Source organism: Micromesistius poutassou (assembly GCF_964030765.1).
Source record: "Micromesistius poutassou genome assembly, chromosome: 2".
In the NCBI taxonomy this organism is placed as follows: domain Eukaryota; kingdom Metazoa; phylum Chordata; class Actinopteri; order Gadiformes; family Gadidae; genus Micromesistius; species Micromesistius poutassou.
The window spans coordinates 15265268-15337356 of NC_140272.1; the positions used below are offsets into that span (position 1 = coordinate 15265268).

A 72089-nucleotide genomic window follows, 5' to 3' on the forward strand; every position below is an offset into this window, starting at 1 on the left:
TGGGTGAGAAGGAGCGCACTAGTGCTCCTGCCCAACACCAACGGTTCCTTTTTAATATTCTTGCGGAAACGGTAGAAAATCGAAAGTGCGGTTCGCGCTCTTAGCGAGCCCGTTTCACCTTAGTGGGGATCGATGTCTGATTGTTCGATCCGTATTTTAATTGGACGAACAGCGACGTCGCGGGGTTCAGGACAAAGGTACAGGCGACACTCTGGTGGACTATTCAGCCCAAATGCATCTCCAGAGGACCCGCGCTCCTGTACTGTGGACCCATCCTAGGATCCCTGTCCCCATTTCTCCTTGAGTCAGGACACAATATCGGTGAGTGTTTTTATTTAATTGCATTTAAACTCGAAAATGTAAGTCGTTCGTATGTTGCTGTGACATCCGGAATAAATGTGTTCGCAATTAAGAAATGTTCTCGGTAGCCTCGAACTCAAGCGTTTATCATAGTCTGTGGTCGGAGTTTGGATAATTCTTGAAACGGCATTTTTACTATTCAACAGGTTTCAATTCATGGCGGTATGCACTACGCTCTGCATGCAAATAATACATCGCTCACTGTGAAGCGCATGAAGGATAGATGGAACACGCACAGACGCACGCGCACACACACACACACACACACACACACACACACACACACACACACACACACACACACACACACACACACACACACACACACACACACACACACACACAATATTGTAGCCTACTGTTGCCGAATCTGCAGCTGTAAGCCTAAATAACTGTCATTGGCGATATACGGCAAGCAACTCCAAGTGACTTAAATAAGAGCATGCAGAAGGCAGATCATAAACCTACCTGAGACCGCAGTCAGCAAATCTTCCCTTTTGTTTTTTTAAGTACTTCTTTATTTATAGCGACTCATTTCTCGGAGTCTGACAGTTATTTAGTTAGAATAACCACATATGTCTTGCAGTTATGCTTTTTGCCTATTTTTTATTATCTCACGTTGACTTCAGCAGTGCAGTGTCTGGCTGGTTGCCTTGCACTCGTGTTGCCGCTGCCATAAATCAGCTTTTCCCTCAGTGCCGAATGACATTGCAATGAAACGACAGTGTGCAGAATAAAGTGGCAGTGCAAATTGGGAAGGAGATAAAAGAGGACTTAATTAATCAATGGTGCTGCTGGTAGCTAGTACACTAGCTCGTAGTAGTTAATCCAGTTAGCTCTGTTTGTTAATTCTTTCAAGGCTTCTTTTCACAAATTCTCTCTTTGAACGTCTCAATTTGTTTAGATGAACGTGGATTCCAAAGCGAGGGGCGTGTGACGGAGCGGAAGACTTCCTGCGTGAGTCTCCCCCCCTCCCCCGCCCCCCCCCCACCCGACATGGCGGGAGTGGCCGCATGGCTCCCCTTCGCCAGGGCGGCAGCCATTGGCTGGATGCCCGTGGCCAACGGCCCCATGCCCGTGGCGCCGAGAGACCACAGCAAGAGGAAGGACGAGCTCATCGTCCTCAACGTGAGCGGCCGGCGCTTCCAGACCTGGAGGACCACGCTGGACCGCTACCCGGACTCCCTGCTGGGCAGCTCCGAGAAGGAGTTCTTCTTCAACGAGGAGACCAAGGAGTACTTCTTCGACCGTGACCCCGACTCCTTCCGGAGCATCCTGAACTTCTACCGCACGGGCAAGCTGCACTACCCGCGCTACGAGTGCATCTCGGCCTACGACGAGGAGCTGGCCTTCTTCGGCATCATCCCCGAGATCATCGGCGACTGCTGCTACGAAGAGTACAAGGACCGCAAGCGGGAGAACGTGGAGCGCCTCCAGGACGACCAGGAGGAGAACAAGGACCTCAAGCTGCCCAACATGACGGCCCGGGAGACCATGTGGCGGGCCTTCGAGAACCCCCACACCTCCACCATGGCGCTGGTCTTCTACTACGTGACGGGCTTCTTCATCGCCATCTCGGTGCTCACCAACGTGGTGGAGACGGTGCCGTGCGGCACGTCCACGCAGCAGAAGGAGGTGCCGTGCGGCGAGCGCTACACGGTGGCCTTCTTCTGCATGGACACGGCGTGCGTGATGATCTTCACGGTGGAGTACCTGATGCGGCTGTTCGCCGCGCCCAGCCGCTACCACTTCATGCGCTCGGTGATGAGCATCATCGACGTGGTGGCCATCCTGCCCTACTACATCGGCCTGGTGATGACGGACAACGAGGACGTGAGCGGCGCCTTCGTCACGCTGCGCGTCTTCCGCGTCTTCCGCATCTTCAAGTTCTCCCGCCACTCGCAGGGCCTGCGCATCCTGGGCTACACGCTGAAGAGCTGCGCCTCGGAGCTGGGCTTCCTGCTCTTCTCGCTCACCATGGCCATCATCATCTTCGCCACGGTCATGTTCTACGCCGAGAAGGGCTCGTCGTCCACCAAGTTCACCTCCATCCCCGCCTCCTTCTGGTACACCATCGTAACTATGACGACGCTCGGGTGAGTGGAATGCAAATTGCCTCCCCCCCCCCCCCCCTCACCACGGACATGCATGCACACACACACACACACACACACATACAAGTCACACTCAAGTCGATATGCACATATGCACTTTTCTAAGACTCATTTTTATATTATTACTGGCCATTTCTTTCTTTTGTAACACCCTCCTGCTTCTTTGTTCCATTTTGCTTTGTGCCTCTATGCAACATTTTTGGATAAATGAACACCTTATCTAGCCGGGTTGTGACTATAACATTTCTGTGATTGTTGTGTTGTCTCTTTATATAAATGGACTCTTTCCTGGGAACCAAATCAGGATTTGGAACCCACATAAGCCCTGCCTTTCCCAAACTACATATGGACGGGCCTGCAGCTTATTTTAGCCTGTCATAATGAGTCATGCAGGGTAGTGTTGCGTTCACCTAGTGGTATCAACCCCTTTGTTTGACAGCCAAATAAGGACATGTTTGTTAATGAGCGGTTGGGCTTGAGGCATCTGAAAGATGATAATGCATGTTAGTAATGAGAAATCACATGATTTGTTTGTATACATGGGCTGTTGCATGTGAGTTGACTGTGCCGTCTGTTCTTTTTCATTATTCATTGAGTGCAACTTTCACCTCCACAAAGTACATGGATACAGCCACTTAAACAAAGCTTCCTGGTAAACAAAGTGTTCTGGTTGTTTTGACTGTCTGCCAACGTGACATTATGCCTTACAAATTATCCAATTAAACAGTTGAGACTTCATGTTTTACAGATGACAGCACAAGAGTAAATATTGCATATTTGTCCCACTGTCTGTGTGAGAGCTATGGTCTCATGTGAATTGCCTTGAGAAACAGAATAATCAAAGTGCATTGCCTCAAGCTTTCCAAAGCACGAAGCTGCACTGTTTTGTAGTGTTTTTGTGAAAGACATTAGTGAGGCTCCTTCCATACAAGAATATGTACCTCACAAGGGCTTTTTAGTCCCACACTGGTCTTAACTTCCTGAGAGAACATCCTGAATGGCATTGATTTATGTTCCCTCGTAAAAAGTTATTTCAAATCCGCCCGACTCAAGTTCTTGAAAACCAGGGAATGACAATGCATTGGGTGACGCCTTTATTATTTGTACGGTGGTTTCATACTTGACAGTGCACCATACTGGCCTTAAAGGAGTGTACCTTCTTAAATGAATGGAACTCCTTAAAATTGAAAAGAGCTGAGAATATTTTCAGCTGATGAATTATCAGGTTGTACTAGCAACAGGCATGATCAACATGTTTGAAATGTGTATTTAACCAGGAAAAGGAAATGCTGACCATTTAAAAAGGAATATTCACCCCATGCGGCTTTTGTTATTATTATTAATTTACTTAGATTTTTTTGTTTGGAAGAATGCTGCAATTGGAAGAATGGTTTGGAATACATTCATATTGTCTTCTCCCCTTTTGTCTTCTCCCTGCTCTTTATGCAGACCACTGTCTGTCTGCCTAAGATCATCTTTGACTATGCCTTCTTCAACGATATAAAAATGCTGGGCTGGAGGAAACCACTGAACAGTGTGCCAATAAGCCGACCCTCAACCTTCTTTCACAGCCCATGTTCACCGTTGTCAGGTTCACCGGTGTCAGGTTCAGGAACAGGGGGCTTATTATTAACTGCAAGTCTAAAGCAAGTGAAAGCCTTAAGAGGAAGAAGCATGCAGTACCTTAAACATGAGAAGGAATGTAACTTTCCCGCTCCTAAAAACTGTACCGTTAGCAACCTCAGTGGTCTGGGTCTTGTTAGGGAATCATAACAATTATTACATTTATTGCCTGACCTATGCTGTCAAAGCAGGTTTTTTTGGGGCGTGGAGAATATAAAAGATGCATTGGTAGAATGTGGTTGCATATAGCTGAATTTAGTTGGCAGAAGCATGACCTTCTGTCCCAGATAGCATTGTGCTTCCCGGACACTTATAGTATAACGCCACGGCGTGTGTAGGTGTGTGAAGCTATGTCTGAGCAGCGGTTGATCTTGATGATCGAGTCCTAGAGCGGCTGAGGCTTCCTGGACACTTATAGTATAACGCCAAGTTGTGTGAAGCAACATCGCTCATTACAATGTTCATACCCCATGGGTCATAACCATGGGGATAACACGCCCCGTCCTTCATAGAACTCTCAGCCCAAAACGCAATGTTGCTCTCTCAGAAGCTTCATTAGCCCTCGTTAATATCAACATGCATGAATACATGTTAGTTTACAGTTTGCTTTTACATAAGCCTGTATTCAATGAGACTCTGAAGGTCAAGGTATGTAAGGTACGTATTATAACAGATATTTGAATGTTTAATTGTTCAATACTTATGTAAATGTAACACGTAAATGTTTAGCAGTGTTTTAACACAGCTAAAGAAGCAATAGTAAAAAATAATATAATAAATTGAACACAATACAAGTTTAAACATAATTAACATGTAACCCCATCATTGAGAAAGTGACCATCCATAATTTTTCAATTGTATAATTAAGAGAAGCATTATAATCAAAAGTGAAAATAGCAGCCCCATTATTACAAAAAACTCTTTTGTGATAGTGACTCTTGCCCTGGGACAGGCATTCATGGACCTCTGGCCTATTTGTCAAAGCCACAAGTGCCACGAGAGTAAGCAAAGGTAATTACAACGTGTGCATTATTTGTTCCTTTGTTTTGCCCACTTTAGATCTCAAAACATCAAATGTTTTTTTGTCCAGTGCTGTTATGTGTGTGTGTGTGTGTGTGTGTGTGTGTGTGTGTGTGTGTTACTCAAAACAATGAAGGACCAACACAGCATACACTAGAGGTGTTGTCCTTGCATACATAAGCATGCATGACACTTACACACACGCACACAGACACAGGCGCAAGCACACACACATATATCATGCACAGATTGTCGTAGCTCTTGCCTCTCTCTGCGTAAAACCCTCCCTAAAACATTGCGTATGCACAAACCCCAGAATCTGCGTACGCACAAAAATATTCAGATCTATAAAACTGTGCGGCGCACACCTCTACGCACTCTTCTCGTTATTAATACCAACGTGTGTTGAAGTTTGTGCTCGTGCACAAGCGGCATGCTCCTCCCAAGATCGTCCCATAATAGTCCTTAAAAGGTCAATGCTAATTAATCAATGAATATTCCTAGTATATAAGGAGCCTTTGATGACATCATTACACGGGAAAACACGTGTGCATTACACACGCTCGCGTCTCATACCCCTCGCTAAATTCTCGAGCAATTCCAAAGCTGCCATATTTTAGCCCATTAGAATACAGAGGCCAACAGGAGCATTATTTATTAGCCTTGTGCCAATAGGATAATTAATTACTATGTCCTATAGGCTAATTTAATGTAGGAATACATATATATGTATCAGGAAAATTAATAAAACTTAAGTGATACAGTTGGTCCGTCTGGCCGAGGATTGTGATTTGAAAGGGTTGTAGTGTGTTGAACATAATATTGCCTTAATTCATATTTCATAATGGGTGCTTTTTATAAAATTAATAAATAAATCCGAAGTCATAGTCATGAAGTCATGTGCGTTGGGTATCGGGAGGTGGCATGGCGTTATTGGCAGTTTGCAAACCGATATGGTGCATTACTGCCACCAACTTCCTGTTGTCGTTTTTTTCTATATATATATTTTTCTATAAATCACGACGTTGGTGGTGAAAGATGCGTACGCACATTTCATCCCTGTTTCCGCAACATTTTCGTCCGCAGAGACCTTTATAAATGAGGCCCCTGGCCTATGTGTGTCCCTCGCTGGGAGCCCAGACAGGACCGCGAGGCTAGGCTGGGTAATGGGCTGGAACCCAGGGCACATGTGGTGGTGGTCGAGGGTAGTCAGTAGCCAGGGGCGGACTGGCTGGCTGGTGTGATCAGGAGCTTGATTTCCTCTGACCATCAGGCAGCAGCAGAACCTAATCCACCAGGTTGATGGGAAAGTAGTAAGCCCTCTTTCTACTATAGCCCCCCCATCCCCTGTCTCCTGCTATGTGTCTCAATGTGTTTTTCCTCTCCCTTGTCAAATCATCATCGCCTGTTTTGAGAAACATGGGCCATGAGTGAGATTTGTATCATAAGTTATCATGGGAATGATACATGGCAGGGCTAACAGGAGTAGTCATTGTTGTTCCTTAGAAGCTAGGAGCTATTATTTGAGTGTCATCTGATAAATGTTAGTGAAATGGTCTGTGAGAATATCTGTTTCAAGTGGATTGGGCCTGTCTCTGTATGAGACCACTTAGATATTGGACCACTCCTGAGCATATCCGCTCTGTTGTTTCGGGGAAATCCATCTTGCCTGTCAATCAGAGGTGTGTGAATGTAACTCTGTTCTCAACAGTGGAGAAATGTATGGAGGGAGCAGAGAGGTAGAGGACATTTTATTGGTTGTTGGATTTAAAAAACTTGTCTCTGCTGTCCATTTCTGGTCTCTCTCTCTCTCTCGCTCGCTCGCTCGCTCTCTCTATCTCTATTTCTCTATTTCTCTCTTTACAATGCTGAAATCTGGCAAAAAGCAACTACTACTACTTTAATATGCATGAGTAGACCGGCAGACATAAAAGGTGCTAATCGAAATAGCAATATTTAAATATGCAAATCAATGCCACCGCTTTTCCCAATCATCCCCTCGTGAAGAAATGATCAAACCAATAGGGGGGGGGGGAGTATTAACAAAGAGTGCTGACTCTGTGTAATAACTAATAACTAGAGGCAGTCACCCTCCCAGTTGTGGCGTCCTGATCCTGGACATTCACAGACCTGGTCCTGCTCGGCAGAAAGTGAGAGGAAATGCTGTTATGGATGTAGGTCATGTTCCTGTCTCTGCCTTAATCAGTGGCTATATATATATATAAACTGCTCCTCCTTTAGAGAGACATTCAGCTAGCTCATTCTTGGCTTTGCGTGCTTCTGTGTCTCTCAGGCACTTTTAAGGACTGAGAGTGTGTATCATTGGCTGTATCATTGCTGTGGCAATACATGCATTGGCTGTATCATATGAGTGTATCATTGGCTACTTGTTGGAATATGCTGATAGGCTTTGAGAATGAATGTGGGAGAGGGAGGAAATGTACTATTTACCAGCCTTCAGTACTTTCAGTAATGTTGTCGCACGCACGCACGCACACGCATGCACACACGCACGTGCATCGCATGCACACACGCACGCACGCATGCGCACACACCATCATATTATTACAGAAGTTCATACCCAGAGACAAGGCAAATTTGTGTTGTGTGTATTCCTCAAATGCATTTAACAATCAATTATAATAGTCAAACACCTACCACACGCCATTCACAATTCCAACTGCCTGTCAGAAAGCGATAATCATGCCTTTATTTCATGTACACAGAAGAACAGACACCCTCCATACCTGAGAAATTCAAGACGGGCTCATTAGAGACCATGTCTTTTGAAGACCCATTTATTAAGTATTTTCTGTGTATTTATTCTAATTCATTATATGAACATATTTGTGTTTTGATGAATGGCTTATCTTGCTATTTTTCAAATGTCATGATAAATCATACTGTTTCTTAATGGCTTTAATTTATTCTGAATGCGAGAGGCTTGAATGACGCAGATGATGTAACGGCTGTGTGTCAATTGGTGAGCTGCGTACAGCGCATCATTTGGTTAATAATTCAGCAACACCTTGAGTAAGAATTTGGATGCAGTGCTGCATGTTTTATAAGCAGCGAGAAGTTCCCATCTGCCCCAGACCTTGAGGTGGTGGTGCAGCCCAAACATTCTTCAATGGCAACCTGCTTTCAGATAGAATTAATGGGACATTTTGTTGCTCACGGGACCCCAAGGGTCAGAACGAGCCTCACTTTGTAGAAAATTAGTAATATTCCTTCTGTTATCTGGCCAAGGAGCACTCAGAGCTAATTTCCCAACACAGGGCTTTTTAATAGAACCTTTCTAATGATAGCTGTGGAATTTAATTTAGCTCCAACCGAGGTTCATTTAACACCTAAACTCATTTAGGAAGAATTATACTTAAGGAGGATTGCAGTGTCGAGAAAGCCTAATGACCCCCGTCTATATTGGCACTCACTCACTCTTTGTCGCTCTCTTTGTTGCTCTCTCTCTCTCGCGCTTGCTCACTCTGTCTCTCTAGTTAAATGAGACGACTAATTAATCTCCTTATTGTGTGCATGTATGCAAATACATAGACAACAACTGTTCCCAACACACACACACACACACACACACACACACACACACACACACACACACACACACACACACACACACACACACACACACACACACACACACACACACACACACACACACACCTCTGCACTGCAGCAATTGCATTCCAATATACTATTCAATATGAATTTTTTTCTGCTACATCATTTCTCTTTTTTCTTTACTCTTTCTATCTCCAAATTCGCTTAAATTAGCTCACAGGCTTCCCAGGTGTATCTCAAGCCATGGAAATCAATCGTCAGAGACATCAACCTTGATGTATCGTTCTTTGGCCTGATTTCACCTGACAAAGGATGTAGTCAGATAGTGGGTTTTCATACCCACCTATGAAAGTGTTGAGTCTGACATTGGGCTTAAATTGGATTAGATTGTGTGTTTATATGGATGTGGTCGGATGGTGTGGTCTAAAGTGATTTGTTTTTGGGAAAGTTTCAACAAGAATCTCACTGACTTCAAAATCAGATACAAACAAGGTCCTCAAGGCAAAATGCAATGCAGTTGAACATTTATTCACATCCTCAGTGGAATTGCATATCCTCGTATTTATAATAACATTAGTGAGATTATCATCTAATTCTGACCCAGAATTTGAGTTTGATGACTAGATTATCAGAGACCATCCATCCTTTCTCATAGACAGAAATAAAACAAGAAAGAGCAAAATGAAGATAGATGAGATGGAGAGATGAGATAGCTGGTAATGGCACATTACAGAGCTTCCATCCTGTTATCAGCAAAAAAAATGAAAAAAAAAGTATCAACGCACAACAAAAAAGGACAAAGCACCTTGAACGATGCAGTGTGTGGCGTGCTGTCCTCCTCTGATCGAGAGGGTTATTTTTAGAAGCACAGCCCTTATCTCGCCATACAGCACGCAAAGGGCTTGGCTCTGCTAGAAGAGGCAAGGTAAAATACATGTACTAATAACCTGCCATGTAGTGTGTGTGTGCAACAGGAGGGGTTATCTGCCAAACTGTGACACCAGGCTGCGTACCAGTCTCTGGATGCAGTAGCTTACCTCACAGAACACACAAAGATCCCGGGAGTGCAAAACGCATGATCCTAACCCTGACTTAATCGCAAGCGATATGCTCACATCTTTGAAGCACACGGTAGCAGACTCAGGCAGCCTCATCCCAGCCTTGTTACAGGCCATCAGCCTTTCAACCTCCTTAGTGAACCCAGCTTTCTTTCATCTTCTGGTCGCGCATTCATTTTATACCTTAAAAATGGGGATAGGATGGGTATGAGGGCGTCCTACCACTATTATCGTGGCTGTTATTCTTTCGGGTTGTTCTGTGCACGGCACACTCTCTCAGTTTAACTTTGTTCAATAGGGTGCCAGATTTCTATAGAGCCTTCCAGTCGAAAACCCGGTTAAAACACATCGTAAACAGGCCTTAAAAGACAATTCCGGTATTTTGAACATTCCTGGTTTGTCTAGGATGAAATAGAGTGGTTGACACAGAATGTTGACGATTGCTCCTGTCTTGGGTATTTGGCTTATTTCGAATTGTCCCTGCCTGATTCAGAATGGCTGGCTACGTGTATGCACAAACCTGTCCTAAAAACAACCCTAAACGTTTGTTTTCAGAAATGTGCAACTCACCGAGTGGTTAGTGGTGTTCGTTGATGTTCCAAATCAAGTATCGTAGCGAAATACAGTTTCTGTCGTGTTTTATTTGCCATTTTGTAAATCCATTGATTTGTGTTGGAAGACTCATTGCTCGTTGACCCGGAAACGGAAAGGGGGGCCGGAGAACCGACTGAAAGGACTACAACCAAATCTAAAAAGCCCCATTTGGTTCCAGTTCGGTTTGCGTTTCAATAGGATTTACAAATGCCAAATAAAACACGACAGAAACTGTATTTCGCTACGATACTTGATTTGGAACATCAAAGAACACCACTAACCACTTGGTGAGTTGCACGTTTCTGAAAATGAACGTTTAGGGTTGTTTTAAAGACAGGTTTGTGCATACACATAGCCAGCCATTCTGAAGCAGGCAGGGGGGATTCTAAATTAGCCAAATACCAGAGACAGGACCAATCGTCAACATTCGGTGTCAACCACTCTATTTCATCCTAAACAAACCAGAATTGTCCTTTATGGCCTGTTTACAGAGTGTTTTAGCCGGGTTTTTCACCAGGAAGGCTCTATAGAAATCTAGCGCCCTATTGAACGAAGTTAAACTGATAGAGCTTTGGTTCCGAAATAATAGCTTGCAGCAACATATTGAAAAAAAGAACTATGTACTAGTTCATTTTTGGAACTGTGAACTTAGTTAAAAAATTTGAATTACGAACTATGAACTGAACTACGTCATTTTATAATTTGTGAACTGAACTTTGGACAAGTTCATGTAGAAAGTGAACTTTCCCAACACTTGATATTATTATATGCTGACACATGCATGGAGAAGTAGTGCCAATACTGTCCCCTTCACCAGACGAGTGTCCATTGTTTGGAGAAGTTAATTGACTGTGATTGAGCCGCCCACTGCTGTGGAAGGGCTCACCACTGCCTGTCCTCATCCTCATCTTCAAACCGCTTGTCCGGGGTAGGGTCGCGGACACTGCCTGTCCTTATTCCCGTCATTATGGATGCATAGAGCATACGGTAAAAAACAACACCCTAATATCATATATTATGCAATTGACATGCCCGATTTGGCCAATTAACTGTAAAATTGAAGAAGCTAATATTGATATTTGCTGTGATTATATTTACTGTTCACTGCAACAGCCAGTTACAGTGAACAGAAAACAGTTTCTTTTTTTAATTCTGAAAATCTCACACTAACTGGGAGGGGCTCAAACGTACACAATAAAACTTTTACGTTGTTGATGACTCAGTTTAGTGTGACACACACAAACAAAAAACTGAGTAATCAACGACTGCAAACCCTCCATCAGCAGCAGTCTCATGCTAGTAATGGGAAAGTGGGAGAATAGGTTTAAACGTGCATGCACGTGAAGAAACACACACACACACACACACACACACACACACACACACACACACAGTAATGTGCATGCACGCGGTCCAAAACTCGTACTCACAGCCTTGATGAGGCCCTAACCTGTGTGAACTCTGGCTTAGATTATCAATGTGTGTGTGTGTGTGTGTGTGTGTGTGTGTGTGTGTGTGTGTGTGTGTGTGTGTGGTCTGCTTTGTTTCCATTCATTATTTGCCTACCTGCTTCTAGATGGGTTAACTGATCAGTACCTACCATGTGTGTTTGCCAGCATGTGTGTTTGGAACACATTTGTGTATGCTTCTTTGCTTCCACACACTATGCAGGTGTTTGTGTGCTTTTGTTCTATTTGTATACACTTCTGCTTATCAGCCTGCACTTGTGTTTGCCACCCGGTCTGTGTTGATGTGTTTTAAATTGTGTGTGTGTGTGTGTGTGTGTGTGTGTGTGTGTGTGTGTGTGTGTGTGTGTGTGTGTGTGTGTGTGTGTGTGTGTGTGTGTGTGTGTGTGTGCGTGTGCAATATTGCCATGGGTATATATACGCCCACCTGACATTGTAAGTAATGCCAGCCTGTTTATTTATGGTTCCTATTATAGTGTTAAAAGCTGCTCTGAGATACAGTAGCAGCCTCCTTTTCTTCTGTTACTCAGCTTTAAATAGCAATTTATATGCAGCCACAGTTAAGCAAATGGACAAAGTAAAGTGTATTTATTTAAATAAATAATGAATTCCTCTAGTATATGTTAAGGAGAATGTGGTCTTCGGTCTAATTTAGGAATTTATGATATTTGCCAAAGTAATCTTTCTGACAAGCCGCGAAACAAGTCGTGATGAGATGTGGTTCCTCATTACGGTGTCATTGCTGTGGGTCAACACACGGTCACACAGATATTTTGCTTTTGGTGTTTTTCTGGCTGGAGGAGCACAGTTGGATCTCAATTGCATCAAATCATAATGGACCGTTTCACCAATTGTCACACCAATGTTGTAAATGTCATGACATATATATGAAATATAACACAATATTACTATGTCACTAAATGATGTGATTTGAGAGGAGTTATTGAACTGAGAAATTGAGGTGTCATACTGCCATCTTCACCCACCAACTGCCCAAAGCTAGTGAGATTATAAGGCACTTATGTTGCCATAGTTCTCCTGAAAGAACATTGTCATTGCCGAATGTTTGATTTGCCAGGTGTAGGTTTGGCTCTCAGTTGGTCTAATTTATTTGACACTCTTTAAAGATATACTTTGAATTACAGCTAGTCTAGTTGTCAAAAGTGCCTTACTTTTATGTTGGTTATGAAGATAAACAAATTATTTATCTCAATCTTAATATTAGTTTGCTAGAATAATAAAAACCTACCACTTAATAGTGGTTCAGTTCCATCTCCGGTCAGACCAGAGCATTATACATTAAACTGACATTTAACATTTAGGTCATTATTGTGTATAATCTCAGCCTTGATGGTATGTTTCATTGATCTAAACATGATTTTCAAAATAGCCAAACCATTTGAATCATGAATAATGTGTCATCCAAAGTGTCATTTGCTGTTACTTACAATTTCCAAAATCAATTTTTCATTGTGCTGACACCAAAAGAACACTGGATGTTAAAGTGCAGATTAAAATAACAAAATGTTCCACCAAACCTTGCAACCTTGCAACCCTTGCAACCCTTGTTGCAAGGTTTCCAACTGTGAATTCTACAACATTAGCAGCGGCGTCCTGGATTAGCATTTATGTTAGTTGGCACAGTGACAAATTAATTAAAAGAGTTACTCATGAATAAAACATTTAGAGAAAACATGGAAGAAGTGGAAAGAAGTAAGAGAGGTCCCTGGCAGTTCCCTAGCATACCCACAGAACATGGTTCAAGTTCCCGCTATGCTCACTCTGTGTTAAGGTTACACATTGACCCTGGTTTCATGTATGGTACTTTATGGGACTTGGTATGGGATATTTTTATGGTACATCTCTATGATACATGGTATGGCACTTCCTCATGGTACATCTTTATGGTACTTGGTATGGTACTTCCTTTAGGTACTTTCTTATGGTACTTGGTGTGTGTGTGTGTGTGTGTGTGTGTGTGTGTGTGTGTGAATGAGTGTTTGTGTACGTGACCTAGCAATAAATCGATACCCCATTCACAATGCCTTCTGGCCTCCTACCAACAAGCTGTTGTGATTGGCTGCAGGCTCTTGTAATCAATAAAAAAAGATATGAATAATAAAAATAGCAAATGAAAATAAATGAATAAGGTGCAAAGCAGCAGACTGATGACATTTTAGCCGGAGGGCTGTCCAGCCACCTGTCTGTCTGTTCCCCGCGGCTGTGTCTCCGACCAGGGGGCAGCACAGCATGCACGTTGCCCACACGGATGAAAGTGAAGTGGCTGGATCTCACTGCCCTCCCAGAGCGAAGGTTTCTCAACAGCCCACCTCGGGGAGTAAGGATTTAACTTCTGGTGTGTGCTCAGTTTATTCTGTTTGTCTGTGTGTACGTGTGGGCTGGAATTGTTTCCATGAAGGCCAAATCCAAGGTTCATGATTGAATTTGGCTGAACAAAAACAACCGGGGAAGTGGTCACGTTATTTTTACCGACTTCCCATCGTCATCATCATCATCTTTTTGCATTATGTTAATGAAATGTAAATGAAATGAATACATTGTCTAAAGTTAAACCAATGAAGTAAATAATCCTCTGTGAAATGCACTTAAGTTCTTTCATTCACAACCTCCTGTGGTTTTCATTGTTAAATCCTAATTGTCGCCTCTCAACATAATTCCCTAGTGCCATTAGCCCACAATAGTCCCAAAATGGAAAACAATCTATGAAAATGTTATTGAGCATAGTCAAACAAACTATAGTAGGTGATACCAAACCCACTGGAAGTGCAAATTGAACTAAAATGGCATATTGACTAGAACTCAAGCTGTGCCATCTGTCTCCAGCCAAACAAGCCTGTATACAGACCTGATGTTTTTTTTTAACTAAATGACAAAGTGTACCAACAGACTGATGGACGCAAAGCGACAGCTGGGGATTGGCTGATTAATTACCCTGGAGATGACTAATGCACCAATGGTGTCCCATTTCCCAGCATCTATTTGAATACCAATGGAAGCCAATAAACAGTAACAGATGTACATGATGGAGTATTTTCTTTATCATGGGATGAACACAAAATCATGACCAGAAAATAAATAAAAATCCCAGCAGATATCCAACAATCTGTCACAATGAACATGGGGAATATGTCTTGCACATGTAGTCTATAGTCACCCTCACTCAGTCTGATAATATCATGTGTTAAGTTCAGTTTTAGCTGCCCTAATAAATAGCTTAAGTATAAAAGAGAATAAGGGTTTAGTTCAATGTTCGTTGTGCTTTATGATAAAAACATACCCACTAATAATAACCTTAAGCAATCTAATTGTTGAAATCCAAACTGAGATTGTTGTAGCCAGGCGTCTGGTGGTTAAAGTGAATCCTGGTTGGACTTACTGAGACTGCATCCCTGTTTTTTTTAGCATTCCTTAGCGACTTTTGACATAAGCCACTGATGAAGATTGTACTTTTTTGATTAAGTCTAATTATGTCGGACTTCTCTGTGGAATTGAAGTAGTGCAATTGCACCTTTGTCCAAGATCCTTTTTGAATCTATGTGTTGTTCCATGACTTCTGTCAGTTAACCTGCATTTTATTTTTACCTCTAAAAAAAAAAGTCTGTAAAAGTCTTCAGAAGCTTTCTTCTTGCACTGAGGCCTCCAGCCATTGTTGTTGGCATTGATTAAACAAGCTTTAAAATCTCACACATATTCTGCTTGTTACATATTTGATTCAATTTAAACCTGATACATGTATGCTCCACCATGGTTATGCAGAGTGATACAGGTTAACTCCCTTTTTATGACTCTTTGGAGTAGGCATGACCTTGGATCTTCGAGGAGTCGAATCTTCGATAGAAAGACATTAAGACAGCATCGTCTTTTGTCGTGTCTGCAAAATTGTGCATCTGTAACAGTAGAACATTAGACTGGCGGATAAGGATGCATAATGAGTGATACCACAGCATTGCTTAACTTCCAGAAGAAAAGGCCAAGTAAGACAATGTATTTTGTGGGGTCGGAGGTTTGTAAAACCCAGTGTTTTGTTTTGCTTTCGATAAATGTCCTTGTTGTTTGTGTGCTTGCTGTTGGCTGTAAAAGCAGTGGCACTTTCCAATCATTTTCTTTTCGAAGTAGAGTACATTCTAGACCATTAGTCTAGAAGAATATACAATGTCAGGAAAGAAAACGTCAAAGGTTTGGCAGTATTTTGAACCCATTAAAGATGATCCTAAAAAAGTATTATACAAACTGTCACAACAGCAGATGTCATATCATACCAATCCTGCTTGTGAAAATTATTCTCTCTGTTCGTTGGTGCATTTTTTTTGCTGCGGATCAATGCGGATTTGTCATGATCAGATGCAATGTGGGTAATATTCAGACAGAAGGGAGGCCTCTGTCTCTACAGAGACATTGATTTCGTATAATATGTAATGTTATTTCTGCCAGGTATCATGTCATAGATTCAACCAATTATTTCATAAAAGGGTAATACAATTTAGTTTGGCTGTACGTGTCCCGCCAGAACTAGCTATGCACATAGTAGTTTAAATAATGTGTACAAACGGTTAATACTAGTCTATGTATTCTGTCAAATGCTGAAATTAACGTCTTGCACATGGTCGTCATAGTGTGAAAAGTTCAATGTTGGTGGATGCGGTCAGTCATTAAGTGGAGCCGCTGCGCCTCGCCTATAGACAGCTGTCAAAACCCTGATCAGCCAATTGATCAGACAATAAGCGTACATAAAGTGCCAGGACGTACAACATATAATAAGTACGTAAGTGCGTGGTGTTTTTAGGAGAGTAAGGAAGGAGAAGAAGGCCATGCAGACTCCAGGTTAACTTGTAACAATAATATCCATTTTAGTTTACATTCAGTTATGTTTCTTTCAGACAATCCATGCATGGCCATTGTATTTATAGTCGCCGTTTGGCCGTTACATTGGTTTGGATGTTCAGTTGGTGTCTCTCTGCAGTTTAAACCGTGTGCCAGGGCCATGATGACATTTTTGCTCTGCACCGGCTCACCCAGTTCACACACGGTGACTATAAATAGGTCTGAACATGAACGCCTTAGTTAGGAATCAATACATAAATAGATGGTGATGCTCACTATGCAAGACCCTGTAAAGGGGATTTCTGGCCTGGGGGTTTTCATCGAGGAAAGGTGTTCCTACAATAGCTTTGTTTGCTTTTGTTTGGACGATTACCGAAAATGAGAGGAGCAAAACCTTGCAGCTGGTTATTTGTAATACGAATATAGATAATAAAGTAACTAATTGCTCAATAAATAAACTCTGAGCTTGAATATCAAAGAACACCAAGTTGGACACATTCTGTGGTTTAGACTATCCAAATGGTTTGTTTTGCTACAAACAAACATCTATATCACACAGACATTATAATGGAAATATCAGCCAATTATGTCTCATAAAAATATCATCATTTCGTTCTAGGTGCTTGGGAAAAAACATTCAATAAGGGATTTGATAATTTCTATCATTGTTGCCTCTCCAGCTCTAGCACAGGAGCACCAAAAAGGATGGCCTTGCCATTATCTGTAAGAGACTGGAATAAATAACCTGAATAATTTAACCCTGTCAATTTCCCAATGTTGGAATTATACCATGGATGTATTAAAAGTTAAACCGACATTATTTATTGTAATAATTATAACTTTTGAAATGGTGAAGCATAGTGGAGTGAGCTGGTGTGTTTTCAACTCCCAGCCAAACGTTACTGGGTTCCTTCCACTCTCTAGTCTAACAAAGGCACAATTCACTGTGAAGAGCCTTTCCTTAACCAGCCAGTTTCATTGAAATTCAACAGGTCTATACAGAGACCTGGTCAACACAGCATAACATTTAAACATGGCATTGACCTACAGTGTAATGTAGAACATATAAGCATTTAACAATGTGTCAAAGAATGATGACCATGTCATGTAACATTCTACCATGATGCTACTTTATAATTTTATAACACTGTGTGAGGCTCACTACCTGAGTAAGTCAGAGTTAATTGGAGTATGATATGGAGAACACAATGTGAGAAAATGGCTTTGAATTGGTGCCACGCGCGTCCCGAATGAGGCTCACCTCTTTTGATCTGTGACCCATGAGCGCTCTCCTCCTTTGAAGCCTGGAAATATCTCTCGTCCTTTCCTCAGTCTCAGCAACATTTGCTCCCTTCATCCTGGAAATCCTTGACATCTTTTTTATATTTGAGGTTACGTGAGCGCTTCAAAACCTCCAGCTAAATTTAGCTGATCCCATAACGATGAATCAGTACGACCGGCAGAATTCAATTACATAAACCTGAGCGTCTTTGAAAGAACTGTAATCTCAGGAGGGGCTTTCTTCAACTGCAGGATCAACTCTGACTGAAGATAATGGTGGAAATCATTAAAGTGCCAGTGAACCCAAAATCATGTTTTTTTGTTATGTTTTTGTGAATGTTCTGCTCTTTGTGAACGAGCTCATGTCCCGTTCTCTTTTTGCCGTTGAAGTATTGGCGATTCCGAGGGTATGCTAATACCACCCCGCGGCTCTGAGATCAGTGGCTGAGCAGGCACTGAACATTCAAATCCATATTCACATAAATATAACATCCCCAAACGTTAACTGTTATCATTTATAGCCTACAACCATAGTTTCCGTACTGTAGAATAATACCTTCTTAAATTTGCCCTCAAACGTAACCTAATTCACAACCCCAATCAAACCGCACATAAATTAAATGTAGCTAGTATTCCAATCAGAATTATTAGAAATTGGTGAACTAAATTAGCAATATAAACAGTTTTTGTATTTAATAGCATGAAATCACAATTCCAAATAATTCAGATGAAAAACTCACGCTAAGTTATTCTTCCCATAGCGTGCACTCAGACTTGCTGTGTGCCTCATTTAGTGCCAGAGGGTTACTAATAGTAACATAGTAGAATGTTAGTGCTGCTTGGAGAATAGCTGACAAGGTCAACAATAACCCTAACACTAACCTATGGAATGGATTACCTCCCCCATTAAGAGCCATAGCTTCCCACTCTGTCAGCTTAAAAAACATCTTCTCCTGTCATGAATCATCTAGTTACTTCCTGCCTGCTTCAATTCTTCTCATCAGTAGCCTATTCTATCTAACATTTCTACTGTATCTTTCAAATCCATAGATCTGCCACATCTTCTTCCATCCATTTTGGATGGCTTTTGTATGTTGTCTCCTGATTTTTCTTTTTCCTTATTGACATTGATTATTTTTGTACCTTATCTCCTCTTTTGGTTTATTTGTCAGCCTTAAACGATTAAGTGTGATTATTGAAAGGGGTGGAGCTCTGTACAAGCCCATTGGGCTTTGTTCCCTCCTTGCACCATTTAATGTTAACGTGGGCTAAATAAATAAACTAAACTAAACTAAACCCTAACTAAAGAAATAAATAATAATCCATTCCACTCAAACACTGTGATAGGGTTACTCATGCCTACCTTGTGTGGATAATATGTAGTCTGTTGTGGGAACTCATGATATCAACCGATTGAGCTTCAATAATGTCAATCATGCTGACCATTGGGCCTTCACTTAACCTTTAACCATTTAAAGTTTGTACAAAAAGGATTTTTAGTTGTTGGCTCGATATAGAGAATCACACTGCCTCATAATTTGTTTTGCCCTTCATAATTAAAAATCACCTTAGGATTTCTCCCAAGTATAATTCAACCTCAGTTCTTGTCAGTAACATTTAATTAAAAATTACTTGCATCTTAAATCTCTCAATACAATCGATACTTTGAAGGTTGCAGTTTTGCTTTGCAAGGAACCTGTCAGTGTCGCTCTTGTCAGGTACTGAGCTCCTCTGTCACACCATTATAAATCATTATTTCCTCACACTGAAAATTACCTTTTATTCAATAGTTTTCTATCAAATATGATTTTTAGGATTATGTATGGTGAAGCAGTAGCTTCAGCTTGATGGTAAAATAGACCAGAAGAAAGAATGTTACTTTCAATTCATTGAAGTTCGTACTTATATCTTGACTTGTTTACACATAAGGCTTTGTGTGAGTAGACAGTCAGAAGGATTTCAGAAAGATCTGCTTTCATGAAAGACACTGCTGCGACACATTAAGAGCATTTGTATTATTGGCTAAATCCTATCAATAAAACAATTAACAATGATTGAACACCAAGCAACATGGGGTCTGGCAGTAGAGAACAAAAACTTCTTTCTCTGGATAATTCCAGTTATTTTGAAGTTTCAATAAATCATTCTGATCCTGGTCATTGAAACCATCATGAATGGGCAACATATAAAGGAAAATATAGATATCTCACAGGTACAACTATTTCCCTCATACATAGGTAAAAAGCAGACAGATGCTCAGTTGAGACGTAATTTAGACCATGTTTGACTTGCTCAATATTTTGCACAATGTGTTATTGAGGGAGATTGGATGATTACCATAGTGACTCATTATTTTTGCCTTTCTTTCTCTGTAGCAAAATGCAATACATGCTTGATGCTTCTATTCAGCTGTCACAAAAGGGCTTGTTTTCTTACAGTAAATTGACAGACTATTGTCTGGTGCTTGTAAAGCAGTTTCCTTTATGGTTAAGCTTGATCACTTTCAAAATAAACAATCCGTTCTTTGGCGGTGCCTTTGGATACACAGTGAACACTCCTGAAATGGAAATTACCAGGCTTTTGAAGAATGGATGTATAGGATTTAAATTTGAAGACATTTCATATTTACTTGTGGCTGATTCATGCCCACAGGTTTACATAACAACCCAACACACAGTATGTTTGTCTTTGAGGCCCACTCAAGCCTGTGTGTTTTGCTGCAATTTACGTACAAAGATATATAAAGGTTACCACTCTAGACATTGTCGCAAATATTTCTTGGAAATATCAAGGAAAACATTTTGGATTCACAGTTAGCAAGGCAATGCTTTCTGTCCTTGCTTTCTTTCTGTGACATTGAGAATCTCCGGCATTTCTGACCTTTCAACAAATCAATATTTTCCACTTTACAAACGCCCCCCATGTGAACACTTGCTATCAACGAGTGTCATCCTGCCATGTATCTAAACAACCCACCAGCAAGTAAGGGTGGGTATTGTTTCAATTTGATTGATTCTGTTTGCGATTCAGATTCTGCTTATCAAATCCAGTTCTTATCAAATCTCGATTTCGAGACACTATTAATTGAACCCACTTTCAGAGCTGTAAGTAGAATCAGAGAGTGAGGTTTACAAAAGAAAAAGACAAGTTCTGCTGCTACATCTGGGCAAGCCTTCCAATGATAGAATACAATGAGGGGCTCATACTCAGGCTTTTGGGACTGAAGAAAATAACTATTTTCGTAGTAATCTAGAGACACTCTGAGTCATATATGATGTCCATTTTACTGTATGTTATACCAAGAAACAAGCCGGTTGTAAAAAAAGTATTTTTTCAATAGGTTGTAAAAATCAGTCTATCATTTCTACCCTCCTCATTTTACCCCCTTGTGGTCAGAAAAGCCATTAGTGCAGCTTTAAGAAAAAATACCTGTGTTTGCACACGACCGACTCAAGATAGGTCAGAGCTTTAAAACTGTTGACATGTTGGACATGGAAGACACAAGATCACCATTTAAAGGCAACTGATGGTCCAGATGGTCCAGACCTTCCAAACATCCCTTGTTCCAGTCACCAACCTCACCATCACCCTCCACCTGCACATTTAACACACATGTAATTATCTCTTATTCTTCAATTTATCATGCTGAGACTTTCTTTCTCTCTTTTTGTGTGTCTTTGTTTTTTTTCTTTCTTCTAACCCACGATCCTACAAATATTCGCCCTTCCAAAAATAGATCCAATTGCTATGGAAATGTGTCATCCCTTAGGAATCAAGACTTGATGAGTCATTTGCCAAGCAGCAGAATGCTTATAGCAATCAAGCGGGCAGGTGATCACAGGTGAACAACCCACATTGAAATCACCTATATGACTTTGGACACTGCCATCAAGGCAATAATCAACAAAACCTACCAGCTGTATGAACACATAACCCCCCCCCCCCCCCCTCGATGTCACACCCCGATGTTACCGTAGATAAGGTAGGAGGTATGTCAGCCAGCCAGCCATTCCACCTAAACGTGTGTGTTTGTGTGTGTGTGTCTTTTTTTTCCAATGCTTCAACACAAGCATCTTGACCTATTTTAAACTACTGTATCAACGTCAAACGGTGTCTGGACCCCGGATCCATCTGTCCATCATCCAGTTCTCCATCAGAACCATCAACCACTAGATTACCACAATCTCCATCACTATGTCAATCATTCCACCTGTCCTCTTCCACATCTTCCCATGTATGGAGTATGGTGACCACAAGTTGCTTGTGTCACCATTGACTGCAGCAATTCTTGGGGGGAACTAAAGTACAAGAGTTGGAAGTCAGGTTGTGTTGCAGAGCAAATCCTCTGGACCGTAAGACCTGCAAAAGGACAGTCCTGCTTGTGGACATTGTCTCAGACAGACTTATGGCCACAGCATAGTGCCAGTCCAGCAATGTAAACACTTCAGAAGTTCAGGAACAGAATGGCTTACCTTTAAACCAATACAGTCTCCCAGTACATTTCTCAAATAAAAGTTTTTTTCCCTGTTTTGTTGAAACCCTCCTCAGAATCAACATCATCACCATGTTTTGAGTAATGTAACTGAAGGATATTAAAATACATGCGTGTGTTGCTGTTGGATGAACAAAATATGTTCTTATATTTAGATACTTGCCAATGTTTTTGGTAAACTGTGTTTCTCCTGATACTTTTTCTTCTTTACATATTTTTTCTGATCCTTGGCCCACTCAGCACAATACTGCCTTGTCTTGCAGGCAGCCGGTCTGTGTACGACTTTCACCTGCAAAGACATATCCTAGATATACATAAGATGAACTGCTTGGAGGATAAGGTTTATGGAATTATACCCAGTGGCAGTGGCGGTCTTAACATAGAGGCATAGGTAGGTGGCCACTTGGGGCCCCCATAGTAAGGGGGCTCCCAACCAACCTCAAAAAAATAAATATATATATTTTTTCCATCCAGTCACCAACCTCACCATCACCCTCCACCTGCACATTTACCACACATGGAATTATCACTTATTCTTCAATTTATAGTGCTTAGACTTTCTTTCTCTTTTTGTGTGTGTCTTTGTTTCTTTTCTTTCTTACCCACGATCCTACAAATATTCTCCCTGACCAAAATAGATCCAATTGCTATGGAAATGTACCCTGGAAATCCAGAGTTCTCGTGAGAGCACAATTTCAATTTTCTCAGCAAGTCACTCTGGGAATGAGCAATATACTACTCCCGATTCCCCTGGCCCAGAACCTTAACCAATCACATCGGTGTATCTGATATAGGCGGGCCAAAAGCGTTGCTGTTTTACCATCCAGATACGGCACATGTATCTTGTACATGGGTTTGTTTGTAGAATGATTGAAATGTCAATCTCAAGTGCAATGCCGATTGCTCACTCACACATACAAAGTAAAAAAAATAAAAATAAAAATCTCATTAAAAATATATACTGTATATAATAAATTTAGTACACAAACAGAGATGAAGCAAGACAAGTCTAAGCGCGAAAATAAAATAAAGTGTTAGGAAATAAAGTTATCCAAGCGGCTCAAATGAAAGAAAAAAGCGAAAAGATGCCGTTAAGTATTTGGCAACGCTGCCAAAGATGACACACTTTTTTACGGCTACTGTTGGGGATACAGACAGGAACAACAACGTCCAAAGGGTTGAACATGCCGCTGCAGCAGCAGCAGCAGCAGCTAGCTGTGAAGTTGCGCTAGGTGAAGACCTATGAGAAGACGTCAATAAATAGGATTCCTTGTCAGAAGCGTGTGATGTGGAGAACAATCTATCTTTTCTCTCTCTCTCTCTCTCTCTCTCTCTCTCTCTCTCTCTCTCTCTCTCTCTCTCTCTCTCTCTCTCTCTCTCTCTCTCTCTCTCTCTCTCTCTCTCTCTCTCTCTCTCTCTCTCTCTCTCTCTCTCTCTCTCTCTCTCTCTCTCTCTCTCTCTCTCTCTCTCTCTCTCTCATATACGGCAATTCACCATGACGTCACACTAGGTTCTTCCGGGTGGCAAAAGCCGATGCATTCTCCGTTGGCACCACTAGTAAACAAACCCTTCCACGATCGAGAAAACAGAGTAAATGGCTTGAATTAATGATTTTCTTCTTGCGGGGTGCTACGGGACGTCTCATTAATATATATATATATATATATATAATATATTATATTATATTAATATAGTTTTCGTCATCGTTTCAACTTCAGATCAACAACAATGTTTTGTTGACTGTGTGACATAGTCTTTATTGTTATTTATTTATTATTATTCATTATTATTATTTGTGTTTACAGCCGGCTGGATGGCTTCTGGTCAGTGGTAGCCGCTCGTTCTGCCACCCGGAAGTGTCGTTACGGCTATTGTTTACTAACATTCTGAAATGCCGTATACTCTCTCTCTCTCATACACTCTCTCTCTCTCTCTCTCTCATAGACTCTCTCTCTCTCATACACTCTCTCTCTCTCTCTCATACACTCTCTCTCTCTCGCATACATAGGTTTGTTTGTAGAATGTTTGAAATGTTCAATCTCAACTAGGGCTCGGCAATATGGCAAAAAATATTATCACGATTATTTTTTCCGTATTGATTGATATCGATATTAATCACAATATATAATTTGATACTGCTGGAGCCTGAAGAAACCAGAGTGTTCATTAGTTAAACTCAATGCAATACAATGTTGTTTATTAACATATTTGTGATAAGAGAACATTGAATCACATTTAAATATAAACATTTAACTTCACAAACATGTTTTATCTGCCCCTAACAAAACAATATAAGATAGCTTGCCTTGTAACCTATTGAAAATAATGTAAATAAAAATAAAAGCTCTGACTTCTATCACATTAAACTCCTTTGGCAGGGCTGCAGCAAACATTTTAAATCTTGTAGAGAGAGAGGCACAACCAATACATAAAAAGTAAACAAGTGGATCAACAAGTGGATTTGATTGTTTTTTCATACGATTTAAGACGATATGATAGACTGCTGTTTTGGAAGCGGCGGTAGGATGGCGGGCACAACCATGGCATGTATTTTCAAACTTTCTGTGTGGTCGCTTGGATGGTATGTTTTCAGATGTTGAAATAAATTAGTTGTGTTTCCCATTCGTGTTGGCACCGCCCTACAGCATAGTTTACAGACGGTCTTATCCTGTGCTTCATCACTTTTTAGATATCCAAGCCACTTCCATATAATGGACGTTGTGTAACCTTTTTTATCTACAATATCATCTACGGAGGATAATGCAGGTTCACATGCAACATCCGTGGTCGTTTCTTCACCCTCCGTTGTTCCACTCATTTTATCCTTTTCAGTCACCAAAGTCTTATCCTCTTTCCTTACCGCTGGAAGCTCAAACATGCATGACGCACCAGGAAATGGATGTGTACTTAGACATGAACAGCAAAAACTGCAATCTGACTGGCTGTTGCGTTTATTTCTGCTGTGTGATTGGCTGTTAGGTAAATCCGTATCAGCACTTTTTTTGTGCTTTTTTCATTTCCATGTCGAGCATTTATCGAAAGCTTATCGTTGTTTTATCGCAATTAATAATCGTAATCAAATTATTGTCCAGCCCTAATCGCAACTGTAATGTCAATTCACTTACAATATCCTGTATCTTGTAAATGGGTTTGTTTGTAGAATGATTGAAATGTCAATCTCAAGTGCAATGCCAATTACAACCTCACTCACTCACACATACAAATTAAATTATTCATCTTGGCAATATTTGCTAAGTATATGGCTGTTTGTGGGGGTTTACCCTAACTACTTGTCTTGCTGGTTATATTGATATCGATTAGGGATGTAACGGTTACCGGTGTAACGGTAAACCGCGATAAAAATGTTGTCAATAACAATTACCGTTTTCATTTCAAATAAAATTATTATCGAGGTGGATAACCGCGCCCGCGGTGTGGAAACCGTGTGCTTAAATCCTTCCCAGCGCTTCATCCGAGCAGTGTTTGGAATAACACCGTTTAAAATAACGGCGTTAGGTGACGCCGTTATTTTTTCAGTAACGGGTAATCTAACTAATTAATTTTTCCGTCGTTACAATGCCGTTACCATTACTGACAGTTAAATGCGGTGCGTTACTATGAATTGATTGAATAAACTGCGAAATCCGAACGCACCCCTGGCTGCACACACAAACTGCTAGTGAGGATGGAGACCGGGTGGGGTTAACGACAAGATAAGGGATTATGATTGGCTAAGGCAGAGTCGTGTTTCATGGTAGCCAATCGGAGCCAGTGTTTTTACACACAAGCCAGGATACGCGTGTCACACGCACACGCACACACAAACACCAAACAGATTTGATGAAGCAGTATGAAAAGATGAAAAGTTGGCATTTTCAAGGTGGAGATATAAGCACTACTTCAAATTCATTGAGGTCAAAGGCAAGAATGTGCATGTAAAGTGAACATTATGTCCAGGAGCAAAGACTTTGTCGACGTCCATTGTAAGCAACTCTAATTTAATGAAGCATCCCACAACGACGCACGCATCTACAAAGCTACTTCTTTTTTTTTTTACAGTAAAGCAAATAATTACTTTCCCTGGTAACTAGTTACTTTTATTATAGAGTAATTCAGTTACTAACTCCGTTATATAGGAGTTCAGCGGACGATCAGCCTGGGCTTCCCTCAAGCCTGATGTGCTGGGAAATTAACCAGATCTCAGATCCCTCTGTCTTAAGTAGTAGTAGTCGCCGTCGTCGTAGTAGTATTTATACACAAGTGTCAAAGTACAAAACAACTCCCGCTATCGGTTGTAGCCGGGCGCTGAGCGGGGGGAGAGGAAGAGGTCGCTGTCACGGCGATCTGCGGAGGAAGTGTCGGCGGGAGACGGAGAGCGAGTAATTGTTTACATATTGTTCTTTATGTCTTGAATGTTTGGATTAAACCTGCACTACTGTAAATGTTCCTGATAAATAAGCTGTTTACATGCTGAACCCTTGTTCCTTTGATGTTAAAAGTTGCACTTTTGATAATATAATATATAAATAAATATAATAAACACTTTTTTTAACTATTTCAGTTTCCGTAGGCCTATCAGTGCTTTCTGAACATATTGAACACACTTTTAAAAATACTGAGATAATACCGAAAACCGGGATAATTTTGGTCACAATAACCGTGAGGTAAAATTTTCATACCGTTGCATCCCTAATATCGAATTGATCTTAAAAAAAAAGAATAAACAGTGCTGGTTTTCCTGGCATTTTTGCAAAGGCAGGTGTTATCTGAAACCTTATTCTCTGTTGGGTTCCATCGTGACCATTAGTTTGTGTAGTGCTACACTTTGTGTGTTCTCTGCTTTCCATCTTAATTTTGGAGTAAATAGGTGTATGCAGGGTTTAAAGGGGAAGGTTTTTTTTCTCAACCTTTACTTCCGCATAGATTAGCTTTACCTGCCTATCCACCATTCAGTCGGTAATTTTTTTTTCTCCATTCTCTTTTAAAGATCGGATGAGGTGGGCCGTATACATATCTTCGCCTTGGGCCCCCAATTTGCTAAATCTGCCACTGCCCGGTGGCAGTGTTTGTAGCTCTATTTAATGCAACACTCAATAATGAAATAAAGAGCTGTTTCTCAGATGGAAGATAAATAAGGTTTCAAGGGGGCTGAGTCTTCCAAATAAGTGCTTTGCTTTTTTCAGCATGGGGTGGAATCATATGCTAATTATATTGCAGAGCTAAAAAAAATAAGTCTCAAAGCGTCTGCGTTTGAACAATGAGGTTGGTGGCAGGGTTAAATAAATACATTTTCCCATTGCACTATTCCTCAGAGAGACTATAATTATTTCCCATAGAGTCCAACTGCATTAGGACCTGGTGTGAGATAGACTTGGCTTTCATCTATGCCTTCACTTGATAATCCAATGGGTCTAGAATGGCGTTTGCTTTCAAATTCAACATCTGAACCACAGTTGTCTCAAAATGGTTGATGTATTATGGATATAAGTTCATTCATTAAGATAACAATTATGTCAGGACAAAGATTGTGATTATTAAAAATATTTCTTAGAAGCTTCTGTCTTGGCACTTCAAATAGAATAAGTGAGGTAATCCTTTCTAATGAAAGCTCTCAATTTGTTCATTGTTTAAGCCAAGGCTTTGTTACAATCATAACGTATAAATAATGATTAGTATCCAATTTACCTTCTGCTGTGTGTCCCACAATATTTTCAATTGATTTAACTGACCTATGGAATGTTAATTTATTCAAGATATCAGCATTCAAAGATTACCTAGTAAAACTCAGGGATTAGTACTGCATGAAATGCAGCAAATAGAAACAGCATTTGACTTAGGTAGTGTATAAATAAGTGAAAATGGAAACAATGGATCACCAGTGCATACAATGTGTCTCCTTTAACCTCTGCTTCCAGCCAGGTTATGATTTTGCACTATGGCTCACAGCTTTCCAGGTCTAGGTAGTCATTTGAGAAAAAGCAAGGCAATGCCTCTAGGGACAATAATTCAATGTTTTATGATGAACTACCTTATATTTCCCAATAAAGTATTGGCTTTGAGTGCAATCAATAGAGAATGTGTTTATACAACACAGTTTCACCCCTATTCGTCAGATACTGCCAATTTGCCACGTACCCTCTTCGTCGTTTAACGACGTCTAGGGTACCCCCTCTTCGTCGTTGACGGGGGGCGAGACGTTCTCGCAGCATTTGGTGAAATGTTTACGTAGTCTTTATTATCTGAAGGGGAATTGCAATATTTTAGGGCAGATTCACCATTAAACGTGTTTCTAATACCATTTCTAGCGAAAAATATATTTTTAACTTGCATAATCTTCAGTCAGTGAATGTGTCTGATCTTTAGTTTGATAATTGATATATTTGTTTCGGTCTCGCTAAGGATGTTTCAATGACGTCAGGTTGCCTCAGCTTGAAGAGCACACCTGTTTGCCTGCTTAATGGAGGACTACCAACAGGGGGCGATAATTAATGTCAATGTCAACAACTCAACAAGCAGCGTTGAAGGATTAGAATCTTCGATCTTCCGATCCAACACAGTCTCACTCCGAGAACGTCAAATCCCGACTAGTGGCAAGGGCACTTTCCTATTGGATAGTTATTAGGATTTTTTAATGTGAAAATGGCGGACATACTTTATAATAACATGGGAGATTATTTTCGACAGAATATGGGGCAGGCTGCGCAGGATTCTATGGCGCTATGGTGGTTGCCATCGACTACACGACCTGGCCATTATTTCATTTTTATATATACATATTTATATATATCTATGTATTTATTTATTTATTATATACGGAGACCACCAGACCTCCTCGAAGCAACGAAAATGGTTTATTAAATACAAGATGGGTGGGCGAGAATCAACAGTCTCACTGAAAACTCGTCAAAACGTCCTGGTTTCACGTTAATAAGAGAACATCATTACACGGTTACATAAAATAACATAATCAGCATGGACAAACATTTATAGCCATTTATATATGATTTAAATGGCACGCGAGCTGCTGGGTTCAGCGTCCATAGCAACTGTCATAGCAACCATGTTATTATAAAGTATGTCCGCCATTTTCACATTAAAAAATCCTAATAACTATCCAATAGGAAAGTGCCCTTGCCACTAGTCGGGATTTGACGTTCTCGGAGTGAGACTGTGTTGGATCGGAAGATCGAAGATTCTAATCCTTCAACGCTGCTTGTTGAGTTGTTGACATTGACATTAATTATCGCCCCCTGTTGGTAGTCCTCCATTAAGCAGGCAAACAGGTGTGCTCTTCAAGCTGAGGCAACCTGACGTCATTGAAACATCCTTAGCGAGACCGAAACAAATATATCAATTATCAAACTAAAGATCAGACACATTCACTGACTGAAGATTATGCAAGTTAAAAATATATTTTTCGCTAGAAATGTTATTAGAAACACGTTTAATGGTGAATCTGCCCTAAAATATTGCAATTCCCCTTCAGATAATAAAGACTACGTAAACATTTCACCAAATGCTGCGAGAACGTCTCGCCCCCCGTCAACAACCCCTTGCATCAAAATCCGGCGAAGAGGTATTTGCGGTCAAAACTATCGGATGACCCTCTTCGTCGTTCAATGACGAAGAGGGGGTACCCTAGACGTCGTTAAACGAAGAGGGTACGTGGCAAATCTTCAATATTTGACGAATAGGGTTGAGACTGTGTTGGTTTATATTATACCAGGTGCCTCTGAATGACTTATTCAGTTATGTAGAGCTTGACTAAGAAGTAAGAAATAGCATAGGTGGAGAAGGGTTGGTGCTCGGTCAGAATACAAGGAAAGGATTATTTCCCCCAAAGGGGTCTTCCTCCTCTCAGTGGTGTATAAGCTCAGATATCCAAGGTCCATGAAAAGCATACTTTCTTTTCCATATTCCGACTTCACTGGCGCTCCGCTCATTTTGTTTTACACTTTGCTGCACTCTGTTGAGTTGTTATAGTATTTGCTCCTTGCTGATTGCTTTTTTACATTTTTTCCTCTCACCAATGGAAAGAGTGCCGGCTCTGTAGAGGGTGACACTTTCTGCTGTATGCCGTGCCTCTCTGCTCACTCCATCTGATTGCAGTTGACAAACAAACAGTGGAGTGGACGCTGCAGTGAGCCTCAGATAAACAAAAAACAACCACTTATTTGTACATTTGCAAAGAGACCTTCCAGGTTAAATACACTGAGGGAACTAGCAGGAAAGGCTAACTGGATTATTGCTCAGTGGCCTTCTCCTAACATTTCATCAATCCGGCAGAGCTCAAAGGAACTTTATGTGGGTTTTTATTCCGGAAATATAATTGAGAGTGATTATACCTTTCTAAAAGCCCAGAGCATTAAAAAGGCTTCTTATGCTTAATTATGCTATGCTTAATGCTCTTTCCAGTTGTTAACACAATGCTCCAAGGTCACACAAAATTGCCTTTTGTATAATTGGCTATCAAACTGAAAGAAAGTTGGAATGTGTGTGTTTTTTTAATGCTGGCTCCTCTCCTATGATAAACAGATGGACCTGAGAGTATGTTGCAGTGGTGGTGCTTTGTAGAACCGACTAATCAGTCCTAATCTGATTCCTGTCTCTCAGATTCGGTGGATATTTTCTCAGTTAGAAGATTGGAAGGGCTGTTTACAGCCAAAGTCTGAATCATTGGACTCAATGTAAAATGATCCCAAGGGCCTTGATAGCCATTGACCTGCGGTAGCCCGATGTCTGGCTGTTTGTGACATTTACTGTAGAGTGACCTCAAGTAATAATAGCTTGAAAGCCAGGTTTGCCCTCTTTCTAGTCTCCTTCTCACTGCCATGGGAAATCATAGTGGAATAAATGAAAAGTGTTTGAAGTGGACTACTAGACGGTTAACGTTCTATGGAATATCCTCTCTCGCAACATGCATGTAAAAAAAAAAAGAAAAAGAAAAGTGAACATTCTTCGATTTTTCAACAAAGTCGGGGTCAAGCCGACAGACTCTCCACCCCATGATGGTAAATCCATAAAAGAATGGACGGATTAGTTTTAAATCACACCAACTGGATGTGTCTATAATTTCCTCCCAAGGTTTCCATCTTTTCTCTTTGCTTTCGGCAGTTCCACTCCCCTTCTCTTATACTCCTCTGCTAGCTTGTTAGCTACAGCCAGCCGAGATGATACATTATTTAGCCCCATGGAGGTGTGAGCTCCCTGTCGATAACGTGATTGGTCTCTATAAAACCATTTACATAATATGTACCATTCGTTAGCCTCATAGCATAATTGGCTAAGTCATATTTTGCCCAAAGTGTGATATCTAACCTAACTCTACTCTCCTAACGCTGCTGATTCATTGTGCCTCATTGGCTATATCCTAAGCCAATCAGAGTGCTTTTTACATTCCATAATCACTATCTGCCTAAGTCATTTATTAGGCATTTTTGATGCTACATATACAATACAAGACAAACCTTAAAATATGAATTTTATGGCAATTATGCTATGATGCTAACAGTATATAAGTGTAGCTGCACATCCATTGCTTTGCACCTATGCATGGTTTCATAAGTCGTGAATGGGTTAAAAGCGTCCAGACGAGGTCTGGCACTGGGCTTATTTAAAGACATTGGTTTCATCTTGCATCATGTGTGTGAAAGGCAGGGGCGAGAATTGTATTACTGCTTCAGTAGAGATGAGAGCGAAGGGGGAACTACATGGCTAGGTTTTTGCGTCCATCTTTGTAGCGGCATCGCATGTCAGAGTGGTTTCCGTAAGGCTGAACGATAATTTTATAAGACAATAATAGAATTCGCCATGATCTTGTGTTGTGTCGCTGGGAAAGCTGAAGGTTTGTCGCACTACAAACATACTTTGTAGTGTAAATTAATAAGGATAAGGAGTAGGTGAACCTAATTTTTCCCAATATTGCTTTAAGTATTATGAGTTTAAGAGGAAAATTTGTCTTATTTGTCATATCCTCCTTTAAATTAGCATCTAGCATCATTAGTTTGATTGCAAGGAATGGGGTTTTCTCATCATGAGCATATCGTGAAGCATCTTTATGTATTAACAATACAGATATTATCATTTTATTCATACTTCATTTCTATATGGCCTAGCCCTAATCTACAAAAAAACTAATAAAAGTACATTATTATGTAGCGTACAAGTAAAACCAAGTACACACAAATCTTGAGGCCCCATCCCTTGAGGGAAAGAAGTAGATATATTTTTGACCATTTGCAATAATATTCACAAATCACCCTGCTAACAAATAAAACTCCATATTTCCATATGATGACACACAGTTTTCAAATGTAAACAGAAAACTTCGGGAATCAATTTGAAAAGGGCACTACGTTTTACGAGAATAACAACTGGAATACACAATAAAATATCTGGAAAAAAAACACCAAAAGCAAATGTATGCTTGCGTGTCAATCACTTAACCTCTTACCTCTCAGTGCATTGCATTGCACAGTCCAGAGCTTGTTGTTACAACACACTGCTCGAAGGGCTCGTGGAGCACAGATCTGAAATGGGGCCAAACACGAAAAAGAATCACCTTGTGTGCAAATAAAATAAGAAAATAAACTGCAATGAAGTGCGGCACACAGACCCCTCATATTACCACCTTGTGGGAAATGTCAAATCTAATTTATTCTGAGACTGCAGAGCAGCCCGGAGAAGCTCTGCCACCTAATATTTAAAACCTATCTCTGCCACGCAGCTGTTTGCCCAGGGAAACAGCGCAGTAAACTATGTTTGTTTTAAAGACCAAAACATGGAGCGACAAGTGCAAACAGATGGTAAACAGCTTCGGAATTACCTCAACGTAAACGGCTTGGAGCGACATAATCATCAGAAGCGAAAAACAACAGCAGGGACGCCGGGGAGGGTGCTGTTGTTGGAGTGGGCGGCCGGCTGTGGATTGATCATATAGCGATGTAGAGTTAAGATGGTGGGACGCTCGTTGGTCGGCTGGTCTTCATGGTTGTTGCTTCAGCTCCCCATATGGGCTGAGCCCGCACTGAACGCCGTGGCCGCATGCAAGTTTAGCCTCAAGCCCATTTTTCACCCCAGGCTTTTAGGCCATGGGCGAGAATATAGAACGAACCAAAAAAACTTTTGTTTAAATTTTATTTATTTTATTTTTTTATACGTATACTGTGTGAGCCCGAGGTGTGTTCAAGGCAACAGGAATTTAAAAAGCAAACTCAATCTGTGTTGCACATGCTCCCCAACTTCACTGTGTCTGTGTCTTTGTTCAACAAGGTTGTCAATGCCTGCAAAGAATACAATGTCAAACAACGTGTTTGAGTCAAAGCATCAGTGGCATTCCTGTCTCCCTGACTGAGATCAACTGCCTCAGTTAACTCAACCTAAATAGTTGACTCGTCTTAATATTTAGGTATGTTATAGTCATATTCAAGTGTATTTGTTTTCTCATTTTCTTTAATTGAAACATAGATATTTATATGATGCCCACAATGTGGCACCTATTGCACTCCATCCACTTATTCTTTATTACCTTTCTTTCCTTGTGTAGTGCAACGACCCCTAGTCTCTATTCTGCTTTATTCGCGAATGCAGTAGGCTAAAAGGATAGGATTTATAGGTTATTTCACATGATTTACTGTAAGTATTACCTTAACAAAGAATACTGTTGGATTTGACTGCAATTTAGATTATGGATGAAATCATTGAAATTTAACACTGTAATATGATCTTAATTATTATTTAATCAAAGAGTTGTGGAGAATTATTTAATAGATAAGCCATGTATAAAATGTACTATTCATGCTTCCAAGGAATCTTCCTTATTATATGTAATCTAAGATTACCAAGTAAAAAATCCTTTTAATAACCTTCATACAAAGTACACAGTAACCTGTAGGCCGACACAAAGTAACAAATGCCAAAGGCCTGTACGGAGCTTGGGTGCGGTGTGGCCAAACTATAGTATCTTCTATCTCACTCTCCTTTTATATCGAACGTTCGATCGTTTGATGAGATTTTTTTCCCACATCAATAAAATAATATCTAAATAATGGATAATCTGAATCAAGTGGACTGTACATATAAGACGTGATTTCCATTTTGCAAAAAAGCGTCATGAATTACCAAGGTCAAATATATTCGGCTCTAGCCTGTGAAGAAATCAGTTAAATAAATCACAATCAGGTTGTAGGGAATGGCAAAGGTAGGTCTACTTAACAGCCTATTTACGTATCCCAAAACAGTCCTCTTATTGCACCCATAATGGTAAACTACAATCATAGTCCTATAAGTAAAGCTATCCTTTATATTTAGACCTATTGATCATGAAGCTCATCTTTATGCAGTTGGCCCTGCAAGCCAATGTTTACTTGCACTGTGGTATGTGAATATAAGTTGCTTTTTATAGCATGATGGTATGTTCCATTTGTATCGTAATAGTTTTGTTGTTTACAACTTCCCAAACTGTTAGGGAAACTGTAGCAAATGGTAAACTGCCATTTGCCACTAATTGTTACCGTGGTTTATCGTTAAACTGGTAACCGTTTCATCCCTTGAGACTGAGGCAAAGTTGGGATTGCCACAACATTTTCACAGTGCACAGCTTCGGTGTATATATTGATAGTACCAGGTGGCTTCTTACCCATGAATCTTTATATCGTATTCTCTCTGTTGCAGGGTTTTTGTGGGAACAATATTGTGAGAGCAATATTAAATAAGGCCTAAAACACTTTAATGCGCAACTGCACCTATTAAATAAAGACATTTTGACAAATTTCTTCAAAGAAAAACAATTACAAAAGATATCCCCTAATACTGATATGAGCATTTTATAGCAAGAAATACTTTTATTCCACTTTGTGGAAGAATTATTTTAGCTTTTAGGCTAAAGCATAGAGCGTAAACAAAGTTCCAAAACCTCCTCTCCTTAAATGAATAAATAAGCAGCCTTCGGATTTAATGAATGCAGCTCTTGTGCTTTGATTGGGAGCCTGGGAGATAATGGTTTCTGCCTTAAATGAAAACCCATGCCAATTTAATGCTCTTTAATATCCCACAGAGAGGTTTAAAGTACATTTTTGTTCTTATTGAATCTCACAAATTGTCCCAAGTGCCCATCAAAATGATTGGCAATTCTGCCGACGACCAAAACTTGATACCATTTACATATGTATTATTATTATTAATTTATTCATTAAGTATTAATTAATTTACTTTACTGAAATAATGCCATGGAAAAATATTTAAATGACCTTGAGAAACATATCACTTATAACTTATTTTTTGTTTGTAATAACAGCCGTATCTCAGGAAGGGCAGGACTGGTGATCATATGGATTGGTTTTATTGTGTCAGGCCCACACATCCTCTATGCCTCTTTGACTAAATATGTTTCTCTTTAGATTGATCCAACAATAAAACATAAAACACTACACAATTCTAAATATATAATAAGCACTTTTCTAGCCAACGTGAGCACACAAAGCATTTTCTCAATTAACACATTTAATTATTCATCAAAATAGTCACGATCAACGGTGTGTTACATGTTCTTTCCAAGGACAGCTCAGCACTCTCCACCAAAAGTGTCTTTACCGCCTCTTGCGATGGTAGTTGTGCTGCAATCACCCTTTTGCATGATACACTGCTCTGTTTTGATTGAGGAATGTTTTTCCCTGATGACAAACAAGCACATTTTCTGCTTGACTGAGAAGATGACTGACAAGATGCTCCTTCAAAGTTCCATTTCTATATAACATAATGGTGTTGTTTACCGTTATTTATAGTATCTTGGCTGATAAACGGACGAAAACACATTTTGGGAAAACAGTGGCAAAAAACAACCCCAGCAGCATAAGAGGCACCTGACAGTCCCTGATCCGCTGTCTAGTTTTGCACTGAATCTGCCCCATTATGTAGAGAAACTCATAGCGAGATTATGCTTTTTTACTATCACACCCCTGCTGGGGATAAACCCATTGACATTGGAGGCCTATTCCAGCCAAATCTGCTGCGTCACACACATGTCACACCACATCTCTCTATCTTCCCTTCCCTAGTCACTTAATGTGCTGTCCTGAAGTGGAATGGGCACCCCTCTTGAGTGATACAATAGCAGCTCCTCCTGTCTCCCGGGTCCCCCCGACAGCCTACTTTCTCCGGTAACCTACTTAGCAGTCGGCAGGGCCAGCATGGGATACCAAAGAAAGCTTTTCATTTCTGGTCTCATCTCATTCTCCCAGCGAACAGCCGCGTGAAGACAAAGCTGAATGGAGGTTGGACTTAAAAGAGGGAACAGGAAGGAGAGAGCCAAGGGGGCTGAGATGTAATTAGATGGTCAGCGAGTAAAAGGAGCGACTGGTGCTTGAACTGCTGGACCCCTCACTGCAGCGGTGCTGAGATGTATCGCTGCGGGTCAAATCATATTTCATTCTTTGAAACAGTTGACTGAATACAAAGCTGGTGATGAAGGAGACGTGGTGGGGGGCGGGGGGTATTTAGTTCTCCACACTTTATTGTCTAAAGAAGATGAAGTGTTTTACTCTGCGGTAAACCTTCACTGTCTCACTATTCTACATTTCAGCTAAATTGACTTTGTAAATGTGGGTCTTTTATAACATGGCCTGTATGTATATGCTTTGCGTTCACTGACTCGCACTGATTCTCTCCTGCATGGCCGATACACAAAGCAGATTAAGTACAGTTGAATGCCTTGCTTAAAGTTCCTTCAACCAGGCAGTCCTTGAGTCGTGAGAGGACCTGCTGTACCTGCTTTGCAGCAGGTAAAGCAGCTGCTTCTGCTTTACGAGCGTAACAGCGGCGTCCTGCAGGGTGAGTCCAACCTCTGCCTCCAATGGAGGGCTCAGGTCCTTTCGTCTCTGCTGGCTATTGTCTGCTTTATCTTTCGTAACGGATATATAGGAAATATAGGTCTGCACCGCTTTCAAATCTACTTCTTACACTCTTACATCAAATTGGGAGGTCTTGTCATTATCCTTTCCAAGTCGACCGTCTTCCCCGAATGTAACCTAATTTTGTTGAGGTCACATCGGAGGTAATACTATGAGAGTGTGTTTTCCTTATGCTGAGAAAAAAAAAAGTTTTAATTGAGGTTACTTGGTTACTTTTAGAAACAACCTTCAACCTCACACCTCTAGCTTATATTTATTATAGGCATTAATAATTTCATCAAAACATAGATATATTTCAAGTAAAAAATATATTTCCCATTCAAATAAGACTTATCAGTCTTATCAGTTTGAACTCCAACCTAACCTTGGAGAAGACGTCAGTTCACTAGAGTGAGTTAGATTAACTCCGGAATGACAATTTTAGCAAAGTGTCATCTAGTGATAATGAATAGAATAGAGTTGTTCTAAAATGTCCTCCTGTCAAAACTGTAAACATTATCTGTTTGCTTAAAAAAACCTTGAAACTTTCTGCATAATCAATTCTCACCGCTGTGGTTAATATTAACACGTTCATAATGATGTGGTAAGCCGAACGAGGCCCCACAGTATTACATTAAAGTGATAGATCAGCACGCCTGTAATGATTATTAAAGCATCTTGTCTCCTGAAGGAGGAAGCTGTTTCAGCTGGCGCCTGGTCCCTAAACAAAGTTCAACCACACTGTGTCACTCTGGATTTGTTTCATTACCATAACCCCGGTGGCGAAGCGAAGCCGCCATCCATCACGCTGCTGCCACGTCGGCCCATTAAGGACGACAATGCTACACTTCTCGCTTATTAATTGCTAACATTTCCTTTCCCCCCCCCCCGTTCCTCTGACCCAGCTACAAAGCAGGTCCTCCTGATTCACCGCTAATTGTTTAATTCTCCATCTTATCAGGGGCGAGGGACAGGGGGCGGAGTGGGGAGGGAATGCTGAAGCGCCATTGATCCAGAAGGGGCGTTCTCGTCCGCAGATGCCACTATACAGCCCTCTTCTCGGGAAGTGGGAGCCGGCGTTGTGAGAGACGTTGTACCCAGAAGCTAGGAACAAATTGATTGCGGGGTTCAATCATCGGCAGGATTACGGCAGCCGTTACAGCTGGCCTTGTCCGACATTTAGTCGCACAAGATGTAGGAAAGGTCTCTCCTCGGAAAGTTCACTGTGAATGTCAGTGACAGCGGGGGGGAAGCGGATAGTAATGAATGGCGATGGTGCAAATGTAATGTTGTAATGAGGTGGGTTTGAGTGTGTGTCGGGGTGTGTACAGTACAGAGTGCCCTTGAGGTAGCCAAAAGGGATGGTTGTAAAAGCATGTTTCTGCGGTAAGGGTTTACAGTTGAGCATAAGTCACGTAGTTGTCTTTTGTTTGTGGACAGTATACTGGCATGCCAGTTAGGATGCTAAAAGATAAAGGCAATTTTCAAAGCATTTTTCACATGCAAATATGAATTTGTAATACATTGGGATGTTATGGAGGGTGAACCGTCTTGGTTGATTTTAGTGGCATGTGCCACTTATTTAAATCCTACCCCTGGAAGTGAGCCCTCAATAGGTGTTTCATCTAAAAGTCTCCCACTGGGAAGTACATTGTCAGATGTATGGAGGCTTTAGGGATGGTTTTCCTCTCTCTGGGAACTACATTGTCAGATGTATGCAGCCTTTAGGGATGATTTCTACTTCATTGTCCCGACTTTCCATATGGAAAAGCCGGCTCCCGACACTGCCCTAACCTTCTCAAACAACATAAAAGAGTCCTTCTAAAATGAATGCAGTCCACTGAAATAATGTTTAATTGTGATGCCCGAAACCACTTTAAGATTAACTATACTTGCGGTAGTTCAATGTAATCTCATTCTCCGTCTTTATGACAGTGAAAGGGCCAGTTTTAATCCTCGACGCCTTGCTCAGCACCAATACTCATTGTCCCTGAGAGTTCTGCTGCCCCAGCACTTCTCCGAGGCACAGAGTGTGCTACTTCTCGGTGGCAGAGTGAAAAACTTCAGAGGAGGGAAAAGGGGAAAAAAAAGACAAATATAAATTTTCATCACATCCTTGGCATATCATGCTCCATTACCCCCGATGATGGGCCGTGCAGGATTGTCAATGAAACCAGTGTGATGGGGACGTAAAGTGAGCCTTTCAAGGAACCAATGCGGCCTTCACTAATGGAACAGAGGCAGAGAACAATGAGTTATGATTTGGACGGATCAAATATGCAAGGAAGTGCAAAATTTATGCCGTAGACCACAAAGTGCACACAAAGTACCAGAGCACCGACAGTTTTCAGCCATGAATACCCCACCCAACTCTGCTGTGTTCTATGTTCTACAAACACAAAAAACATTTATTTTAATATATTTGTCTTTCAATAGACCTCTCGTGTGACCAAGGGGCTTCCGTCTTGCATTTTGAATGGCGTGACACTATTGAGAAACAAGTCAAGAGCCACGTGGAGTCCACAATGGATTCCACAGTGGCACATCGGACCAGCTTTGTTCCAAGGTGTTGAGGTGGGATTTAGTTATTCTATGAAAAAGCCCTTTCACATCTGACCACTTAAGTGGCCACACGTGGCTGCGGCAGAAAGTCAAATATTCAATGTAATGCTCCTGCTTGAATGTTTCCATGAATAGAAATACCAGACATGCTCATATGTCTTCCGACCCGCTGTTTAATGAATACCCAGCATTCCCACGTTGTCCGTGTGGCATGCATATTCCATACCCTTGTTGATGTCAGGGTTTATTCAAAGCTAGATCCTGCATTACTTCACACTGGTGGGTGGGTGTGTAATGTGCATGCCTTTGACGGACCCGCTTCACATTCAGCATGTTCCTTGCCTTACTCAGCAGGGCTTACCAACTGACAATATCCGAAATGTGGAATTTTCTCCTTTCAACCCCCAGGCACTGTTGCTGCATGTGTCTTAGAGCCCAATGCCTCACCCACCCTACCGGCTCCATTGTCCATTGTTGAAAGCCATCCTAAAATGTAAAAGTGATAGGACAAATCTGTGCTTAAGGGAGGGAGTTTCAGATCAAAAAGCATCTGCCCACCTAAAAACATAATGCCCGAAGAATGTTTAGTGATCTGTCTACTCTGATGTTTTTCTGGCTGTTTTTTTAGAAACTCTCAGAATTAAAAACAGTGTTCTGTCCCATCTTAATGGCTGTTCAACTGTGTGACGCAAAATAGCGTAGCTCACCTGGCTGGGTGGCGTGAGTGGGAGGGGTTTTGGGAGTGTTGGGAATACGATTCTTGTGAACAGAAATCACTAACGATCATCATTGACGACATATATCTCCAGGTCGTTTTATACGAGCCCGATGAAATGTTATACAACCTTAAGGCTAAAGGCATAGACAGTCCTCATTTTAGTTGAGCTCACACAAAATAATTAACTTATGCTTTCTAACTCCCTGAACAATCATGAAAGGCTGCATTATTGAGTGTTTGCAAAGCATTATTAACACATTGTAAAAAATAAATTAAATAATAAACTAGTGCTTTATAAATTATCTTATAAACAACAATCTCAATATCTTAATCATTTTTTAAGTGTGTATGTGTAACAATGTTTGTTACAAATTATGATTTTTGAGAGAGTTCGGTTGAACACATTCTCTATTCATGTATCAATCAAAATGTCAGGAACACTCCACCTTTCTCTGACTTCCCTGCTACCACAAGATAGACACAGAGGTGGATTGTATTTACCTTTGAATACATCCATTCCTTCCTGTGCTTTTGGTTTTACAGTGTTTTTGTTGATGCACCATGTCCAATGCAATCTTTTTCATTTGATGCCTATCAGAGCACAATCAGGGCAAGCGCCTTAAAACGGACAAAGGAACGTGTTGTGAAAATGAAAAGAAAGACGACAGAGGTTTTCCCTTTAATAACGAGGACATACCAGAAAATGGAAAGTGATAAAACACAAGGCTGAATTATTGAACTGGACGATTGATTTCTTCCCAGCCCCCCAAGGATTTGGCCTTAATATGATGCACACAGGGAAAGAAAAAGTAAATGAGTAATTAAAGCCTTCAAACACCAATTAACCGTTTAAATGCTCCCTCAGCTGTGTTTTGTGGCTGGCTGCATCTTCCAAGTGTTTTTTAAACAACACTAAAACAGAGGGCAGAATGCACAGGTTGATCCAATTAAACATATTGAAAGCTTGTTTCACAATCCAATACTTTTTCTAAAATAAATTTAGCTTTTGTTCAGTTAATAATATTGCTATGCGACAAAATATCCCACTTACATATTATTTTGTTGAGCAAACACAATTTATAGCGTGATACTTAATACTGCGTCAGCCAGATCATAAAACAGTGTACATTCTTTTATTCCAGAAAAACAGTTATGTTATGTAGTGTGAGTGTGTGTGTATGTGTGTGTGCATGTGCATGTGCATGTGTGTGTGTGTGTGTGTGTGTGTGTGTGTGTGTGTGTGTGTGTGTGTGTGTGTGTGTGTGTGTGTGTGTGTGTGTGTGTGTGCACGCACGTGCATAGTTGCATAGTTGCATGTCTGTGTGAGGCAGAGTGGGACATCGTATCTGTCATTTAGTTCTTGGAAAACAGAACTCACTAGATATTCTTTGCACTGCTTGAGGCTTGCATTAGAACAGTCACCCAACCCTCCATGCTGCACACGTGATTTGTATAGGTGGTGTTATTATGTTGGTTCATGTTACAACTCATTACCTGACAGATGGGCATGTGATCATTATCTGATTGGTCATTGCATAGAAATTAAACACACACACAAGAGCATGCAAGCATGCTGTTAAATGATCCATCATTCAGTGGTTTCTTCAGTCTGCTATTCAAAATTCAGAAGGCAGTAGAATGCAGATTTAGATTCCTGAATCTTTAGAGTTCTATTGCTAACAGCTAGTGCTATGGTCTGGGCCGCAGCACTCATCTATGAATAATGAGGTTTGGTTCAACAGAATTGGTCAGAGATGCTCCGCTCGTAGCATGTCATTCCTATTGTCTGACAAAAATAATTAGACGGCGAACTGTGAAATCATCCCTCTACGTGTCTGGTCTGGCAGTCACAGACAGAACTGAGAGGCAGTAACAAGAAGCCCTCTTGGTGAATACCCACTCAAGTCTTTCATTCTTTAGCTGTGTTTTAAACATTTTACAATGACCAGATCTTTACCATCCTGAACACAGTGTGCACACAATGAACAGTGTAACTTCAATGGTTCCTTAAATATAGAACGTCTCTGAGCAGAACACACCCGTAAATTAGTTTCATGTAATTTTCATTCAATAATTCACCCTTTCAAAATCATATCAGGCTTTTCCTAATATGAACATACTTATCTTCAGGACATTCTCACCTGAGTTTGAATGCAAATTCTGATTTTAGTGTATAAGACACTTCATAATCTTGTTCTTTTCCATTGATGAGGGTTTTTTAGTTTCCTACTTTTAATTGCAATTTCCTAACAATTTCAATAAAAATGTAGAAAAGTATTTCCTTTGTCGCAAAGCATGGTGTCTTTAGAGGCAGCCAGAAAATTGTCATCGTTTTTTTACATTCACACATTTGTCACAAGTTATGAAGAAGGAAAGTTGAGTAATGGGAACAATTTGTATTATCTTTCAGATTATTTGCAACAAATATGCAACCCTTTCAAACCTTAGAAAATGAGAGATGCTGTAGGTAAGATTTAAGAGCTATTATCTGAGAAATGGCAAATGGCAGCTATTAGTAAGGGAAATAGCTTTAAGAATATCTGTGTTGAGTTGGCCGCACCTGCCTCTGTTTGGGTCGATTTAGATTAAGTTTGCTCCCGGTTAATTTCTGACAAATCAGGGCATCTCTTCCATGATTAGTTTGGGGAATTCCTATTGCCTGTCCATCACAGATGCGTGAAAGGAACAACATCTCAATGGCCGATAAACATATGGAGAGAGGGGGCAGAGAGGAAGGAGATGTTTTCAAATTTGGGATTGTTGACGGGGGGGGGGGGGGGGATTTTTGGGTTGCAGGCGGACGGGATTGTTGACGGGGGGGGGTGCATGATTGCTTTGTGCGAAAACATGCAGTGAACTGTCAATCAACTAGGGTGGCACCTAGGGTGGCCCCAGACCCCGGCGCCCCCTCTGGCTCCGCCCCTGACTACAGCACCTTCAATTTTCCATCCATACATCTATTAAAATCAATACAGAAAGGCAACTAGCTGCCCATGCCACCTCTAATACCGCCGTAAAGGGACTGCGCCATGGTTAGGTGCTCACGCCAAACCATTATGCCCTAAAACCAATCAGTTATGCCCGGGAGTCGAGTACCACCCCTGGGCCAAGAGTCAGTTCTTCTTGGCGTTATTCCTGCGAGCATGGCTTTGTTCTTCCCATTGTGCAGAGAAAGATAGGGGTGACCCTCTCTCTCTCTCTGCCACATGCTAAAACCCACAACATTCCTTTTTGGAAGGGCTATTGTAGCTTTCCTGATGAAATGTCCATAGCTTTGGGGGACTCAAAGGGAGTCTCTTGAGGAGAGAGGATGTGAAGAAAATAATGGTGTTTCAGAGATGGTGCTGGAGATAGTGCTGGGTGAAGGACAGGGGAGGCACAGTGTGTTACCGCGTTGATTGTTTGATTCAGGGGTGCACATGCACAGCTCTGCTGGCATTGTATATATGTAAAACAGTGCAGCATCTGGTCCTCACGATTTCTTTCTCTTTTTAATCGTCCCTGTTTTCTTCCCTTTCGTCACTTGCCTCTTTTCACTGGCAAGCACCACATCTTTTTTTGTCAATTTCCACACTCTGATTTACTGCTCTCTCTCTCTCTCTGTCTCTCTCCCATTTCTCCCGCTCTCTTTCCCGGTAGTTATGGAGACATGGTTCCGAAGACAATCGCGGGGAAGATATTTGGCTCCATCTGTTCGCTGAGTGGGGTGCTGGTAATCGCCCTGCCTGTTCCTGTCATCGTCTCCAACTTTAGTCGCATCTATCACCAGAACCAGAGAGCAGACAAGCGCCGTGCTCAGAAGGTACAGGTGAACACCTTTAGCCGTCCGACGCCATGGGGAAACAGGAAGACATCTGAGTACACTTGCTAACAGACAAGACGCGTATGTGAGATGTGTGTGTGTGTGTGTGTGTGTGTGTTATACAGGCCTGTGAATGTGTGTGTGTGTGTGTGTGTGTGTGTGTTATGCAGGCCAGTGAATGTGTGTGTGTTATCCAGGCCAGTGCATGTATTTGTGTGTGTGTGTGTGTGTGTGTGTGTGTGTGTCTACTCCACTCTCTGTAAGTGGGCATGTGTTGTATTTTTCTTCGCAAAACCATCAGTTTCTGCCTGCTTGCTCTTGCAATAAGATCACCAGCATAGCCTCACATGACCTGAGGCAGCCTACCGTCTGAGGAGACTAAACGGGAGGTGGAAGTTGTTAAAGCGAGGAGCTTGGTCAGGGGTCAGCACCCAGAGAGTGGCCCCGCTTTATATATTCTGACATTACTCGACTAATGACGGCAGGTTTAAAAGAGTACTTAATGGTGTGCTTCCCCACTTCCTATTCATGGGCGGTAAAAAAAAACGAACAGGACAGGATGAATGGATGCACCTAACCCCCAAAGGAAAAGTAGTCGAGTGTCACCCCTGCATAGAGCATCATTACCATTGAAACCCCTCATTATACCGTGTCCACTTTCTAAACGTATTTGCACACACACACACACACACACACACACACACACACGCAAACACACACATACACACACACACACCTGCAGTAGTTAACTTGGACGTGCTAGTGCATGACCTTTCTCCGGGTAGATGAGAGGCAGTCATTAGACAGTGCTACTGATCGGTGGAGAAGTTATGAGTCCTGAGTTTTAAAAAGGTGTTTCATTTCAGAGCTTGTTTCATTTCAAAGGCAGGCCTGTTTACTTGTTTACATGGCAGGTTTTTGATGTGTTCCAATTCAGCATCCAGAGTAAACTTCCCTAAAGACGTTGTCCAATTAGAGTGACAGTGTACTCAAATATCTATCTCAAATCATTATTTATACATATACAGTATAGTGGCTCGTACTCTCTCTATTTGGAAGGGGATGTAGGCAATTTGACCTGATTACAACTATCTAATCTGTGCATTCAAATGTAAAAATTGGATATATTTTGTTGGTTTTAGGTTTAACTTCAGGTTTCATCTCTAATATCCATCTCTATCCATCCTGACACCTTCTCCATGCAAGAGCCTGTAGATAATCGCCTCAAAAATAGCACATCTGTGTGTGTGTGTGTGTGTGTGTGTGTGTGTGTGTGTGTGTGTGTGTGTGTGTGGCCACAAGTTTGTGTGTTAAACCACAGTAGCCCACTCCGCTTGGTAGCTTGTGGAGAGAGAAAAACATCCTTCCAGGAAACCCAAACCAACAGTGGCTGTTTCTGTTGCTATTTCAGCAACACTGATGTGCAGTCTATTTGGCGGCGCGACGGAGAGTGGTGTTGAGGCACTGGACGGGATAAGGTCACGCCGGTAATGGGTCCGGGTCAAGTGAAGAAACACGGAGAGAGACGGGGAAATGGACCGCGAAGAAACCGATGGCACGGGGGGAAGAGGAAGGGAGGGAGGGGGAGAGGGGGGGCTGGGGTGGTGGTGGAGAAAGAGAGAGAGCATGGGGATCGGATTGAAAATGAGAGGGACTAGCAGAGGCAAAAATATGGGGGGGGTTAGTGAAAGAGGGGAGGGATAGCAGACGCTGACGGGTGGGGGGTGGCAGGGGAGACAAAGAAATTGAAATTGAGGTGACAGAGGAAATGAAAAGGCGGGTCGCGAAGAGGAAAGCGATTTGGGGTTGGCTCGGTGTCTGCGTGGCGTCGCGGTCTCTCAAGCTGTCAGCGGCCGGGGCGGACGGCGAGCCCGAGTAATCTGTGTACACTGCGCGGCTCAGTCGTGTCACACCGACCGGGTCGCAACGTCGCTGCGGTGGAATGATACAAAAGGGCCGTTTGTGTGGGAGGAACGCTCTGTTGAGAAACTAGTAAAACTATAATGTACCTTTTGGATTACAAAGATGCCCTCTATGTGTCCTGAGGAATGGTTTCTGTTTTGGAAACAGTTGAGGCTACAATTGTGGGCGTCCGTAAAGTGTACAATCCACAGTACTTAAATAAGCAGTGTGTCCTTGGAGCAGTGAAATTGTTGCCGGGGGTTTGGATTTTGAGAATTGACACAGCAATGAGTCTACATATTTAGAGGGAATTCTAAGTGCTTATGAGATTAGCTTTTTTTAATGATCATTATTAAATATTATTCAAATTATTATTATAACCAGCCATTCTTTATATTAGCTCCTCCAAATATTTTCTCTTTCCTTCTTTCTATTTAGTATCTCTCTCTCTCTCTCTCTCTTTCTCTCTCTCTCTCTCTCTCTCTCTCTCTCTCTCTCTCTCTCTCTCTCTCTCTCTCTCTCTCCCCACTTTGAATTATCCTGCCTCCACGCCATGTATTTTAGACGATACTTATGCATGCCTATAGGAGAGAATAGAGTCCTGCTCTACTAGGACTTTGAAAGTAGAATACATGAATGTGTATAAGCACCAGCCAGGCTTCAATTGTTAAACGTACAGTACCGCCCCTGACTTTCATGTTCTGAGCTGGCACCAATCAGAAACACCCTATGCATGGACTATATAACAGGGTTTAGGACTTTACCTTCGATAGCATGTCTGTGTTTTCTCACTTCTTCTCAAATTCTTTACTCTGACATTTACATTTCTTGTAGTCGTAGTTGTAACTTATATGTTATAGTTCATTCATTTACAATATATTGATTATTACATTGTTGTTTTTATAATGAATGAATGTATTTGACTTTATTACTTTTACATATCCAATTTACCAATCTAGCTTCCAACCCATCTCTCTCTATCTACCTACACTCCCATATGTGAACACTGTAACCCTATGTACTATTTATAACTATCAATAATCACCTGCCTCTGTCTTTCTACCTCTCGTCCGTATCTCTCCGTGTCTGCATGTCCGTCTCCCACCACCGCACACACCTCCTCCCCCCACTGAACCCGGTGTCCTCCCTCCCTCCTCTGCTCACAGAAAGCCCGGCTGGCCAGGATACGCATCGCCAAGACGGGCAGCACCAACGCCTTCCTGCAGAGCAAGCGCAGCGGCCTGCTGGACGAGCTGCTGGAGCTCACGGTGAGAGACCCCCCCCCACCCTCTCAGATGTTTTAAGGATTATAATTAAACATCAAACATCAAACGAAGATAATAATATAAAAAGAGAGAAGAAAAGTTTGTATTTATATATACATATATATATACTGTGTATATATACATATCAAAATGTATGCTCCACGACTAGATGTAGGGTAATTGAAGAATAATGCGTGACACAAGGGTTATGAGCCCCTGGAGGTGGAGAGGAGGAGGCTTAGCCTCCATGGAGCACCTTCTTTATCAATGACCGCACAGTCCATTATCCTGCTTAGACCATGTCCACTATTACATTAAGTGTTAATTGTAATAGTGTTAAAATTGTGTTGACTTTTGGGGCGATTCTGTCTCAAAATGTTAACTTTTAGCTTACACTATTTGTTGCCTACTTGGTAACGCAATAAGTCTGACTAAGGACTAATGCCTGGAACACAATCAGTTGAAACATGAAATTATATAGAAAAAAAATGGCACCTTGCTGCTCAGGTATCTTTTGTAGATCAACAGAAAAGCTTTCTAAATGTAGTCCCGTCTGAGTCAGATTATTGGGAGATTTCCCAAACCAAATAAATGCTGCACATATATTCACAGACATGCTTGGTGAGAGCAATTTTCTTGTAGCTTAGATATTTGCTGATTATTTCTTTAAATTATATTTAGCCACTGCATCTGCAAATGTCTGATGCATCAGCAGATGTGAAGAGGCCAATGCTAGAATAGTAAAATAACTTTCGGGATTGCATGGCAATTTTTGCCATGCAATCTCACATTTTAATCCAAACTTGGCATAATATCCAAAGCTCCTTCCTTGTATTCCATACTATGGAAGCTGTGTGTCTTGAGGCCAATGCTAGAGTAGTAACATAACTTTCGGGATTGCATGGCAATTTTTGCCATGCAATCTCACATTTTAATCCAAACTTTGCATAATATCCAAAGCTCCTTCCTTGTATTCCATACTATGGAAGCTGTGTGTCTTGGTAAACTCTTCGGCTACATCTGAGTCTCAGTAGGACTCAGATTGCAGGATCACAGATGGTTGGATCCAAAGGCACTGACATCCAACCAGAACTCAGATGTGATAATGTAGTTTTGCTTTTTGTTTAATTAAAATAACACATTTATTTTAACAAAGTCATGTGCTTTAGAAATTCTTAAGAAAGAACTTTCAGTTGATAAAAATTAGATTCTACAGCAGTGGTCCCGTTGGCTCCGAGTCAGACAGGGAAAGATACGCACTGTGTATTTCCTTTTTAAAATTATATATTTTCTTATTCAGTGTTACTGATAACCGCAGGGTTTTCAGAAGATCATCCACTGGTGTGAAAATATCCACACCGTTGCAACACTAATGTTGAGAGTTAACAGGGTTATAAAGCTCACAGAATGCTGGCAAGCTGATGTGGGGTTCAGGAAATGTTGCACATTAGTTTAGAAAGTGGTGATGACATTCTAGCCGCACTGTTCAATCAGAATTTAGTGTTCACCCAGTCAGTGGTATGAATATAATATTCACAGTTGATGATATAGCCATTGCAATATATTTTGGGGGTCGGTAGATCAGAGTTTGTACGATAGTAGTGTTAAATATGTTCTTAAATTTTTTTTAACGTTTAAACATGTTCAGATCAACATTGACAAAATACAGAAAAGAAATGAAGGCAATTCTGACCAGCCAGGGTAAAAGTTGTTATGTTCTAGTAGGTCAAGAGAGGAGGTCAATCTTACCCTCTGTAAACCTTATTCTGTGCTTTATCAGCACAGATTGCTCTAACCCTTGGAATGCTTTTATTTGATGGCCTCCATTTAAAGACTTTTCTAAAGACGCCCGGCCTTTTAGCATGCTGATAGCTCATCCAGGGACTGACCTTTTGCCCTCATTGTCATCCCTACTGGAAGTGTTCGGCTTTGCTTTAGGATTGTGGGATCCTGTTTGCAAAAACGGTAAAAAAAACAGCATAATAAAGAACGGAAAAGAAAGTATTTCTCTTGAAGAAATAGTCCAGCCTAAAACACCTAAGATACTTTTACATCGTTAAAAACTTCAATTAGTGATGCATCCCCGGTCCTATTTCACCGTTTTATTCCACCTCGCTGTGGCTAAGCTCAATTTCTGTCGACGACACTACATCAAACGGAGACATTGCTGCAGTAGTTATAATGGGGTTTAATAGGAGAGTATGTCTTCAAATCACTGGAGCATCAAACATTAGTATAAGATATTAATTTCATTCCCATATCACAAAAACCCAAGGGTTGTGTCTCAATCACTGCATAATATAAATCCATAATTTAGTTAGAGGACACCCATTCTTTTGCAGGCCCATTAGCCCTGTAAATTCAGAATTCACTTTGGCCTTGCATGCTCAGGGCTTGGCCATGGACTGCGTGAAGCTGTTGAAGTACGGCCTTGTTGGAAGAGGAAACGGCCTGCTGGTCACTGTTTCCCAAGCTTATTGGTCTGTTCTGGCAGCCGAGTTAGGCCAATTTAGGCATTTAGGACTCGCCTGAAAACAACGAGTACTGGAACGGAATCCAGCACTGGAAGTGTTAGAATGCACTGCTAGCTATGCTAGAGTTAGCATTGCCAGGCTAGCTCTCCCAGCCGAGTCACCAGCTGTTTAATAATGTGGCCGATTGATCGCAAAGGTGGCGTGTGTAGCATAGCATACTGCCAAATGTCTAGCTAACTTTAACACTTAATAATCAAGCCTGATATATATATATATATATATATATATATATATATATATATATATATTGTTATTATACATTTGATTCATTAATAAATGTTGCCTCCTGAGGGGGTATTGAAAGTCCTTCTGGTTAAAGCAGGAAAATAAAAGCTGACCGTGGGAAGCCTGACTCGACAGCCAGTGACAAATTATAAATAATGATAAAGGACAAATCTGAAAATAGCCCCTGGGGTGCGTTGTCAACAATAGAGGTTTTATAATGATGTCAAAAGTGTTTTGGGCTGGTTCATTATTTAAGGGTATGCCATTATTTAACTATTCAGTTGTAGATGAGGCTTGAGTCGTGCTGACACTCTCTTTTATTATGTCATACAATTTTGCGGCAAATAAAGTTTTAATCTTGTCATACTTTGGTAGCTTGTCATCATATCTCACTTTGTTATTATTATTAGGATGAATGAATAAGTCATGTTTAGTAATACCAAGTGTAGCAAATGGTAAACCACTTTGCTCACACCCCAACGTTGTTCATATACTATATGTTTTGAAAGCCTGTCCTGGTTCCCTACTGTTTATACAACCTTGTGTGGTTTGGATAAGGTGATATATCCATTCTTGATCCATATATAAATAAACATGCATGGCCCTGGTGCGTCAGTGGGCCTGCTTCCAGTAACTCCATCCCAAATGTGATGGAGTACAGTGGGAAATCTAATGTGTGTGGGGGTTGAGTGGTTTTAGAATTATCATATAAATATCTATCGTGCAAAGAAAGCTCTCTCTTGCTTTCACTTTTGCTCTCTCGCGCTCGCTCTGTCTTGCTCCCTCTCTGTCTCACTCTCTCTGTCTTTCTCCTTCTCTCTCTCTCTCTCTCTCTCTCTCTCTCTCACTCTTTCTCTCTCTCTCTCTCTCTCTCGCTCTCTCTCTCTCTCCTCATTGGTGATGAGGCTGCCAGAGCCTTACACATCAAATTACGCTCCTGTCATTTGCGTCAGTCAGCCCCGTGCTATTGCTATGGAGTGGGTGTGGGAAGAAGAATGTGTGTGTTGTTTCGTTACCCATGACAAAAAAGATAGATGTGTTTCCCTGTGCGAGTCAGGCCAATTAGGGCCGTTCACAACTGGTCCTCTCCGAGAGGTAATTGGACCATTTTCTTACACCTTTTCACATCTAGAAACTAACTAACAAAAAAAAAGCTTTGATCATTACTATAAAAAAAATGATAAACTTTGGATCAAACAGTGCTGTGATTAAAAAAGAAAAGTGTCTCGTAAACAACAGATTGTTAAAATTAGTAGGGTGTTTAAACTATATCACACCGTGAAAAAATAGACTAAGCGGGAAAAGGGAAAAACATCAATCACACAATACATTAGGATTCACCTCACAAAACAATACTAGCCGAAAATTCAAAGTCATGGTGGCGAAATATGTGTTTGATGTCCAAGTATTCATGGACTCACCTAGTTCGGACCATCGTGGAAAATGTATAAAGGCAGATCTGAGAATAACAGCAATCTGGTCACCTCCGCCATTGCAAAGAAAGCCATTTTTGCCGTGCTCTTGGTGGAGAAGATGAGATGGAGGAACTGCCAGAGATGCTGCCTGACCCACAACACTGCTTGTAACAGCCTCCCCTCCCACTCCGCCCAAATCACCTATAAGTGAGCTGGGGCAAAAATTGGCAGCCGAAAGATTTCCGGCTGCATAAAGAAGAAAAGAATGTCAGTAAAAAGAGGCAAAATTGCAGAAAGAACTAGAGAGTAGAAATAAGAGCTGAACAGGGGGAAAATAAACATACAGAGTGAGGCCATGCAAATAAAAGGAGGAGAATTGGAGCATGCCGTTCGGTTTTAAGTGTTGTGTGAGTGTCAAACCATGTTGGATTTGCAAGGGAAGGTATGCCTGTTTGACCATGGTTCTTTCTCCAGCTGTCATACATTGAGAATATGAAAACACTCTTGCTTGAACAGTTCAAAGACGATTGAACGATTGGCGATTTACGTTACCTTGAAAATCAAGATCTCCCTCTTGAGAAAGTGGCCATTCTTGCTGATGAGTTCTTGCTGTTCGCCCGGTGGGAACAGCGAGGGCCCAAAAATAAAAAGAAACCAAAAGCTGGTACTATGTTTGTCGTTAATGCAATTTGAAGGGCCTTTTTCAGTGTCCGACATTGAAGAAAAAGAGAGAGAAAACTTTTTATTTCATGAGTGTTTACGAGTGCCAGTTCACGCCTTGGCTCGGATGGAAGTATCTCCTAGACAAGATTATTTCAGACAGATTTGTGTCCTTGCAGGGTAGTGATGCTGTTAAGCAATATGTGACATAAGAGGCAGGGCAGTTGCTAGGAATTCTGGGCCCCCTGAAAGAATATCAGTGTGGGCCCCTCTCCCCCATTCATTGCCACCTTAAATGTTCTTGTTTTTCAGTGTTCTTGACGGTGCCTGGTGTAATACACCCAATTTGTTTCCTTTTTTTTACATTAATCTTAACAAGTCAGAGTATTATTATGTAAATTATGTATTATTAATTGTCTTATTCTCATTTCCCTGATTTGCAACACGTTATTACACCTCTAAAACAAATATCAAAAACAACAACAAGCCTCATCTAATCTCAATTAAAGTTTAAATTGGCTTGTTTGTTCACTGTAAGTCTCATCGCTCACTCACTTCCGATGAGGAAGAACCATGGGAAGAACCAGGCACGTGCACACATAGGGCCCTAGGGGTGCTTGAGCCCCTGCCCTTTTTGCCTCGTATTAAAAAGTGCCCTCTGAGTGTTCTTCAACAATCGCGCCCGCAATAGCGCTCGTCCGCGATCCAACCCCCCGTTAACAATAGCGCTCCCCCCCCCCCCTCAAAACTCCTGCACGTCCCTGGGAAGAACGAAGCGCGGTGTGGACCAAACCATTTTTTAAGAAGGGGCCAAGGGGATTATTGAAATGATTAAAATTAGAATATTTTATGATTTGTGGTTTGTTTTAATTCGGATTCATTCATATGAATATATATTAGTTCAGTGTATGCATAATCATTTTGTCATAGAGGCTACTGAGGGCTGTGTGTGGGCCCTAGCGGGCTGTGGGCCCTTATAATTGTCATAACCTTTCCCCCCTATACGACGGCGCTGATAAGAGGTTATTAGAGAGGTACTTTAACGTGTTCCCAGCATGGCTGTTACACAAGCCATGTCTAAGAAAATTGCTGTAGGTGCAAGTAGAGTAGATACAAATGCATTTTCAAATGTATATCTAAAATGGTCCTTACCGTTGCACTGCGACAAGAGATACAATCTCTTGTCAGGATTGGTAAGACACATCACTGTATTTTCAAAATGTCTTCTGGCCACAGGGTGTCACGTTTGCCAGCTGACAGTACAGCCTAACCAAGGCTTGCCGGTTGCTCCCTTGCAACCTATACCTGCGTTCTGTGTATATCATCCCCCTGTATAATTGGCTCACTCCCTCACTCTCCACCTGGTGAGGTGTGGTGAGCATTCTGGCGCAGATTGGCTGCCATGTATCACCCAAGTGGGTGCTACACATTGGTGGTGGTTAGTGAGGTCCTCCTGTCACTGTAAGCACAGAAAAAAAGCTCATTATTCTGTGAACCTTTCAGCATGGTTTTGGTGGATTGTGATGGTAACCAATAACTTTTAACCATCCTTTGTGGTGTCACTCATATCCCTGAGGCCCTCCCACTGAGGGGAATAATAATAGCTTCCAGTATTGTGAAGGGTTTTGTGAAATTCTTGACTTTTGGACTCGCTCAAACACACCAACCAGATCAGGGCTCTAACTTTATATCAGAAGTCTTAAAGCAAGTGCTACAGCAGGGCATCACTCATTGCCCCCTGTAGTGCAAGTCACCCTGAGTCTCAATGTGATGTCGAGAGATTTAACCAGACTCTGAAGTATGTTTTGTGAGCCTATTACCTTGAGTGGGGATGGGGATGAAAAGGTCCCTCTCTTGCTATTTGAGTCCGAGAGCTGGTTCAGGAATCTCTTCGGTTTTAACCCCAACAACACTTGTGTTTGAACATCAAGCGAGAGGCCCTTTGAGTGTACCTTGGGAACGAATGTTACAGACCGACACCTCCTCCTGTACACTGAACCTGTTAATATTAGCATTTTTTAACACAGGCTACACTGTGCTTGTGAATGAGACACACTTACGATGTGGGCATTAAAGTCTTGGTTCTGCTAATCTGCTCCTTGTTGAGGGGTCACCATTGTATGCTTGCTTCTCAGGCACTTATACCATAAAGAATCGCTGTGGTAATCTTGACCTGAATCAACTGGATCACAAAAAGAAGGAGGATGTGCCATGTAGATATTCTGAAGGCTTAACCCCCGAAAGGCTGGTGCTGTCTTGATCCCCTCCTCCCGTGATGGAGAAGTCGGCTGTTGCCTCTCCTTCATTCTTCATACATACATTCTGAAATGCCGGCCCGCCTTCATGCATCTTTCACAGCTGAAAGTAGCAGAAAAAGGCTGAGATCATACGTCTCATTGATTCGTATCGCACCCTGTTCTCTGATAGCTAAACCTACCAAATTGAGCATGGTGCTGATGTTGGTGTCGAACAAAACCTGACAGCTATCCTCTGCCTTGGATGGATGACTGAGTTGATGGAGCGGGGCTACTACCTTTTGTTCGCTACGCAGGTACTGGCAGGTAGACATAAAGACAGACAATCAGACAGCATGGTGGTCCAATTATACAAATGCAGACAATCAGACAGCATGGTGGTCCAATTATACAAATACAGACAATCAGACAGCATGGTAGTCCAATTATACGTAAAGAATAGCTACATCAAGGTGTGATGCCTGTCTACGTTGTGCTTCCAGGCTAACTGATCCTATAGTTTCATATAGCCCTCCCCGAGTTTCAAAAGAAAGAAGATAGTTTTGAACTCCAAACAGTGACCTCATAGCTGCCGCCGGGCTGATGTGCAACACGGAAATGTCAGGGTCAGGCGTGAAATGAGACCAGCAAATCAGCCTCTGACATCGAGAGACACCCGTCCCCTGGTCTCCAAGCAAGCATCACCGCGGCATCAGAAGCACTCTCAGGTGGCAGCCTGTCATCGTGAATGGAGACATAGAACCATAACAAGGCTGTGACTTTTTACTTTTGGGGGTTTTGTGTGGGAAATTGTGTGTCTGGAATCCAAACAACATATCCCAGGGGCCGGTCAACCTGCCATGTGACAGGGGGGGGTGGGGCGGCAGTGGGTTGGGGCACTATGGTCTGTCCGACGATAGTGATATTTTGGGAGCTGTTGTCGACCAGGGACAATGTCGCATTGGTGAAAAAGGACCTCAAAGGTCTGCTTGCCAGTCACATAAATATAAAGGAAATTGTAACAATAACTCTTCCTGGACTACACCACTTATCATTCTCTTCATTTGTATTCATTTGTTTCCTTTATCTGGGTCATTAAATATCAACATTATTTATCTAATTCAATAGCAACATTTTGGAACAAGTCCTCCACACTTTGATTGAGAACAGCCCCCCCAACAACAGATAACAACAGAAGCATTACGGTGTGTTCGGATGCCTAGTTTAGCTGTATCCGTCAAAAGCAGAGCCATTGTGTCATTGTGTGGCTGCCATGTTGAGCCAGACAGTCACTAGGCATGCTGTCGGTCTTGGTGAAGTGTAGTCATTAGCACTGGAGGCAAGATAGAGGGAATGAGCATTCAGTTGGGCCAAATTCATATTAGCAACAAGCACTGACTTATTGGCCTGTATGTCATTTACATACAAACAAGAAGAGTGAGACCATGAGAGGGAAGTCAACAACAAACATGACCCAGTATTTCATGCTCAGAACCTGAGAGGAGGCGTCATGCTGTCGCTCTCTGCTCGGGAGTCCTGCAGTAAAGTACTTCTGATGGATCCAATAAGACTCGATCCAAATCTCTCTCTGCAGGAGGTCAAATATATTTTGACCTTCAAAGCAAAGGCCGGAGTAAAAGTTACCCTATGGCAATACTTCTTAACTAAACGTGTGTGTGTGTGTGTGTGTGTGTGTGTGTGTTTGTATGGGTGTGTGTGTGTGTGTGTGTGTGTGTGTGTGTGTGTGTGTGTGTGTGTGTGTGTGTGTGTGTGTGTGTGTGTGTGTGTGTGTGTGTGGCCGTCCAGGGTACAGAGGCGGATGAGCAGAAACTGAGTAAGAGCGTGTCTCTGTTGGAGAGTCAACACTACCACCTGCTGTACTGTCTGGAGAAAACCACAGTGAGTACACGACCACAGCGTTGTTCAGCTCCTCTCCCCATCCCTTACGCCACACATGCTGCTCCACACACGTGCGTACCTCACGTGAATCCATCCCTAAATGAGCATTATGGATTCAGACCCAGTTTAGAGGAGGATGAAACCCTAAAAAATTCTTATATTTTCAACAGCTGAAGAAATACTTATTTTGCGTGAATATAGAAATAAGAAGATGACATGATGATGTACCAGGGAATTTCCCGCGTTATCAAGTCACTGTGACTACTAATCTACTTTGCATATGTAACGTTTACTCACGTTACATATTTTTACTATTTACGTTACATATTTTTACTATTTCTCTTTTGGGTTGCATTACAAGTATGAGATGATATTTGCACTCTGTGTGCTGTGGGCTCCAAAAATTAGTGGACCATTCTTAAAGGTCCCATGACATGCCACCAGCTGATCAGTGTTTAAGTGTTTCTGGTGTCCTGATATCTATATATCCATGACTCATACTGACGTGTTTATGCTTTAAAACCTGACTGTTCATCATTCTCTGCCATGTTATAATAATGTTGACTTGAAACTGCATGACTTTACACTTCAAGGATTTGTCCCAGCGACAACCAGAAACAGTATTTCCCTCATTTCACATTGTTTCATCGTCAAAGTCTGCAGAGTTTGTGAATTGGAAACATTTTACATGTACTGTTTAACTTTTTCCTTGCAACTTCTGAAAGGATGTGATATGTTTTCAGAGGTATTCTCTTTGACTAGAGATCTATAAGTACAAACTGACCCCGGGTCAGATGCTTCTGCTGTCTGCCGCACTGTCAGCTTTGGGCAGTCCCAGATCAGATTTAGCTCCCGTTGTGATCCAGTGATCCAGACCACATCCCAAGGTGGTCGGACACAACAAAATGATCAATTACTTTGTTTGTTTCAAATTCTATTCTCTCTCTCTCTCTCTCTCTCTCTCTCTCTCTCTCTCTCTCTCTCTCTCTCTCTCTCTCTCTCTCTCTCTCTCTCTCTCTCTCTCTCTCTCTCTCTCTTTCTCTCTGAGTTATCTCACGCAAACAGTTATGGCCTCAGTCTGGATAGTTAAGGCCAAAAACATATTGAAATAAAACACTTTAAAGTATTTCAATTGGAGCAAACTGGTTTATGGTAATCGTGCACTCAATAATTGTCCCTTAGTGTAACATGTGAAAGGCTGGGACCTTGAGGACATTCAGCATGAGCATGTTGACCTGGTTTCTCCGGAACAGCTCACATATGTCGTTTAAGTGAGCTTCTTCTCTTGGTTACTCCATCTGGTTTGTCTCTACATTATCCTCATCTCTCTCGCTCTCTCTCTCTCTCTCTCTCTCTCTCTGTCTCTGTCTCTCTCTCCCTCTCCCTCTCCCTCTCTCTCTCTCTCTCTCTCTCTTCCTTAACCTCTCTCCCCCCCCCAGGCCCATGAGTTTGTGGATGAGCAGGCCTACGAGCAGAACAGCCTGGAGACGGCGCTGCAGAGCTACACCTCGCCAAGCCCCTCCCCTTCCTCCAGCCACGGAGACTCCACCTCCACCTGCTGCGGCTGCAGGGCCCGGAGGAAGAACACCGCCCTCCCGGAGCCAGACCCGGACCCAAGCCCAGGGTCCCAGCCACCCTACCACCACCACCACCCACAGCGGGGCCCCCTACAGGAGCTCAGTGCCATCCATATACAGTGTGTGGACCCCGCGTCACACAAGACCAGGTGGGACGTGTGGGACAGCAGCCTGGCTTGGGGTTGCTTTACTGTGAACGTCTGAGGGACAAATGTTTTCCCGCGCTCACTATTCGAGATAGCTTTAACAGTACCAAACGCTGCCACTTGAGGGCACTGTTTTCATACCTCGTCCATTTTGAATAGTTACATTTTAAATTAAAAAAAATAAATAAATAAATTCATTTATTATTTTTTTATTCGTTATGAAGTGTATTTTTGGGAAGGGATGGGGCATCTTGAGTCTTACGTTCTGGCCATAATTAGGCCAATCAGAAAAAAGATATTGAAATAATTATTTTTAAAATGTGAAGAGAAAATCTTAAGTGGGGGCAGTCCCTACATATTTAGTTTGACCTTGGAACTGAGGAACCCTGGTGTTTTTTGCCTGACTTATATTGGTTGCCTTTTACCTTTATTTCCATCCATCTATCCATCCGTCCGTCTGTTCATCAAATCATCCCTCCTTTGCTTCATCTTTCCATCCGTCCTTCCATCCCTCCATCTATACATCTGTCTGTGTCCATCCATCCATCTATACATCTGTCTGTGTCCATCCATCCATCTGTCCGTCTGTCTGTCCATCCCTCCCTTTGTCTGTCCCGTCCATCCCTCCCTCAAGCCGCAGCAGTCTGAACCAGAAGGCCGAGGACGGAGGCCGGATCAACTGCCGGCGGGGCCAGGTCACCACGGCGATCATCAGCCTCCAGACGCCCCCGGCCCTGACCCTGGAGGGAGACGGCCTCCACGGGGCCCCCCACCAGCGCCGGCCGCCCCCTCCTCCCGTCCCCCCCCAGGCCCCCCCCAGCATCCAGACCATGAGCAGCTCCCACATAGTGAAGGTCTCCGCCCTGTGACTCCCCCACTCGATCACTCTCCCCCCCCCCCCCCCCCCCCGGGGGAGGCAGAGCCCAGAGGGGGGGGAGTGAGATGTGAGGGAGGAAGCCTAAGATATCATTAGTATTGGCTTGACAGGGTCCCGTGTCTCTGTGTGCCGTCAGCCGCCAGCAGGTCGCTTTGGTGGTGCAAGAGGAAGAGGCACGAAGGACGAAAGTATTAGGGGTGTGAACATATTCTGTAAGCCACAGGTAGATGTAGAATGAATATCTGGATTTTTTTCACTTTTTCTTCTTGGGTTTAAAAGGGAGATCTTGAGAATTGGCCAGTGCCGGTGCAATCACGGTATTCCTTTAAAATGTGACAGAGAGACACATGCTGTGCCACAAAAGATGCTGAAGTAGAGAGAGAGGCCATAATACACTCTAGACTGTGTGTTCCTTTGAAGATGGATAGACACAAAGGATTGACTTCATATGTATTGTTTTATAGTGTTTTCTTTGTCTCAACTCAACAACTTGAAAAAAAAAAAGCATAATGTAAGTGTACATTTATTTTCAGTATCATATGCACAAATACGTAAACTGTGTCTGTGTGTGTGTGTGTGTGTGTGTGTGTGTGTGTGTGTGGGTGTGTGTACGCACAATTTTTGTATGCGAGTGCAAACTAAACTGCAGACTTAACTAGACTTTTTAGAAGTATAGACCGCAGTAACAAAAACCAAACATAATAAGGCAACAGTCCACCTTTGAAATGACTGTGAAGTAATAAGGTTGATTTGTTTCATTAGTTGTCTTTTATGCTTAGGAAGACAGAAGAGTTTGTGACCTTCCCTGGCTGCAAGACAACTTTAAAGAGACTCATCTGTGAAGATTCAAGAAATGTGAAAACACAAACCATGTCTTCAAGTATAATTATTAGTATTTGTTATAACTGCTTTTTGTCGTGTGCGGAGTAGTGAGTAGTAATGCCGTCTCGAATGGCCTTGTGTTTAAGGCCGTTAAAGTGAAATATGACTTTAATTTGTATTTCTTTCTTTCATGTGCATTCAGTGATGTTGCATTTTGTTTTTTGTTTACTTGTTTGTCTTTGTTTTGGATATGAAAATCAACGAACATGGAATTCACTTTCAATGCAGTCCAATAAATAATTAGTTTGCTACTTGTAACTGAAGCGAAAAGATGTGATTATTTAAATGGTTACAGATTATGTGAATGACATCTGAACCTCTGTAGTGGTTTTCAAACGTTGGGTTTCAAATACTGGTGGACTAGATATTTCTTCAGAATTATACAGAAATGTGTGGCACTTGCAGTATCTTTGAAATTGCACAATGGTCATTTTGATGGTCACAGCCATCCAGACAGAAAACATTGGTTCACCATGAATACAGTGAATGCATAATGAGTTTTTTGACCTGTGTCGCTCATTTTTTACTTATACATATTTAGTAAGCTAAATATGAGATATGTTGATGATGTAAGGGATAATCACAGAGAGGCAGGGCAATAAACAGCTTGATCGTGGACGGGCATATCAAACTGTTTATTGCCCTGCCTCTCGGTGATTATCCCTTACGTACTGTATGGAAGTTTTTGGAACCTTGGCCGGCAGTGGCTTGTCACAAATGATCTAGGAGTCTCCAGGAGTAGGTAATTTACTTCCTTTGGGTGATTTAGTCATTTTAGTTTTTTTCATGTCGTCTTATGTTCATTTAAAAAATGTCAAAGTATTATTCCATCAGCTGCCGTTCAAGCTCAGAATGTTTTGTTGTCTATCAGTTATGTGTATCTAAGGCTGAATACATCCAAAGTGTTTTGCTCGATGCTTTCCCCTTTAAGGAATATATATCATTGAAAATGGCCGGTGAAACCAAATAATTGGAATTACCGTTATAATGATGGGTGGGTTTTAGCCTAAAACCCACCCATCATTATAGAGTGGTCCAACCTAAAACCTTCAGGTTGTCCTAACCTATGGACTTCATAGCTGCCTGTTTGAAATAGTGGTCCAATGCGCTATGGGTAATCTCAATGTTTATTGGTCTTATTTTGTTTATCAGAGTAATAATTAAGGCAGTTTTATTTTGTGCTTATTTTATTTATGTTTTGTTGTAACAGTCCAATCAAGCAAATCAAGTATTATTGTGAAGATTACTTTCTCTCACTATCATGGCTGAACAATAAATAGGCCATACCATGTTTAATGCGCTTCTCAAAAGGGCTTGTAAGGCTGGTATTTTGGGGGTTTGTATGAGTGGCAGTAAGTCCAGTGGATTTAAGAGGGTCACTTTTTTCAAAGTCTTGGCAATGTTGTGCTCTTGTTTGTTCCTTATCTCTCCTTTGTTTCCTGGCTTCTCCGTCCGTTGTGCTGCTTATTTTATATGTTTGTTGGTGTTGTTATTATTGGTTATCATTAAGATTTCACTCATGTCCCAACAACTATGATGTGATGAGAAATTAAAATGTGTCTCCAATTGATCTGCACATCCTCTGACTCCTATCTCCTAAACAGGGTGGATACAGGGCAGTTTCTGACCAACTGGGGTCTCTAACCCACATACCACTGTGGCGGGGGGCACCTCCTTGCCCGACACACTCGACATATAAAACCTCTTTCTCAATTTTCATAAATTCTCAAATTAATACAAAGGCAGTTGAAATTTGGATTTCATTTCAACATATTATAATACAAACAAATGTGTTATGTGCACTTTCACATTTGATCATACCAAAAATGTTGAAAGAAATGGGCTAAACCGTCCTCCCACTCTAATGAATTAAGATGGTCCACCTGGTTGATTGAAATGCTGGATAGATTATTAATGTTAATAGCATTTTGTGAAGCTTGTGAAGAACAATCCCCGTTCACAGATCTGTTTGAGGTTTCACCTGATGTCACACACCGGGTGTGGATGAGAATATTGGCTTTTTGAGCTTCTACTGTCCAGGGTTCAGTTCAGATGAGACAGAGGTGAGTTTTCCTGTGTGATACTTTTATTTTAGGTTGTTATTCGAACCATAAACTCTTGGCTAGAGAGAAAAAGGGACATGGGTGGTACGTTTTGATATGTTATGCAGAAATAAAAAGGCAGAGCACCTGGTAGACAGACAGACATGCAGACCAACCGATAGATATGGATAGATAGACGAAAATCGTATCCTGAAGACTCTAATTATCAAATGGTTGGTTTAAGAGTTATTTGTCACGGTAGAATTTCCATTTTATTTTGTATGTAATTTGGCCAACTACATTTTGTTAGAAATCTAGAAATGAATGCCTGTTCTATGATTGTCAATACCATCAATACCATAAACAGAACAAGAGACAACCAATATGAAAACATATTCTCTGTCAGTCAAACCATGTTTATATTAAATTCTGAATTAATATCCGTCTTGTGATAACCAATGTGAACTTGAGTTTCAGCCTCTCAGGGTTCTTGACCACATACTGGATTCTGGAGTAAAAGTTCTGATGGTTAAGATCTGGTTAGCATGTCCAATCTTTTACATAGTAAACGGCGTGTTTCATTCACCACATGCTGAAATCTGGAGTAGGCCTAAAAGTTTCTATGATGAAGACCTTGTTAGAACCTTCAATCTTTGACATTGCAAACGGTGTGTTTCATTCACAGCTTGCTTACTGCTGTGACAGGAGGGAGCGGAGAAGGTGGATGAGATGCAGCACTTTGTGGAACTGCTGAGGTGATTGCTGCAGCAGTTTGCCGGCCATCACACCGCAGGACAGCATCACTGCTCACCATGGCAACGCTGAGCAGCACCAGCCGGAAAATCTCTGTGAAAAGATACATTTTTATACACAATGATGGATGAAACACGTCATGGAAAGATGAGAAGGAGTTCAGCGGACGCAGAGTTGATTATAACACGTTTGGTCTTGATTTGTATAGGGTTAGGACATATGGGCTAACACTAACCAGAGTGTAAAGAAACATATTTAACAATGCGCTTATTTCAACACAAACCAAGCCAGTTTATTTCAGGGTGAGACACAAACACTGAAAGATTCACACCTCGAAATTTCATAATTAATACACTTTTCACGTTGCAGAGTTTTTAACAGATGAAAGCAGTGTGCGAAATACCCTTCAATATTCGGGAGGGTCCCCATCTCCCGATTGTTGCGCAATATCGATCTAAATTTTTCTCATGCAGAAGGCCTATACTATAGGTATAGGCCGTATAGCACACTTAGCAGACGTCAAGGCGCAAAGTCAAAGTACTTTGTGGGCGGTTCTATGGCGCTGTTGCTATTATGACGGCGAGATAAATGAGCTTTGCGCCCGGCGCAAATCTAAAATGGGTCGGGCTGAAACCCGTAGGTGTGTTTTGGGCGTAACATGCAATAAACCAATGAGAGGGCATCTCCCATCCCCTTTAAGAGCCAGCGCATTTTGACTTGACGAGTTGATTTTTTACAGCGCATGACTGAATTTTTGACATAAGCGCTTGACTGCATGACCACATGAATTTCAAACTTCAAATGGCTCAGTTCATGGCCAAATAATAGGCATAATTAAGACATGGAATAGCGTTTTCTTCTCCAACTTCAGAAACACTGATTCGTCATGTAAATTGCGGCAAAGACAACTTAAAACATATGCGGACGCGGTCCTCGATGGCCGCAACTGTGGGTCTATTTAATGATATGCGGCAATACATTAACAAACATCGTTTGTTACCAGTATTGTATACATTATCGTTGTCGACTTGTGCTCATAATATGCATGTGTTAATATACATCGCCATGGACTGCATTATGCGTTAGGGCCTACGTGTTTAATTTGCGTGTGTTTAGACAGATTGGTACGCACACACACGCGCACCAAGCATCAGCCGCATTCATTCATTCTTTTAAACACTCACTCGCGGTAAAACAATGTTTTCTCACGATCAAATAGGCCTACTCATCAATCCTAAAAGTAATGGGCTTGTACACGATGTCTGGGTCAAGAACATGTTTGCTGTACGGTGTTTGCAGATGCATTGATTTAAAAGTATAACTTACCGCCGTATCAGCTGTTCTTTCCCAAATCATTTAACCAATCATTTACCCTAAAACTAGATTTTGTTTTGGAAGCCTGGAATATACTTTGCTCGAATGTATTGTGGCGACCGTGGGCGTGGTCGCCGTGTTCCAGGTGCCGCAAAGGATACTGGGACAATTGTTTTAGGATTGTAGTCCGACACCATGAGTGAGAGTGCTGTTTGTGTTGGGCAGATGTGCCGTGTTTTCTATTATGTATACCGCATTTCCACCGCCAGTACCAGCTCGACTCGACACGCCTTTTTTGCGTTTCTATTGGCAAAAAAAAATTGTTGTTTTTTTAGTAGGCCTATTACCTCCGTCGAGGTTCCAAGCGAGCGGAGTAGGTAGTTTTGTGTGACGTAAATAGGCTGCTGGTAACTGATTGGCCAGCGGCTGTAAATGGGAATAATCACTCAAAGTTAAGTTGTGTCCGGCGTGGTTGGAGTCCACGAACCCGCTCCCGAGGGGGACACTGATCAGCGTTTCGCCGTGTGTGTCGCTCCTTTGCCGGGGCTAGAGTTACTGTGCGTTCACACCAAAAGACACACGTTTCGCCTGTTCGCGCGAACAGGCGAATGTTGCTGCGTGACAAATCGTCAACATCCGAATCAATCGACAAATCACACCGGCTGTGTGAAGTTGCCCCTCCCCCCCGCCCCTCATACCCCCAAAATCATTCGAAAATAGTTTGGATCCCATATTCAACATTCGCGGGGATCCCCGAATGTTGATCCCCGGTCGCAGGAGCGCGCAGCATGCATTGTTTCCAGTGCATTCATCCCGTGCATGTGCGCTTCGATTTCACCCCGTTCACCCAAAGCTGAAAGCAAACTAAAGCATTAAAAGTAGGCCTACATGCTTTTATAATGTTTGTCCATCAACGAGTTGAAAACAAAAACATGTACTTTTAATTCAGCCTTGGGTGAACGGGGTGAAATCGAAGCGCACAGCACGGGATGAATGCACGGGATGCATGCTGCGCGCTCCTGCGACCGGCGATCCCCGGCCGCGAATGAATGAACGAATGTTGAATATGGGATCCAAACTATTTTCGAATGATTTGGGGGGTATGGGGGGCGGGGGCAACATCACACAGGCGGCGCAGTATCCGAGTCATTTCTGAACTTATATATTATACATATTATTATATATTATGGCGACCATCAAAATACATTGAATGACACTTGCGGCATGTTGATGCAATCATTTGGGGGGAATTCAGTTTAACTAAGTCATTTCATTTGACATAATGTAAGATACCCACCTCCGTCGTGTAGGATAGCCTATTCTCTTCTTTCAAGACTCCAGAAAGTAAGTTTGCTTGGATAGGTCCCAGTGTAGTTTGAAAAGTGCACCCCCTGCCGGCGACTTTCATTGGTTTATGCTGCAATTTTGTCCCGCCCACAGACGCTCTGCGTCATACGGATACGAATCACTTTAGCTACACATGTACCACCTAGACGTGTAGCAAAAGTAGGCCTACCCGCAGGAAAAAAGTTGAGTTGACAAGAGTTGAGACTCGTAGCAGCAGTTTCGATCAGTTGTATCGATGCACTTGTGCTCGCTCATTAAAATGCTCAATGAACATAGCGATCTATATAATTTTATTTATGAGGAAATATTTCACAGATGTGCAACTTCTGATGCATTAGTTCACATTTGGGTTTACGAATACACGAATGTTGTGCACGTTCTCAGATTATGAAACACGGGTGTGCGAATGTGTTTTGCACCAACTGCGCTGCGATGATTGTAGCAAAAGTGGCAAGCGCATGACTCTTTAAAGTTGTGATGCACAGGATAGGATTTGTGCACCTGTAACAAAGGACTTTGTGAACTCGTAGGTCCGTGTACGAAGTATAATTCATTTACAGTTGTTCACGTTGTATAATGAAACAGGCCAGTTTAGGGGGTATTGCCTAATTTCATTGTCCGAGACGTGCAATGCAATTCAGCGCGCCAAAGCGTCAGCTTGTTTCATTAACCAAGTTGTACAATGATATTTGAACATGGAAGTCGAGAGCCGGAAACAGAGACAGAGAACCCAATTCGGTGTTTAGCTAGGCTAGTTGCACACGTCTTTTTTATGTAGACTAGCCTAGTCAAGGCCTGCGGTTCGATGAATACTTTTCTATTAGATGTAGGTACCCAATGTGTTCGCGTTATCCATACAGCATGGCATTTTCATGCATTTTAATTGCCCATAGATAGGCTACACCAGCGGTCCCCAACCACCGGGCCATTCAGATCTTAGCAGATCTTAGCTAGATTCCTGACCGGGCCTATGGCCGGCGGCGGAACCCCGACCGCGGAGCCCTCCGGCGGCGGAGCTAAGATCTGAATATTAGCCTCAGCTTGATGATTCGGATCTTAGATTATGGTAGGTGAAAAGTTTGGACCCCTGGGCTACACTATCCATTGGAAATTGACACTGTTTCTCGTCGGTGAGTTCGCCTTAGCACTACAGGCATCATGCACTTAGCACGTGATCAGACCACCAGCTCTGTCCTTGGAGTTGTTGGTCGTAGCACATTGAGACTAGTGCCGCGATTAGTCGACCGCCTATTTATTTTTGTTCTCCCGTCAAACGGCTCACTGTAAGTTCACCTCCGCACATGTCTGTGCGCTGTGCGCGCCCTGCTGGTTAATCTGCTATCCTCTTTCTTCCCCCTCCCCCCGCCTTCACTGCTTTGATATGAAAAATGGCTGAGGCAGGTGAGTCCTCCGAATCAAGTCGAGTATTTCAGGCCAACTGGTAAAGGAGTGTCACGGCTTTCAAACACACAAACCATAAAGCCTATGGACGCCTCAGAACGGACTAGTCAACGCGCTGCGGCATCACTCGGGCAGGTGTGTGTGTGTGTGTGTGTGTGTGTGTGTGTGTGTGTGTGTGTGTGTGTGTGTGTGTGTGTGTGTGTGTGTGTGTGTGTGTGTGTGTGTGTGTGTGTGTGTGTGTGTGTGTGTGTGTGATTTCAAAGTAACAAACTCAAAGCCGATGCATGCATCCAAAACTATTCGTTCAAAACCAAATAAACAACAAAAACAGCGTCCCTTATTCGCTTTAAATACTTTATTTACCGCGCCGTATTAATTCCCAAGTTTTGAAAAGAAAAGAAAGTATTTGAAGCGAATAAGCGACGACACACACGCACGAACACACGTGCACGCACGTTCATTCACGCAAGCAGGCACCCACTACAACCTGGAGAGGCTGTAAATGCTTTTAAAAATGATAATGGCTATAGACAATTTTTGACAGATTACAAATTCTCCCAATTTACTTACTATTCCTCTGTACATATTTGTTTTTTCCTGCATTTATACAGATTTGTGAGGAGTTTTTCTGTATTACAAACAAAGATCTACTCGGAACATTCAGAGCTGCTGTAGAAAAATATGCGCCCCTACTGCTGAGTTTGTACCGCGCCCGAAAAACAGAGTTTGGCAAGGACCTGAAGGAGATACTGAGAAAGCTTGATGAGGTGTGTGCACAATACAGTACCAAACAATACTTTTGCCCAGATGAAATTCAATCTGTTGAATTACAATTAGTCTTGCTATTATTAGAGCTATCTTTCTGTTTTTTCTTTTTTTCTTTGAGACCACCAACATCGTCAGACACGGCAAGGAAGCAGCCATGAAAGGACTTCCTGTGTTCCTACGTGAAGATCCTAATCTACTTTTCAAGCAGTGTCTTGTAAGTATTAATGGTCATTAATATAAATTTTACAAGCATAGAGATACAATTGTAAAATGAAGATACTGTAATTGAAAATACTACACAAGTAGAAAATCTGAAAGTTTATTTCTGTTTCGCCCTCGGACTGCTTGAGAGAGGGAAGGGAAGTTAATTGCCTGTCTTATATAAAAGATTATTGGTTGTGAAGTGAGTCCCTCTAGCACATTTGACAGGGGTTTCAGATTATACCATGAGGAAGATGCTGCTTTGATATACAGGTTGTTGTCGGCAGATGTTAGACCGAGGCTACCTGCTTTGGCTAGAACTAGGGGGCTAGATCACAGCCATATCACTCACCACCTGTCAGGTCATTCTTTTGATACTAGTGATTAGGTCTAGGCCTCTACAGGCTACAAGCTATTATTTTTCTTACAGTCCGAGTCAAATGTTCTGGGCCACATAACTACAAGGGTGATATACTCTTCTACATTGGGTTGGAACCATTTCCTTGGTTTTGTGGACATTGCAGGTTATGCTGGTGAGCTGGCACGCATCTCACAGGGGTGAATTATACCATAGATTATAGATAGATAGATTATACCATGAGGGAAGATGCTTTTATTGAGCTGGCTCCTCTCTGCTCTTTTATCTGTTTAATTGTGCGCTATGCATGATGGTGGAAGTTCAGTTTGTATTATTTGTTTAAATTTCTTGGTTGATGCTTTTGCCCAACAGAATGTAGAGTAGGTTTAAAGTTTAGGATCACTTTGAATGTTCTTGTTTTCAATGGAAACACACATGAGTTATCCTGCATAGGAAATATAGGAGACCAAATCCTGTCTTTATTAATTTTTTCCAGATTCATATGGCGGTCTTATCATGGTAAACTAGCTCATTGTCAGGTGTTTAACAGCGACACACACTCTGAGACAGTAAAGAAAGACGGGTCCTAGCTGCTACGCACGTTTGATGTGCTCTCACCGTTCTCATGCACACAATTGTTTTTTTAATACATAAATTAAAGGCTTGCGGTTTGTCCACAATGCGGCCTATTTGCGGGAAATTACGGTAGTGTAGTTTACATAGTTTTCATAGTTATCAGCCTACGTGCTGCTGAGAAGACCAGAGTTTTTTTACAACACCCTCAGGGGTCGCATAGCTATTGGATCATGAGGAGATATTAGCTGAATGCTAGGAAATGTTATTTGTTTAAAGGTCCCATGGCATGCTATTTTATGGATGCTTTAATAAAGGTGTTAGTGGGCCCCTAATACAGTACTTGAAGACGTTCAAGAAATTCAGCCTTGGTGCAGAGTTACAGCCACTACGAGCCAGTCCCACAATGAGCTCTCCACAAACGTGCCGTTTTTAGAGGCGGGTCAAGGTGGAGGGTGGGAGTGTGGCCCTGAGCAGCTTGCAGCCACGGTACCATGCGCTAGTGTTTACAGTGGAACACTGAACACTCTGGGTGCTCCGGCGGGAGTCCTGGAGCTCTATATCTAAATAATATCATATTATATTTAGATATCTATATAATATATATTATCATGGTCAAAAGCTGTTTGCGCCTCTGTATGATATTATGAATCTCAAACGACTGCGACGGGTTCTCAGACGCCTCTGGTTCTTCCACTTCCACGTCAATATTAAGTAGGCTACAGACTCAACGGAGAAATGAAATGGAGGAGAAGGGGATTGTTGCCCGCGATTGTTGCCCGGGGTTGTCTGCGTCGGGTTGGTTGAGAAGGAATTGGGAACCGCGACATGGAGGAGAAAAGGATTGTTGCCCAGGATTGTCCGTCGGAGCCCCGCGGAACGCTGGCCGCCCCCGGGGCTGCCCGCCCAGCCCTGCTGCCACGGCAGCGGTCCGTCGGAGCCCCGCTGCCCGCTGGCCACCCGCGGGGCTACCTGCTGAACGCTGGCCAACCCCGGGGCTGCCCGACCAGCCCCACTGCCCGCTACAGCGGGGCTCCGACGGACAATCCTAGGAAACAATCCTTTTTTCCTCCATGTCGCGGTTCCCAATTCCTTCTCAATCAACCCGACGCAGTCTAGTCTTTTCACCAAATGGGAGCTTTATGCAAGCTTGCGTTATTGTGTTGCATGTTATGCGCCATGAAGGCCGCCTCATACCTCCGGATCCGGACGAAATTTGTCTGTCCATACTAAACGTTGTCTCCGGGACTACCCTTCATACGTCCATCCGGTTTCAGTGTTATGGATGTTACGCAAAACAACCTCTAGAGAGCAGTGACTGTCGTGTATAAAATGACCGGCATCGACAATCGCAAACATGGTATCTGTAGAGGAGATGATTATGCTCTGTGTCATCCGGCACAAAGTGTACATGGAGGTGGCATGTGGCACCCCTCACCAACCTGCAGATTCTCTGCTCAAAATTTAAATTCAAAAAAGTTTTATTGGCATAAAAAATATACATTTGCATTGCCAAAGCAGTCAAACAATAAAATTATAAGGTCAAGTATATAGTATAATATAAGTATATCAGTTATTATAGGCCTACTACTCTCGTGGTTGGGACTTCTGCCTCTACTGCCGCCTTGATCTCCGGTGGTAGTGCTCCGGTTTGTCCGGAGCACTCCGGATTCGTAAGCTCAGAGGCGACGGACCCACTGACGGACGACCTCCGGGACCAGACAAAAGCGTCTGTATCCGTATTTACCGTAGGGTGTGAATGGGCCTTTACACCAACAGCGGAACGGTTATCCAAATAACAAAGAACACTTGCGTTACAGTGTGTATTCACACACACACATGTGGCGCTCGCACGGTCCTAGCTCATTGTCTCATTGGCGGGCCAAATTCTCTGGGCGGGCCAAGCAGAGAAAGGGGAGGTAACCTGGCCCCATATGACGTCATATGGGGCCGGAAGCCAAATCGAAGCGTTTCAGCGTTCCTTTTTTCAAAGACGGCGCAAGATAGCTACTTCTCGGTTTACACCTAACGCAATTTTTAGCTACTGGGGGACCATAGGGAGGCTAGGGGAACTCAACTTAATGTTAGAAAACCTCAAAGTGAAAATTTCATGCTATGGGGCCTTTTAAATGGCTTATTAATTCATAGGGCTCCTTTTTAGGTATAGGCCCATTTGATTGTTGTTTCTGCTGATCAGGTGCACCAACCCATTGCAGCAGCAAATTTGATGATGGAGGTGTGATTGCTGCTCTGCAGCGGGTGCATCGCAGAGCCGTATATAGAGAGAGTTCTGCCAACTGAAATCATGGGTGCCATCTTGTAGACCCAAGTCAGCTCACTGTACAACGTCTGCCAATGGAACGAAGATGGGATGTTGCAACAAATCGCTCATTATCATCATAAACTGTTTGTGAATGTTAAAAGGTTTCTCATACTTTGCTAAAATATAAACGCATTTACAAATATATCATGTTGAACGTCTCGAGAAGACAGACAATTATGCCTACATCACCTACAGGGCTCCAGACTAACTTTTTCACAGGTAGCACTGGTGCCACCTAGCTTTTCATTTAGTAGCACCAAAACAAATTAGGTAGCACCATATTTTTCTTTGTATAGCGTGTTATTAATACATGACCTTATGTTTATGAAAGATTGACAAATAAATAGATAGAGATAGAGAATAAAAATAAAGATAGATAAACGCCTTAAATTAAGCACATAACATGGAATATTTATATTTACACACACACACACACACACACACACACACACACACACACACACACACACACACACACACAATTCTGTGTGTTTTTATAAGATACCTGGGCATGATGGCATTAAATAATAATTTAATTCTAACGGAAATTATAATTAACCTATAGAGCATTTTTCCATATAGTTATTATCATTTGGCTATATGAGACACACTCCTTACCTTCTGCATGGGCATGTTCAACCACAATATGGCCAATAAGAATATTGGTTTTCCATCTTCAACGATACGGGCATATATAATCTTGCATTATATATGCGATTTGTCAGTGGAACCGTCAAGCATGAACGAGAGGTAGGGGGCGGATGCGACTTTGTCAGCGGTCTTTCCCTTGAGTGTGTCTGCTATAACTACCACAAATTGTGCACACGCAGTGTCGTTGGAATATGTGGGGTTGACGTTCAGTCCGTTATTCTTCATCATTTTGTGAACGGGAGTTCCTCTTTAGCGATGTTGTAGGCGGTGTTAAACTAGATGATCATTTGTTCATTCTCCGCCGAGCGATTGGTCTCATCTATCCAATTAAATGAGGTGGGGAGAGACT

At 41.9% G+C, this 72089-nt stretch overlaps 1 protein-coding gene across 2 annotated transcripts; it reads left to right on the forward strand.

The window, feature by feature from the left end:
* Positions 1 to 1356: 1356 nt before the first annotated feature.
* LOC311339389 (A-type voltage-gated potassium channel KCND3-like) lies at positions 1357 to 59119 on the forward strand (the record flags this gene model as incomplete). 2 transcript variants are annotated; one of them, XM_084464765.1, is made up of 6 exons in its annotated part: positions 1357 to 2456; positions 44231 to 44393; positions 47462 to 47563; positions 56435 to 56527; positions 57967 to 58253; positions 58885 to 59119. In XM_084464765.1, 6 exons carry the CDS (start codon positions 1357 to 1359, stop codon positions 59117 to 59119), a joined length of 1980 nt encoding a protein of 659 aa, XP_084320891.1. The 2 variants fall into 2 exon arrangements, with proteins under 2 accessions (XP_084320891.1, XP_084320892.1); XM_084464766.1 differs by lacking the exon at positions 56435 to 56527.
* Between the last annotated feature and the right edge of the window lie 12970 nt (positions 59120 to 72089).